Below are 72,089 nucleotides of genomic sequence, written 5' to 3' on the forward strand. Positions count from 1 at the left end.
TGTGACAAAACTCATACATGCCAATAAGGCGCACATTGTTCGCCAAAATTTTTTTTAGCAACCAATGGAAAAAAGGAGCGAGATTGGAAATCTCCCTGTTTTTAGTGAAAATTTTAGTGCTTTTACCAGTTTCTACACTAAAATCTTCCAAATTTACCAGATTTCCATCAAGTTGACCCTCCTACCTAGCTCTATTCTCTTCCCCTATTAATTTTCATGTAATATACCCAATCTCTCTCCCTCCCAAAACTAGGAAAAGTCAAGCAAGACCCCGTCTAATGCACTCGTTGCTCGTCTCGCACTCGAGCCACAAGCTATAGTGTTCATAGCTAGTTGCCAGCACCTTGTTCTTCTTGCACTCAAGCCACAAGCTATGCCATGCACATCTCACCTGCACCTCCACACTTTTGCCTTGTTGTTGCACAGATGTCAACCTCGGTCACCATATGTCGTATCCTTCATGTGTGTGTTCCCAAGTTCTTAATTTTCAAAGTGCAATTTCTATCATGCGCAACCTAGTGTATATGTCTTGTTTCTTGCTCGCAAGGCATCATCCCCACAAATCCCCCTCCTCCATGCTCACTCTCCGTCTCTGCCATAACACACCTCTACACATGCTCTCACCTACCCATCGAGGCTCGCAATCGCGTTCTCCCTTTTCGATTGACACTGATGCACAATACCCGCTGGACGTATGCCCTCAAAACAAGAGACAAATAACTCTAAAAAATAGAACAATATCTTGGCACTTGGATGTTTACGAATTTACCTCTTGGTATTAAATCCAAAACCAACACCTGATTAATTGAAGAGACCTACTCGTCAAGCAAGCATACATAAAAAAACCTCCCTTTCTTTGTTGGCATGACAATGTCGAATAAGATATCGTTCTCTCTCTCTCTCTCTCTCTCTCTCTCTCTCTCCCTCCACGTGCCATTTTCCCCCTTTTTCACCTCTGGGCCAAATGGAGCATTTCATGAGATTCTACCTAAGTAGAACTTCAAAGATTTTTTTGGCTAAGCTTATTATGCCCTAAATTTAAACTTATCCATTATTTTAAGGCCTAGATTCCTCCTCATCCTTTTGGGAAAAGTATTAAGGTTTCCTTTTCACTTCATTCTCCTGCACGCATACACCCTCATCAATTTCATGCCTTGTTGCAAATGAGTCCTCACCAAGCTCTTGCTTCCAATGATGATGGAGGCTCCCTCCCCTTGGTTTTCTGCCCTTGTCCACCTACGTATGCATCTTCCCACTCTCATCATCACCTTTAGTTGTGGCAATTGCAGACACGAGAAGTTGTTGGTTTCATTGAAATTACTGTCCATTCAAAGGGTAGAGATATAGGGACTCTTTTCTCAACTTGAGGAGAGCACCGGCCAATGGGCTACATGTAGGACTTGCATAGGAGCAGCCATGGAAAACTCAAGTTGTTTGTATGCAACGCTTTCTCTACAAAATCACTACTGTCTCCACCACCATATTGGTAAAACTTTTATCGTGTCAATTTTGTTATTAATAATTGGCCCTACAACTCTTGGAGCCAAAGACTCATGAGTCACATGCCTCGAATAAGGACGTGAAGACAAGAATTGACATACATAGATCACTACTCTATTAGGCAATTTTGCATATGCTATTGTGCGCACACACGAGAGAGAGAGAGAGAGAGAGAGAGAGAGAGAGAGAATTAAAAAAACTATAGGCATGGTCTCTAGGTGGCATTCCCCCCTCTTCTTCATCCTTGATGTTGAGGATGGGACCCCAATAATGCTCAGTAAGAGAAGTTTCCAATTGCTACATATTGGACAACATGGACCCATGTTGTATAAATATTCGCTCGGATTTTGGTTCGCTCGAAAAATATCGCTCGGTGTATGGTAAGACTCCCTCAAATGACATACATGTGAGTGATGATTGCTGCCAAAATACCTTTCAATCGACGACCAAATGTCTGCCAGATAACTATAGCAACATTTCGCAAAACCTTGTAAGATCTGTCGCTATGCGCAATGCAAAATACGGCACACAAGGGCATACACAAGTGACTCCAAACTCCAACCAAATGATGACTGAAAATCACATGTCAAAGTGGGAGTAAACTCAACCACTAAACTGTCAAAGAGCAACCTACGGATACGTAGAAGCTATGGCGAGAACCTGGATAAAATCCAACAGAGTTTCTTCTATAAATTGAGCCAAATCTCAAATAATCTCAGCCATAAACAAATACACAAATCCATATATGGCATACATAAACCTCCAAGACCATGGCAACATAGCTCACTCTCACATGAGTGGCTCTCTGGACAAATGCATATCCAAAAACCTGTGTACACCTATGAATTTGCTAGTTGCTGCAGAAAATACTCCATGTGTGTGAGATATACCAAAAACAGTGTTTTTGGGACCCGAAAGTGCACAAATAAACCTGCTGTTGTACCTGCTATAATTCAAAGCAGAATTTCAGCAAATAGACATCACCATTGCGTCCGGAGCGTGCCAAAACCCTGACCTAGACTCCTGGATCATGTAGATCTGACTCTGTATGACGGAGCTACGCAAAAAACTGCGTTTTAGAGCCCGAAAATGGCAAAAACGAGTTGCACACAGTCTTGAACCTGCTCCTGCTCCACTCTGCGTGATGCAATGTCCTCTCAATGCAAGCTCCAACGCAAGACCTCTGCCACAACAGCATCCAAGCACTCGAATGTCAAGCTCTCCTCCGTCGAGCACTTCTCTAACGAGCTCCACTGAGCTCAAAAGCTCCTCTCACCAAGGAAGCCGCAACCGCCTCCTCGACCAAGCTTGACCACACCAAGCTCCTAAGCTCCAAAGACAATGCTCCTCAAGCTAAAATCGCTCTCCGTGAAACTCTGTGATCGAACTCCACCGTCGAGAGCGAGCGAGCTATCGCCTCGAAGCTCTCAAAGCCGTCGTGCTCTCCGCGGTCACCATAGCTCTGATACCAATTGAAGGGGATCGGGGAGCACCACAGATGGAGAGTGAGAGAGATAAGGAGACACAAAACACAAATATGGGTGGGGAGACTCCAAGAGTGAGCAGCCCCCTATACACTTATGCTATGTATAAGGTATACAAGTCAGTGGGCGCCCAGACTCTGGGCGGCCGGGCAAGGCACATACGCCTATACCCCAACATGGTTATCCTTATGATAACGCTCAAGCTCTTCAGGAGAGAGTTTATTCTTACCTTTGTAAACTCCCTTCTCTTTAGCTTTGTTGGAGTTGCTCTTAGGAGACTTTTGGACATTGTCCTTCCCCTTAGGCTCATTGGAACCCTTGTTTTCCGGGGGCTTATTATTTCTTTTAGCCCCCGTTTGGAAATTGATTCAAGAGGCCACCATAGTGTGGTGTATTACCGCCGATATGGTACATGGCCTTTGGGAGTTGATATACTCCGCCATTTCTTCGGTTAAGCCCGCACAAAATTGTTGCTTTTGCTCTCCAAAATCCAACTTTTTGAAGACAGTGGCTTTGAGTTATAGGTCCCAAAACTTGTCTACATATTTGTGGATGGATTCATTGGGAGAGAGCTTTAAGCTTCGCCATTCGGTGAGTACTTTGTCTTTGGCATCGGTGGCCAAAAACTGCTTCATAATGGAAGCTCTTAAAGCTTTCCATGTTCGTGGAGCTTCACCGTTGGCTCGTAGGCTAGACCACCATTGTCTGGCGAACTTTTGAAAGTGCATAGCTACATGGCGTAGCTTAGAGGACTCCGTGAAGCCCTTATCTCCAAACGCCGCATCGAATTGCTAGATAAAGGCCAAGACTTTGTCCGTAGCACCAAAGGTACCATCATAGGTAAGGAAAGAGATGCTCTTCCCTCCCTCTTTGAATTTCTTCAGCTTGGATGACCTCTTCCATGCGGCATAGGATTTCCTATGGCCTCTTCTTTTTTATGGTTCAAAGGTTGCACCATCACTTTCTTTAGAAGGTGAAGAATTTGAAGAAGGTGGAGAAGAGGGTGACCTCTTTCTCGCCTTTTTCTTGTTTTGATCTTTGTCGTCTTCACCATAGCTTTCATAAGAGGAAGAGGATGAAGAAGATGGAGAAGAGGGTGTCCTCTTTCTCGCCTTTTTCTTCTCTTGCTTTTTATCATCCCTCTTTGAATTATGTTGTGGAGAAGAGTGTGATGGTCTTCTCCGCTTTGGTGGTGATGGAGAGCGTTTAGCCCGCCGTCTTCGTGGAGCCATCTCCACCGAGGTGGCGGGAGACTCGCTTATTTCTCGTTCCTTCGGTGGAGGCTCTTGAGTTCTCCTTTGGGAAGGATATGCATCATCAAGAAGTAAATTCTTGAGCCCTTCATATGGATTCTCTTCTTCTTCCCGAATCGGAGAGAGACCTCTTTTGGGAGTCTCACAAGGAGGCTTCCTAGGTGTTCTCTCGTCATGGTGATGAGCTTGGAGAATCCCGTGAGCACGGAGCTGCCGTTGCACTTCACTTTGGAGAGACGGATTGCCCATGGCTTGTTGAAGCCTAATAACAAGATAGTTAACAAGCATTGAAGCATCATTAGTAGCTTGCTCATGAGCAAAATCAAAGTTATCAACATTAATTTCACTCTCTTTACTATTGTCAGCCATTCTAACAACCTTTAGGTGTAAACTTTTTAGGTGTACTTTGGCACTTCAAGCCCTAGTTGCTACTCCTCTTTACCCCTTTAGAAAAAGCACTCAAGCTAGTGTACCCACGGCTCGAATACCATTAATTGCAAGGAATAGAAGAGAGGGTCTTTCGACACCAAGACAGCACCGGCTCGTGTCAAGCTTCTAATAGCTCAATAGTGGTTAAGCCGTACGCAAGCCCCGTAGGACTCCACTATTAAGACCATGGCTCTCGACAGTGATACCCCGTTAACTGCACGAAGGCAGGCGCACTACAAGGCTAAAAAATCCCTATTCTACTTACTCACAGGCAATTAATAATACCAACCATTTGTAGCTAGCTTGAGGACCTCCCTTCTTGAGCAAGAAAAGAGAAACCTTGAGCTCTGATACCAATGTAACATTTAATGGCCTAATGACTTGTGTGTAGCGGAAATGAGCATGAACATAGTGGGCATTTCATTAGAATAGATTCCTAATGAGAATTACAAGAGTGCTTGGGTGGAGAGAGCAACAAAAAGCATAACACCTAGTTAGATAGCACCGACAATACTTTCAAAAGAGAGAGAAATTAAGCTATTAACAATAGTTGAGGACCGGATTTGCATGGATCCGGTCCCCCCTCCAAAAGGCTTTGTATTATGGTTTCTCCCATCAAGAGAGGCATTGTACAATACAATTCTTTGTGTTCCTTCAAGACTAGCTAGTGCAATGAAGATGAAAGCTTCATGCACTAAGCAAAACACTTAACAAACACAACTTTAATTATCCTCGTTCTCAGACCCAAGACCTCACACACCTTCGAAGATGGTGAGAGCTAGCAGGGTATGACAGTAGATTGAGAGGAAGAAGGAGTATGTTACGAGAAAGATGTACATCTCCTCACATAATCACTCATATTAGCATAGCTTTAGCTTAGTAATTAGCTTGGTAGAGGAGATGAGCATGCATTGAAGCTTGGATCTTGGTTGGATTTTCATCCACAAGCCAAGAGTGTGTTGATGTAGGCTTCTATCTCACAAGCTTGGAGTAGGTGATGAGTTCTCCATTAAATCTTGGGAAGAGATATTCTTCTCTTTCTTCACACATGAGATTGTGTGAGTGTGTGTGTGATAATGCCTTGCAAAAATCAGCCCCCTCTCTCTCTTGGGCGAGCCCTCTTGCTATTTGCTCTTGCTGAAGCCTCATTGGCCCTCCCCAAGTCAAAAGCCAATCACAATTAAGCAGCATAAGTGATAGCCTTTTGACATGTGTCCCCCTTTCCCCTTTTGTGAGAGCTTTAGGTAATTAGATAATTAAACTAAACTCTCATTGGACCCCTTTGCCTCCTGGCCAATAGGAATCAGGCAAGCCATTGGGCTCCTGAATGCTCATTGGACCCCTTGGGAGACTGTCCAATAGTCTTCTAGGAGACTTAATTCTCATTGGTTTCTTTTATTAAATGTTTTTAAATTAATTAAACTAGATTTACTCTAGCTTAATTCTCATTGGTCCACTTCAAGGGTCATCCAATAGAAACTGGGCACACCTTGTGGGCATCTGGTCTAGGGAGCTGACATGTGTCCCTCATTCCCTTTGTGTAAAGGGAGCCTGTGTGTGTGTGTGTGTGTGTGTGGCTTTCTCTCTCATCCCCTACTCTCAAGGCTCGCCCCCTCCCATGTAGGGATATGCCAAGAGTTTTTAGTCACACACAAAGCATCCAATTTCCCCTAGGTTTGACCTTTGGACACAACCTTTGAATTTTGTAACCTTAGCATTTTGGAAGTCTTAATGGGCTGAACCTTAGGGTCTTTTTATCCCATTGTTGTACATGGCTCTTTTGCAGATGCGCCCCCCTTTGGATCCCTATTTTCTCTCCTTTGGATCCCTATTGTGGCCGGTCTGCTAGCTTAACCAATATTCTAGCTTTTTCTCCCCTGGCACTTCCCCACATTAAATGATCAGTTTAAGATGAGAAAATCATTTAGGAGAATTACATATTGATTATTATGACACTATGCGCAAAAACAAAACATGAAATCATTCTTTGATCAACATGTTATCAGCAAGGAATTCTACTGGGGATTACGTCTTAATGTATACCCTAAAACAACATTCCCGGAAACTCAAAAATCGAGGCAATGGACCCTATGTGATTCATGACATATCATCTAGCGGTGCCATTAAACTTGCGACATTAGAGGGAGAGGAAATGCCTGACTGGATTAGTGGTTACAGACTAAAGAAATACAACCTACCACTAACCTCAGAGATGCTGGCCAAAATACACGTTGCGAAGGAGCGCAAGAACAAGGTCAAGGAGACAAAAGCTCAAGCGTAGGAGGAGGCCAAAGTCAGGATTTTAAAATGAAAACAAACCTTACAAAAACAAAGACTTCCTCAACCAGCAGATACGACTCAAATTCCTTTGTCTATAATTCAAACTAATGAGCAATGGGAAACAGGAATCGATGTTCGCATCAATGTCAGACTCTCGCATGGCAGATATCAATGAGCATTGATTGACATAGGAGCAAGAGTCAATGCGGTCAACTTCTTCACTTACAGGATGTTTATAGATGAACCCCTTGTGCAATCCACACGTGATCTACAAGCAGCAAACGGTGCAACAATGCCAACATTGGGGATAGTAAACTTACCAATCAATCTTGATAGAAATAGTTGTCCTCATCAATTTTTCGTAATGAAAGATGGAGAAATCAGAGAATCAATATGCTTGGGAGTTCCATGGATGAGAACGTACAATGCAGTCAATGGTCAGAACATGCGTTAAGGTATACACGACTCTAACGTGTACATGACTCCATTCGCCAAAACAAATCACTCGTGGCCGAATATCCCCATCGACAAAAGGAAACCAGCTAATTAGCCAAAAACATCACAAAAGGTTATTCAGAAAGTATGGATAAAGAAAAGATTGCTGACCAACAAACCGAGCAAGATATGGCTACCTAAGGACAAACTCCAGACGGAAGCAACATCATCTCAAAGACCTTCAGAAGTTACTCCGGAGTGGAAATGGCAACCAAAACTGGAGAAAACTAAGGATTCGGCGACAGAGCTCGAAAGGAAATCCAAAATTCAAAACAAGAAGCCTGAACCTCCAATATGGCACTGGAAACCTGTGAAAACTAAAGTAGAATCTGTAAAGATGCTCCAAACCGCATAAAAATGGGTTCCAAAAATAGTTGCCATCACAACACCCACAATCAAGGAAAGAGCAATTTGACTACAAGCTCTTCTGTTCCATAAACAACTACCCTCGCCATCAAAAGCCACTGAAAACTACATTCAGTCCTCGCATCTTGCACAGCACCTTGTTACCCAACGCATTGTCTCAAACATCAGAATAGAGCCACATTACAAGACCATGCATAGACACAGTTTCCAACACCCATGCACATGCACCAAACCTTCGTCCGGGGCGACTCAGACAAGGAAGGGGGGAGTAATTGATGAATCTAGCTACAATCAGGGCCATTAAGGGGTCCAACGTGTATATATGTATATAATGTGTGTGTTTTTTCATTATTTAGAGTTCAATTTCGAACATATTCGATCAAAACCTAGCAATTTTAGCGTTTTTGTATCATCTGACCAGCATAATAATGAGCTGTCATGACAAAATCCGGAGCATTGGGATGCTTCTAGAGAAAATATATGCTTAGGGGTGAGTATAATAATTTTGGCTAATTTTTGTTAGTTAATAAGTATTTTCAATTTAATTTTGTTTGATTTTTGTTAATAAAACATAAAAAATTAAAAAATATCGCTCACAAGTGTCGGAATCAAGTTCTAGAAGCAAACGCCGAAGTATCATGATAAGGTTATCAAGCATGGAAGATATGAAGCTAATCTGAAGATGTCGAATTTCAGCCTTAATGATCATGACTACATTTCGTCAAAATCGCATCAAATGGTCATATGACGCCGGAATGACAAGCGGTTCAACCCACAGGTGGTATGCAGATTATATCGGGATCAAAGGTGAGGAAAATCAGCCCTGTGTCACGAAAATCTCGGAAAGATATAGGCTAGGTAGGCCAAATTCTAGCTCATTGTTCATTTTCACATTTTGAGAGAGAAGGAGAGAGCTTCTTGACCTAGAGTGAGCTGCCACGTTTCTACCCCGTATGGATGGTCGGAGCTAGCATTTCACACTAGATTTCACAGGTATGTTCCTTATCAAGTAAAGATCAAGTCTATTACGCATGCAAGCGCGAATCATTGCACAAACGGGCGAAGGGATCAAATCAAAGTCGGATCGGGTCAAAGAGGTCAAGGGCCCTTAGAGGCATCCAAACAAAACTTTTTTCAGGCACAGAACACAGCAATGTGCTCTCCACAAGGTCAGGAACAAAGCCATATGGTCAAATCACAATTTGGTGGTGGTACACCGATCGCGATCAGTGTACCTCATTGACAAAATTTGGGACAGAACATGCAAAACACCTCCCCTCAGCCTCGCCTACAATCTGCTCGTGTAAAAATCAATTTTGGCCTCTATGGTACAATCGCGATCAGTGCCCCCAGATGCAGGTTTTGCAACTTTTGATTTGGCCCAAGCTTGGAACTCAATTAAAAGTACACTCTCTTGAATTTTCAAGGAAAATGCATAAATTTTGCTCATGGAATGGGCCTAATTTGTCAAACACAACCGAAAAGGGAAAATTTGACCTACAACTACCAAAATCCGGTTAAAAATAATGATGGATGGTTTGAAAGGTACACTTGTTCGACTAAGAGTTAGAACAGTTGTAGAAAACCTCGAATGGATCTCAGAATCTCCTACAAGTATAGATATAGTCATTTCAGTCTCGAATGATCACACAAAGATAGAATTGGATCCGAGCCAATGCCAAAGACCAAAAGGTCACTTAGGGATGCTCAAGCATCACATGGATATCCAAGGAATGCCTGAAAAATGCACAAATCTGGAAAACCTCCTAAGACAAGGTATAAAGTGCCTGATCAAGTCAAAATCAGACAATGGAGTAGGCTGATGGTAGCAGAACCTCATGGAAGCAGTGGGAGCTCTAAAACTAACTTCAATTAACTCCATGATCCAACCAAATTTCATCAGGAAAACCCAATATGGTTAGACTTAGTAAAATATGGTCAAACAGTGGAAAATTGCTCTAAATTGTTCATTTTAAGTCCAAACTTGGAAATAAATCATCAGTGGGCTAGGCAGGCATAGGGGTTCATGACCATCTAGTTTTCACCAAAAAAAGGCCGAGAATACCGATCGCGATCGGTGTACCTCAACATCAGATTTTGACCAAAACCTATCAGATCCCTTGTATACATCTTGTTCAAGTCACCAACCAAGTTTCAAGCCATTTGGACATCAAAAACTCATAAAAAGTCAGAGTCTAGTCTAAAACTCCCTTGTAACCCATAATTGGGACCTGTAAACTCAAAAGTGGTTCAAATGAAACACAGAGTGGACCAAAATGACCCTCCAACTATCAGCAACCCACTCATGTGATCAAATCTAATTCTTGCCTCTGTAATACAATCGCGATCGGTGTACCTCAGCTCCAGAATTGGCTCAAATCAGTCATAGCTCTAGTCTTTCTAGTCCCACTTGTGAAATATGGACAAGAATGGATGAAATTTGTTCAATTTATGATCAGTTTTAGCTTTTTGAACTGTTTTTTACTAAAAGTCTAAATGCGATTGATTGTGAAGGGAAAATCCTGACAACTTATGATTCTCCCGGCACAAAATGCCTCGCCAAAAGAAAGAAAGGCAGTGGACAGCAACACCATATGAAGTGGAGGAGCTCGCTACAAATGAAAAGGCTCACATCTCGGATGAAATACTTGCTCAAATCCCTGCCCACATATTCATCTCGAAGTTTAAGGATGCTGATGGTGACTTGGTAAAGACAACTATCATGCCACGAGAGATATGGAACCTCCACCGAAGGCCGGAGGTAATGGAGGTAGTGCGAGCTGTGCACTTGGAGAAATTTTTCAAATTACAGCCATGGGGAACAGATTACATGAGGGCCCACGAGCTCATGATCTCGATACAATATGATGGGCAGGCAATGCTCACGGATAAGGATGGATCGAAGGTGAAAGTAAAGATCACAAAAGAAATTATCAACGAAGCTCTGCATTTCCTCCCAGGGCAACACGATTTGCTGGCGAAGACAAAGTCACTAGATAATGAGAAGGCATTTGTCAAAGCAAAGGGAAACAAATACAAATACAGTGACATGATATACGGAGAGCTGGAATTGCCGATGAGATTGATCTCTCAGCATTTCAGAGTACAAAAGCCTCCTCGCTACACCGAGCCAATCCTGCACATTGCCGTGGTCATGGCTCTAGCGACAGTCGAAAATAGAACCATTCACTGTGACTACAATTCTTACATTTTTGAAAATTTGATTGAAGAAAATTTAAAAAGCTCGACAAAAAACAAAAGCTACATGAACGCAGGGCCGATGCTAACCAGAATAGCATACCAAGCTTTGGGAATGATTGAAGATTTGCCAGCTGCCAGTTCTCAAACTTCCCTGATTCAGAAAACAAAGCTGGTTGCTCATTCAGTAAGGACGACCCCTGGCGCGACATCATCGCGCTCAGCAAAGGCCACCAACAAAAGCTCAAGTGATGAAGAAAAAACGGAGACAGATGATGAAGGAAAATCTCAAGAGTCGAAAGACAAAGGGCCATCAGAGTTTGAAGAAAGCGAGGAGGAAGACTCCACAAAGCCGCTCGAGAGAAAAAGAGGGGAGAGAAGTGCAGTACTGCAGTCCGACCTGCAAAAAGCATATAAGGAAGCTCAAAAAAGAGTCGAGGAAAGAAGAACCAAGTTACGGGCTGACAAACAGGCTAGAGCGACTGCAACACAACAGACACAAAAAAGAAGATTCAAAAGGGAAAGGCAAGAAAGAATAGATAATGCAACTCGCATACGCGCGGAGAAGCAAAGGTTAGAAGCAGAGAAAAAGGCTGCGGAAGTGGACATTTCTTCGCAGTCCACTGAAGGAACAAAGGAGAAAGACGCGGCTGATGAAACAAACCAGGCAGAGCGGCTAAAGAAGATCCAAAGAGAGAGAAATCTGGAAGCGCGACGGGCAGCATATCTCACCCGCCAAAGAATCATCAAGATTTTAAAGAAAAGAAAAGTGAAAGCATCTGCTCGCAACAAGGGGAAGAGACTTCAAAAAAGAGGCATGTACAAGAAGAATCAAGCCCACCTCCTCCCTCACCCAAATCACCTCCTCCATCGCCTAAAAAATCTCCTCCTCCCTCACCAGAATCTCCTCCTCCTCCCCCTTCTCCATCGAACAAAAAACAGCCAACTCCTCCCCCTTCAACCTCGCAAAAGGAGTTTATACCTCCTACAGAAGCAATCGAATACCACGAAGCCTGCCAGGCAGTGGCTGGTTTTGATTACAAGCAAACTCTAAGGGAATTAGAACGGAAATTCCAGTGTTAGCACGTGGTGCTGAGTGAAAAGGAAAGGTAGGTACAGGAGGCCCAACAAAAGCAAGCATCTGGGCAAAAGGAGTTAGAAAGCCTGAGGGCGCAACTAGAACGCATAACGGAGGAGAGAGACCTTGAGCGATAATAGGCTCAGTCTCTGATCAAGGACTTGGTGGATGTCAGGACACACTTGACCGCCAAAGAAAATGAGTGCCAAGAAGTGACGACAAGAGTACAAAAATCAACGGAGCAGCTTGCCTACGAGAGCGCAATATTTCAGAAGCTTAGCAGTTCATACAATACTGTCAAAGGCACTCTGACAACTTTGATGGCGAATCAGGAACCTGCTGGGACATTGGTCTCCACATTTGATGATTCCACAACAGTGAACACTATAGCGGCACTAAAAGTGGAGCTAGAGCAAGAAAAGCTTCAAAGACAGCTGCTCGTATCAGGAATGGTGGCCCAGACGATAGCAAATAAGCTAAAGCTAAAAGATTTGGAGCAGCAATTAGCTCAAACAAGCGCCGAATTACAGACTCAGAAGCAGATCGGTGACACACTGCTAAAGGAAAAAGAAGATCTGCTTTTTCAACAACAAATCAAAGCAGACAAAGCCCAGAGTCAACCACAACTGCTGCCCGGACAACAAGTGCCAGATTTGCCTGGAACATCACACCAAGGGCAATAGGAGCATGAGTTTGAAGGGCGAGATCTGGATATTAGAGATGAGCTCAATGAGAGCATTCAGGACATGCCAGAGAGGCCAGCAAAGGAGCACATGCTCTATGAAAAGAAGATAATGGAGTCAGTAGCCCTGGCATACTTACAAACCAGAAGAGTAGGTGGAAGGATTTGGCCATGAGTACCTCCGTTTCCTCTGCTATGCCATGAAGCAATTTTGTGGAAAGAAAAGATGCGGCCAGCCTTGCCACGAAACAAAGATGGGGGTTACGAAGGCATTGCACTAACAGCGGAAGAAGCTCATATGCTTGTTGATGGCCACCTCAAGTGGAGGCAGAAGTGGTTGGACAAATGGCCACAGGATCTAACAAATTACCACAACACTCCTCAACATATACAAATAGATCCCACTTTCTGCCGAATCCCTAGAAGACGCACATGGAAAGGGTCAAGGCCGCAAAAACTGAATTACCCGGTCTTGACAGCGCAACAACCCCCTACGGTAGCCTACATGGTCAGCACACTGAATTCGACAGTCACATTGCTGCGGGATGTCCCAGACTTGGCGTGCCAAATGTTAGTTAAGATAGCCCGGATGATCATCACCTACATCCAGGTGTTTAAAGACACTGAAGGCGACGATCATTCGTGGAATCTGTTCTTGGAAGGACACAGAGGCATCTGCTGGAATCTACAGGATTCACCGCCACAACACATATTGATGGCCATGTACTCCAGGCTAATGTACCTGCCCTCACACTACTTGTAGACATTCGAAGAGGCCTTCGTCACAAGATTCATCGAAATTGACTCAAGGTATTTCCATCCTATGGTGAAGGACCTCAAGGCAAGGTACGTAGCATACCAACACACGTTATCTGAAAATCCATTCAGACAGCATCAAGAAGCCCTGGAAGCCGTCCTGCAAACAAGAAGTTTTTCAGCGACACTTGCTTCATTGGAGCCACATCAACGGCCAAAGCACTGAACATGCACGAGGGCGTGCAAGGATAAGGAAGGGGGGAGTGTTTGGCGGACGAAGCAACAAGCGGCCGTTTCCAGAGAAGGATCATATTTTTCTGAGAAACCATTGTAAAATTATTTTGTAAGGAAGCATCTCTAAGCCGAGAATTTGTCAAAGGATGTATGATTATTCTTATGGAAGCAATTGTATATTAGAGAGCCAGTTAGAATTTTAGGAGCTTATGGCCGGACAAGCCATTTGTAAAGACCTAATCTATAAAGGTCATTTTTTGTAAGTTGGAGGATAATCTTTTTGATGGAAAACTGAGAAGACAAAGTACGTTTAAGAGCTCCTTCTTGTTCAAACTTGTAATCTTCGCCATTGTGGCTACGGTAATCCAAAATCAAATTTGTTTATTGCATTGTGTTCCTCTTATCTTGCTCTTTCATTCAAGTGTAATCATTCAAGATTCGGTGTAGGTTTTTAGCTACGAGTTCGAGGCCTTAAATTGTTGTTTTGAGTGTCTATATGCATGTTTTATGTTGTTTTGACCATAGGAGGGGCTTTAAAGACCCTAAAACGACCCATTAGGATCATCTGTTCGCTGTTTTTGCTGACTTTGAGACGAACGATCGCGATCTTTGTACCTCTCCAGAATGCTGTGACAGTGATAGTATATGTTCCTGATAATCCCCTATAGCTTCCCTTCAAGTTTCGTGCGATTCCGATAAGATTTGCATGGTAAACGGGCGTGATGACTGTAGAGCTGTGTAGCAGGACATAGGCAGATTACTTGGCGGTAATGCATTTGATTTTCTTATAGAGTTAGTAGTTGCATCTCTTCGAGTTCACTTCATTAGGAATGACACCCTCGTGAGTTTCGATGCCTCATCCGAGTCGTTTCCCTTGTATTGATAAATATGTTGATGCTTGAGAGCTATGCTATGGACGTCCGTCGCGGCGACCCGCAAACATCCACGATAGGAGTACCTGTAGTAGAAGAAAAACAACATTGAGAAAGCTCAAAGGCAGCATGTGAAGGCGTGCAATAAGTGAAATGCATACATGATATTCTAGGAAATGCAAAAAAAAAATATGAATTGTAACATTTCCAACTAGAACAATTGTAGTACCTGAATAAAATGCAATTGAGTTAAGGTCTATTAGTTTGGCTCTAAGAGAAGTAAACAAGAGCTAGGGCTACAGTAAGTACTAGATTGACCAACATTAATTAAAAAATGTCGACTAAAGAGTAATTAACCCTAGGAATGGTCGTCGGGTTTAAAGACTAGTGATCTTGTTACTTATACTAGTTAAGTGTGATCAACATAAAATACAAGGAAGTTTGTGCTATTTGATTTCTCTTTTCTCTTTGTTTTTTTTTTTTGTTGTTGTTGTTGCCATAGTTGCTACAAGTAGTTGGGGGACTCGAGGCCTCAAATACCAGTAGCTGAGAGACCCGAGGCCTCAAATACTAGCTTGAGCATAAACTAGCCAGGAGACTCGAGGTCTCAAATACCAGCTTAACACATGGACTTCCACAACACAAGTCACACTTAGGTGGATTAAGCCAGAGATAACTATATCCGCATAGCCTAAAACATTACTAAAGTTACTACAATTTATAGACTATTTAGGAATTAAAGTCAGCAATTAAGTGGCCTAGTTTAGCCTAAGGTCGTGATACCTACTTAAAGCCAACTAATAGACCAAACTCAAAGATAAGAACAAGGTACTAGAAGTTTGAAAAACTTATAGCATCTAAATTGACAATGTCACAACTTCATAAATTTTATGCATTGTAAAAAAATCAAATGACAAGATGCAAACATGTAATGGTGGAAGGATAGATAAAAGGAAGTAGTACACTTGATATAATGGAGAACATCCATTGGAACATGTAAACATCCATTGTTGTTGTCCTTCGAAGGCATCCTTACATAGTCACAAACTGCACAATAGTCACCACCAAACATCCACCTTCCAGAGGCACATCAATGGGAAAAACGAACTTTGCTAATCACTAAATTCTAAAACAGAAACACTCCTATCGTTCTAATCCTACCCGCTAAGTCTAAACCTCCATCCTCATCATCAAGGTAGGTGTAATCCTCTTCGATAAGGCCGTATGTTTCGTCTATCCAATCACCATTATCCTCCTCGTCCTTTTCCAATGCAGAATAGTATTAGGAATGTCATGAGGCATGCATACTCAACCTGGGAAAAAGGGTAAACTTGGGTGAACTTCCTGGATAGAATAGGAATCCGTCGTAGTCAAGAGGCGGACCTGCCACTCCTCAACATTTCTCTCACAAGCGAGTGTTTCAACCCAATCCCATTCAGAGGAAATATGAGGATAACATATACCCGGGGGATTCACTATGAATTTCTCTATGGTATCACGTGAGTGTACAAGAGGGGGGTTTTTAGAGGCCATACATAAGCGTATACAATAGGGGTATCCCCCAATTATTTCATGCTCGTACCATATACATAAAGGACAGGGGGACCTACCCCGCGGGGGGGGGGGGGTAATTAAGTGCTTATGCCATAAGACACATGCCCTTACAAGCCAATTAAAGAATCTTTCACATGAGGGTGTTGTTATTTGCATTTCAAAGAGTTAATTTACTCCACTAGAAAACTAAGATAGCTATATCAATGAGAAGATATGGTACCTTCCTGTCCTCTCCCCTAGTTATCATCTTTAAGACTTGCTCAACAAGCTTCTAGATTTTTTGGGGTCGATGCTACCATAAACTTGACTAATATTCTTCTATGTAGCCACTAGGCATCAATATCTTGGACATCCAAACCCTCATTAGCCTCTTCAACATCATCATCATCAATACCACCATCTGCATAGACTTTGTCTCCACATATACACCCTCATTTTATTTATTGTCGTCTTCTGGCACATCATCCAAGTTACTCTTCTCTTCTTCTTCTTCGTATGCAAACTCAATAGAAACACCAATGACATGATCAAGAGATTCTTATGCACCACGACACCAACTTTACAACCATCATTGTAATCTATAATAAGTTTCCCAATCTTTGCATGTGCATGCATTGTTTAGTAGCTTTCAAACTCTTTCTTCTCATCTAGATCCTTGATATTATCAGTCTTAAGGATAGCTAGAACTTTATCAGCTACCCTATGTAAAATATCTTGGGGTTAATCACCATATTCTTGTTGTATGAGGCTCAGAAGGGCTTCCCTCTCGTGTATCCCTTGAGTGGGGGTGCCTTAGTCATGGGATATGCTTGTGTATCACCAAGTTGACTTATGTATTAAATACTTTAAATATTACCTGTTACGTATCCCCTAACTAAGGTCCTCACACTCATCTCTTCTGTGCTATATGTTGAGACTAGGAAATGGTAGCAACATTGTATAGACATTGCCAAACAGAGTTGCAGGCCTTGATGGCAACCAACTTGATGCCATTTCCAGTATGCTTTTGGATGGGGGGTTTGGTTGCTTAAATATGGCGGAGGCATGCCCATCCCATTTCAACCAATGAGAGCTTTGTGTTTGACTTGTTATGAAAGGGTGATGCATGTTTTGGATAGGTGCCCACTTAAAAAAGGGATGCGTGTAAACACCCTAAATTTAGAGTCCCCTATTTGGTTCTAAAATCTGCGATTTCCAAATTCCACTCGCTTCAGGATCTGGTTTTGAACTCAGAGCGGGAAGAGACTAGGCCTACCGTGGGGGCGATCGTGGATGTCACTCTCACGAGCTTTGGTGTGCAATATACCATGGAAGAAGTTTAGAGAGTTGCAGGTAGGGCCGTACTACAGGGGCTACCATCTGCAGGGCAAGAGAAACCAAGAGACTGTGCTACAGTAGCACGTACAGGCCGAGGTGCCATTCAAGAGGGAGTGCCACCCAGAGAACAATCAGGGGGCCAGGGGAGACGCTCTCTGGCCAAAGGTGGAGAGCGAGCTGTGTCCCGGAGCTTGAGGGCTATTCAGGAGCAGAGCAAGAAGGCCGAAGCTGAGAAGAGAACAGAGTGAGGGTCAAATGCTCAGACCAGGAGAGGGGAGAGTGCTGCAAGGCGGCAGGCTTCAAGGGGGTTTGTGAAGACTTGTAATCAGCGAACTCCATAAGGAGAAGGGGGCGTGCTACAAGTGCAATCTACCGTGGGCGACAACTTGCAAATAGCAATGCACTCTGTAGACCACAAGGCTCAAGTAACTACTCTCTCTCTCTCTCTCTCTCTCTCTCTCTCTCTCTCTCTCTCTGTGAGCGACATCGACACGGGTTTCTTGATTCTCTTGATTGTAGGGTTTATTTCTCTCTCCTTCTCTCTCTCTCTCTCTCTCTCTCTCTGTGTGTGTGTGTGTGTGTGTGTGTGTGTGTGTGTGTGAGCGACATCCACACAGGTTTCTTGATTCTCTTGATTGTAGGGTTTATTGACAGATTTTTCTGTCTTACATAGGGTATTACTGCTCAAACTACTTGCAATGTTTGCGGTTTTTGTGGTCACAAGCTTGCAACTGGTATTTCACAAGTCAAACTCTATCACAAGTAAGCTTACCTTCCATGTATTTTCATGTTACATAGATCTTTTGTTGAGTGTTTGTTTCATGATTGCTAAGAGATTTTCTTGAGTGTTCAATAGGATGGGACAACCAGATGTAGAGACTATGATAGCATTGATTTTTGGTTATAGCTGGCATGGGTGCACGACGGAAGTTTTTGAGATCTTCCAAGAAATGCTAGCCAAAGGTCTGGAGCCAGATGACTTTGTTTTGTCTAGCCTCTTGAAAGCTTGTTCAGGTGGCTTATTGTTTTTTCAGGGTATGCTTGTCCATTGTCTTGTAGTAGAGATGGGCTTTAATGAGGATGCCATCGTCGAAAGCTCTCTTGTTGACATGTATGTGAAATGCAGCGATATTTTAGATGCTTACAATGTGTTTAGCACTATGCCAGGAACAAAGCTATTGATATGGAACTCCTTGACAGCAGGGCTTGCATTGCAGGGGGGGCAAGGTTTAGTGTTGAGTTATGTCTAGGATATGCAGAGACAAGGTTTGAAGTCGGGCAAGCTGGGGTTTTCTTGCTTGCATTCTACTTGCAGCAGATTGGGTTTGGTGGGTGATGGCTGCACCCTTTTTCAATGGATGCAGAAGAGGCATGGTGTTACCCCAACAATAGAGAATTTCACCTGTATAGCAGACCTACTGAGCCGAGCAGGGCTAGTAACTCGACCAGAAGATTTGCTTCAAAGCATGCCGACTCCCTCAGACATTGTTGGGTGGTCGACTGTGTTGAGTCATTTTAGGACATTTTGATATGCAAGGGACGCTTCGCACTCTTCTTCCGGCTTACATTCCAGTTTAATGCACCAGACATGTTTAAGTGATTCAACAAAGTCTTGAACCTTCAAGTTTCCATAAGCAATGGAAACTTGGCGGACATGATACACGCACCACATTTCAAGAGAGCGGGCTCCGGTGAGCATCAGCCCGCATTTCATTCGAGTTTCTTTGCTTGGCGAGTGATTATACACATGTTCCTACTCATTAGCCGGTGCTAGCTAAGATGGAATCACTGGACACCGGGCAACGGGGCAGCAGATGATCAATATTCATATATCAACCAACAAGGCAGTGGGGCGAAGAGTCAGTCTACAATGCGGGGATTGTAGTCAAGCGGCTTCAGTTGGCTGATTGCTTGGACTGAGTTTATGAGGTGGATACCTCCTCGTCACAGAAGTTGAGAATGCACAAACAGGTGCAAAAGGCAGCCAAATCTGTGCCAAGTTTTGGGAGGTGGTATGCACTGAGCATGACATTGATCCCACGGGGTCATACAACGGCGACGCTGATGTGCAGCTGGAGAGAGTGAATGTGTACTACAACAAGGCAAGCTGTGGGTGCTACGTGCATTGCATCGTGCTCATGGATCTGGAGCCAGGCACTATGGATAGTGTTCGAACGGGTCCCTATGGGCAGACCTTCCGCCTTGATAACTTTGTCTTTGGCCAGTCTGGAGCTGGCAACAACTGGGCCAAGGGTCACTACACTGAAGGCATGGAGCTCATTGATTCTGTCCTTGACGTTGTCCTCAAAGAGGTTGAAAAATGCAATTGCCTTCAAGGTGAGTGCCTTTAAGATCTCATTATATCGGTACTTATTCTATTTTATTCTGTGAAATGTTGTTTTGTCATTCCTTCTTTGCCATTTCTTCGATGTTATAGTTCCATTTATGTCTGGTATAATGATTTTGTTGTTAGTTTCTTTTATATTTGACAATGTAGCTAGCCTGTGCAATCATCTTGTTTGAAAAAAATGTTCAAATATGTCCTCAGTGAGGGCTTGAAAACAATGTTCAGATATGTCCTCAGTGAAGGTTGTCAGATTTCTTTATGTGAAATTTTCACTGCTGCTGTTCTAGTATTCGTAGTATTCCTAGATATTGGCTTTAGATCTATGCTCACCACTCCTAGCTAGTGCTGGATTCCAAATTTGTTTCAAGTTAGCAAGGCTTTTCCACAAACTCTTTCTTCAATTAATGTTGATCTGTAAACTGTATATTGTTTCTATGCTTGAGATGTTTGTCTATACACTATGATGCAAGCTTTTGTAGTGGCAGAAGCTTCAATGTCTTTAGCATTGTGTCATTAATCCTACCAAACTGGTTGATGGTGTCTTGCATACATGGAACAACGATTTTTTCTTTTTGTTATAGCTACATCTCATAAAAAGCTAGCTTTTCTCTACTAATCAGTTAAATCTATGACTGCTTGCTTTGAGGCCTTTGTTTTGTAGTTTTGAGCTCTCCATCTTGCAGCGAGTTCACGTTCTCTGTGGCTTCCTTGGGCCTCATCTTATTAAGATTCCTCTTTTCAGACTTCTTTGGCAAGGATGATGATGATGTGAGGAGGCGTTTGTACTGACGCTCACGATGGGACTCCAGCACCTTGCAAGCAAAGCGACTGCCAAAAGCAGGGTGAGTTCTCAGTTCACTTTAGTGACTCATTTTTGCATGTTCAGTGCCCTTAGGATTTAGCTATGGAATTCGAGTCCTGACCTTCTAATCAGTGACGCTTAGTCTTGACGCCCCGACCTACGGAGCTGGCGTCCGAGTCCCGACTTCTTTCACTGCAGTTGCCAACACTGTTGACTCCCTAAGCCTCTTGTTGCCTGTCTGATGCACTAAATCGTCCTTTAGATCATAGTTTGAAGAATCTTACACTAAATCTTGTCAAATTTGTTCAAGGCAAGCTCAAAATCTTGCAAGTTAGTGATACTCACAATTTTGGGTGGTAGTGTTGTATTAACTCAATAAAGAATGCACTTAATCTCAAACTCGATGTGTGACATCATAGCAGTAAAGATTTTAAGATCGTTAGTTTCTTTTACATGTAGTTACAAATTCTATAGTCTCAATTTCCCACATGGTCATATGGCTTGACCGGGTGTGTTATCTTGAGCTATACTTTCTTGCAAAGACACGTCTAGTATACCTTGGGTCTATGTGTCACACATACACAATGTTTCTATTTTGTATAAAATTACAAATATAGTCTCAATTTTTCACATGGTCATATGGTTTGACCGGTGTGCCATCTTGAGCTATCGATGTTTACCTTCAGTTCCTCTAGCTATCCATATGGCTTGACATGTCTAGCATACCTTGGGTCTATGTGTCACACATACACAATGTCTTTAATTTCTATATAATTACAAATTTATTCTCAATTTTTCACATGGGCATATGGCTTGATCGGGTATGCCATCTTGAGCTATCGATTTTTACCTTTAGTTCTTATAGCTATCCATATGGCGTGACCTAGTCTCTTGAGCTATCCATTCTTAAATGTGTAGTTGTGACTCATTTTACAATACAAAAAGCTTCAAGCTCTTCAGGAGAGAGTTTGTTTTTGCCTTTCTAAACTCCCTTGTCCTTGGACCGATTGTTGTTGTTATTGGAAGTGCCTTGGGAAGAATTTTGAGTATTGGTTTTCCCCTTTGCATCATGTTTTGTCTTTGTTTTTCATGGGCTCGATATTCTGTATAGCCCCTTGATGGAAATTGATGCGTGAATCAACAATATGTGATGGATTAATTTGGGGATAGAACCAGGCCGTTGAGAGTTGATGTATTCAGCCATCTCTTCAGGTAGTCCCGCAGAGAATTGCTACTTTTTGCTTGTCAAAGTCTATCTTTTGAAATACAGTAACCTTGAGATGTAAATCCCAAAACTTGTCTGTACACTTGTGGATAGACTCATAAGAGAGAACCTTCCAGCTGCACCATTTAGTAAGCATTTTTTCCTTTGTATCGCTTGTAAGGAATTTCTTCATGATGGAAACTCGTAGAGTTTTCCATGTCTTTGGGACTTGGCCATTTCCACGAAGGCTAGCCCACCATTGACGAGCTGATTTTTGGAAGTGCATAGCTACATGGCATAGCTTGGAGGACTCCGCTCGTCTCCAAAGGCCACATCAAGCTAGATGAAGGCCAACACTTTGTCCGTAATACCAAAGGTGCCATCATAGGTGAGAAAAGAGATAATCTTTCCTCCCTCTTTGAACTTTTTTAGCTTTTGTGACCTTCTCCATGTAGGATACGATTTACGATGTCCTCCCCTCTTGTATTCTCTAGTAGCATAGCCATAGCTTTTGTTGAAACAGGATGAAGATGAAGAAGAAGGAGAAGAGGGTGACCTATTTTTAGCCCTTTTCTTCCTTTGTTTCCTCTCGTCCATTTGGGAATGATGAGGAGAAGGACTATGTGTTGATCTTTTCCTCTTGGGAGGAGTGAGCTATCGTCTAGACCGCCGTCTTCATGGAGTCACATCTTTAAAGGAACTTAAAGTTTCAATGCTTTCTTTCTCTTTGGATTCCTCCTCTTGTATGGGAGAGAATCTTCTTTTGAGGGTCTCTTCAAGAGGCCTCCTAAGCTCTCTCTCCTCTTCCAGAGGAAGCGAAATTCCATAAGCACGAAGTTGTTGAGTAACTTTGGCTTGCAAATCTGGGTTGCCTATAGCTTGGTGCAACCTAGTAACGTGATAATGACATGGGGCATCATCATTAGCACCTTCATGTGCAAAATCAAAGCTATCAATGTTCATTCTACTCTCTTGGTTATTGTCATCCATGTTAACAAAATTCATGTAATTACTTAGTGTATGCTTTGGCAATTCAAAACCTTAGTTGCTACTCCTCTTAGCCTTCAAAAATTGGCTCTTCAGTATCTACACCCACAGCTCGAAGTGGTTAATTATAGAGAGTTGTGGAGTAGGTCTAACATAGCAGAGCTGCCAAGAGCTAGCTCCTTTTGGACTTCTTATGGCTCAATAATGGTAAAGCAATAGCCAAGTCTAAAAAGACTCCATTATTAAGTCCAAAGCTCCCATATCCCACATAGTGGGCTCACCAAAACCGATAATAGATCCCCGTTCCACTTACATGATATAATTAACAACATCAACAATTTATAGGCTACTTAAGGACCTCTCTTCTAAAGCAAGAAACGAGAAACCAAATGCTTTGATACCAATGTAATGTAATTGGTCTATTAACTTGAGAGTAGCGGAAATTAATGAGAGTACTTCTGAGAAATTACTTTGTGAGCATAGTGGGTGAACATAATTGAAGATAGCAACATAAACATAGCAATTGGTTAACTTGGCATGAACAATACTTTTGCAAGAGAGAGAATTTAGAGAACATGACAACATTTGAGACCAAATTTATTTGGAGCCGGTCCCCCCTCCAATAGGCATTTGTATTATGATTTCTTCGATTAAGAGAGACTTGTTACAATACAATCTTTCTGTTCCTTGTGACCTAGGTGAAGCAATGAATATGGAAATCTTCATGCATCACAAGCATAACATAAACTTTGTGGAAAGATTTAACTATCCTAAGCCTCAGTCCCAAGACCTCAAACACCTTCGAAGGTGGAGAGAGCTAGCAGGGATTGAGGGTAGGGAAGAGGAAGAAGAACCGTTTTCATAGGAGAAAGAATTAGCTCCTCACTTATCATAACTCTTCTTGCTAGCATACATAATAGCATAGTAATGAAGATGGAGAAGATGGAAAGATTAAGCATTGAAGCATGGCTCTTGGTTGGATTTGCACTCCATAGCCAAGAGTGTTGGTGTAGGCTCTCAACCTCTACTTGCTTGGAGAAGGAGAGGAAGCTCTTGCACTTTGCATAATGAACAATGACAGTGTGTGTGGGAGAGTATACCCCTCAAGAAAACCCCTAGCTTTCTTTGGTCGACCCCCCCTTGTAGCTCATGCTTGAATCTCATTGTCCACCCGTCCAGGCCTAGCCAGTCACAAGTAGGAGGCATTACAATCAAGAAGACTAGCCTTCGGAAAACTGTCCTCCTTTCCCCTTTGAGAGAGAGGACTTGATAAATGGAAAGAGAATTAATTAAATCTTCTAAATTATCATTGGACCCCTTGGGTGGCTAACCAATAGGCTTCAAGCACACCATGAGGGCAACATGAGGAGGAACTTGACAAGTGTCCCTTTTGCTTTCTTTGTACCATGCATGTATTGTGTGAGTGTGTGGGTGTTCTCTCTCATCCCCCATCTTGTAGGGATCGCCCCCTCCTTGGAGGAATTGAAACTTGACTTTTTGACACCTCAAGTCCCTCCAGATTAGGCCCAGTTCCCACCATAAGCTTGGCCCTTAAGCACTTCAAGCTTGGGCTGGGGCCTCACCTCAAGTACAACCCTAGCATCTCAAGCATGTCAAGCACCTCAAGCATCTCAATCATCAAGAACCTCAAGCATCTCAAGCACCTCAGTCATCAAGCATCTCAAGCGCCTTAGACATCAAGCACCTCAAGCACCTTAAGCTTGGGCCGGGTTCCCACCTCAAGCTCAAACCTAGCTTAACTAAGGTCAAAGGACTTTTACACTAACTATTGGAGGTATTCAATGAAGCTAACCCTAAGGTCTTATGCTCCCATGGTTAGACTTGATCTTTGATAGACCATCTCTCATTTGGGCCCCTTTACCATTGGCCACGTGTTGAGATAGATCTATAAGCACATGTCTATATCTTAACCCTTGTTCCCGTTTATTCTCCCACATTAAATGATCAGTTTAATATGAGAAAATCATTTGTCTTTGTTAGATATTAGATTTTATGACAACAATACTATTTGAAACCTCTTTCTTGAGGTGCATCACAGTTATACGTGCAGCTCATAAGACTCAAAGCCTCCTTTGTAGCAAACCAGCGGATCCCTTCAACACTCTTGATCACAAGCGAGGTTTCCTTTTAGCCTGCTAAACCCCAGAAACTGCATCAGCACCATGGTCGATGCTCTCTTCTTGAACCTCTCAATTGTTGTCAGCTTGGTCCACGCCTTCTTGCCCCATTCAGCAAAGCCTCTTTTTCTTGTTGGCTGCTGGGCATTGCAATGGTCATTCTCATGTTCATGCATACTTTTTATTCTATCGTGAAGAGGTATAGACGCATCTATAGTCGAAGCTGTTTTTCTAGCCACACCATGGAGAAGAAGTCATGGTCAACTTATGCGCCAATCTCAGATCCTCTACCTAGTCTCCACTTAGTTCCCACCGTGCCTATTGACCTCGCACAAGCTGACCAGTAGATGGAACGCGAGGTCATGATAGTAGAAGGCTCCCTTGGCCATTTACTTCTGGATGAGGGGAGATCCAACCTCAACACAACGAAAATGATCAAGCCTCGAGGAGTCTTTCCTATGATTCCTCCAGCAAAGGATTTGCTAGTTATCCTTTGCTAGTTGGTTGGAGAGCTAGGATTTCCACCTATGTTTTGCTACCCTTTATACTAGTGAACTGCAGAAGGCCGTCCTATCAAGCTCAAGAGCGACCACCTTCAACAAAGTTCACCTGAATTGAAAGTTGTAGTGCCTGCCCTCTTTGCAATTTTCTCTAAGTTCACAGTTTTCTTTCGGCAAATGGAGTTGTTGCAACGTTGTTGTGGAGGTGCCGTTTGACAACAATCACATTTACAAGCTACAAATCACACAACCTTTGGTCTTTTTGTTTGTACCTGCACTTAGCTTTAAGTTTCTTAGCAAGTTTCTGTGTTGAATGAAGAAACACCACATCAATGCTCTTTTGGAGAAGGATGTATGGCAGCACAAAGATTACATCCTTGTCATTATGACACGGTGTAGCCCCTCCTCGCGTAGCCATTTGTATTGGGATAGTGACCTAGTACATTGCCTATGTCGGGATGTTGTCTTTGTCGAGTCAAGTCCTCTCAGTCCCCTAGCCCCTAATCCGTTGTATGATCACTCCCCCCAAATGAGGCGTCGGAGTTGATCTCTCTTGTCAAGTCCATTCTCATTCCAAATTTGTAGAAACTATGTCCATGTTTTTTCTCCCTAAGGGGGGAGGAGTGGTGTGTGGTCATGTAGCCCGAGTCCGGCCACCTAGTGTGGGGATGAGGAGGTTGTGTTCTTGGCATGTAACCTTTCTAGTACTCAATATAAGGAGTTGCATCATTGGAGGAAGGCACGCTCAGTTTGGTTCATTCTCTTTAATAAAATTATTGTACGTTACAATATCATGGCAACAAATTCCACAGTATTAACATATTTTTTGGCATAAAAATTCATCAAAATCATCATTCCTACTCAATCTTGTAAACACGTCAATCTCTTAACTGTATCAAATGTGCAAAATTGCATAAATGACTTTCAATTTTGTTTTTCTCACCTTGTCCACAAAACTGCACAAGTCCATGGCCTTTGATCTCTAACCACTAATAAAAAGCAATTGAAGCAAGTGTGCATATCCTCCATGAGTAGTCTAAAACCTGACTTGGAACATATTTTGGTGTTTGTTTGTGTTGGAGGGGAATGAATCCCAATGCTATGAATTAATAAATAATTTGTTGGTGTGATTTACGTGAATGTCAAAGACAATTGATAACATGTGGTCAATTAATGGCATTGTGAGAAAGTGGAAAAGTAAATTTTGTATGCATAGAACCTTTCCCATAAGGGGGAGAACCCAGAGTTTCAAGAGACATTGGGCATTGGTGCATTGTACATAAAGGAAAGACCTAACCTGGAGCAAGGGATAGGAAAAACCTAACATAGAGCATAAGGAGCAATTGATTCTAATGATAGATAAAGGCTATAGTTGTTTTCTTTGTGTGCATGCCCGCCTTCTCTACCAATGTAGTTTAACCAAGTTGGGTTTAATCTCCCTCCCATACTTAATTTCATTCCATAAACAGAGAAATGAACACTCTGTGTAACTATTGAACTTGATGGTCTGGCCATTTATGATGCACAATGGAGACTTGAGTGCTTCAAGAATTGATCACTACATTGTTATGTAACATGAAATAGAAAATGATTCGTTGTATGCATGTGTGTTGACGAGAGAGAGAGAGAGAGAGAGAGAGAGAGAGAGAGAGGAAGAAGAAGAATCATCGAAGTTTTACAAATCCTGGGAGAGCTCAAAGCATTTTTTGAAAAGTCTTAAGCTCAATAATTGTTTTTCATCAAGAAGGAATTGGGATAAACAATATACCACACTTGCATGTGAGAGACAATCGATAGAATGCACTGACAAGCATGTCATTCTAATGGGTCGCAAGCTGATGACAATGTTTTGCCCATATGCATGCAAAACCATTGTTGCTCACTTGTCCAATGGGAAGAAAATCTTGTGAAAAACAATCATAGTACCAATTAAAATTACACCTATTGTTGCTCATTGAGGATTGAATTCGAGCCTCCTTTGATGATGAATGCTCTTTTAAGACTTAAGCAGCACATGACAAATCCGCCCAACAAAATAGACAGTTTTTAGCTCCACTAGCATGATTTTAATGCCCGTATTTTTGGAACTCCCATTCGTTATTATCTGATCATACCAAAAAAGAAGCCATAAGAATTGCAAACATGAGAGATTTGCCATGAAGGTAGACAAGGCTTCAATACTCACCGAGTGGGCACACGTGCCGCGTTTTTCACCATCTACCGATACAATGAAAATGGAAAGCATGATTGCATACTCCTGCAGTATATAAGAGGAGAAAGCAGAGCAATTAGTAAGCTCAACAAGCAAGACTTCTAGAAGAGACTTTGTAGGAGGCAAGACAAGTCCCACCCCATGCAGTTGTACACTCTCCATTGGCCAGTCTGGTTTCATTTGCTTGGCACTCGATACCTATCAATCAAAAAGGTTGTGAGACGAGCTATCTACAATGTACAAAGCCCTTTACAAAGAGTATAGTGGTACTTACATAGATCCATGATGTGGTTCCGACATATGGCACACGTATCCATTACAATGTCTGTAAAATAAACACCAAAGGTCGAAGTTAAGGTCATAATAGTGATGCTTTGCATGAGTCTTTCTATTACATAGGACAAATCGAAACAGACAGCAAAAAGAATTTTCTAGGTTTAAAGTTTCAAACAATGTCTCTTGTCGACACCTACAACATGTAATGTCACCCTAAGAGTGTACTTCACTTGGTTGAGCCTCCGTGATGTAACCCAAGGTTGAGAGTTTGAGGTTGATGGACAGTGTTCGGGAAAAATCATTTTCACAAACATACAAAGATCCATCCAAGACAAATTTGAATCGGTAATTTTACAATACTAACTAGTATTTTTGCAAAATTACAGTATCTTTTTAAGCGGAATTTTCTCCTTCTTGCCCTCTCCTCAGCCGACTACTTTGATTTTGCAACCGGCTCAAGGCTAAGTTGAGGCACACTTTTCCTGAACATTGTTGATGGACTGCATGTCATGGATGCTACAACTTCTGTAATGGGACAACTATTCTGAGAATATGGCGCCCTGTGTGGTATACCAATACACAGATATGTATAACATTCTCCATATTACCTTTCCCATGTTGATGGTGAAAAAATAAATTGTAGTATTGCTCTCTCCTCCGTTCAGCACTATCAAGCACGAGGTAGTAAATGAAGCTAAAGTGGTCGGATCAACGGAGGAGAAGTCCGGGCACAAAACTAAAGGCGTGTGCAGACGTAAGATGTTGAAAAGCAAACAAAGACATAAATATGAACCAACTTTATAATAAATTGAGCTCGTCGCGCTTTCAACAAACCGGAAGCTTGATGAGCTGACGACGGAGGCGCATATACGTGCGAGTGAAGGGTTCAAAGGTTGGGCCGTTGACTAATTGCAGCGGTACTGTGTGTGTGAGAGAGAGAGAGAGAGAGAGAGAGAGAGAGAGAGACGACGTACCCCAAGCCCAGAGGGCGACAGCCTCCCACTTCTTGATCTCGAAGGGCTTGATGGAGTTGGGGGGACATTTGGAGCATCTACCGGAAGCCTCGCTTGCCATCTCGCTCTCTCTTTCTTTCGAGCAGCTGCCGGAAGCCTCGCTCGCCCTCTCTCTCTCTCTCTCTCTCTCTGGGCGTCTGTGTTTTGACACGTCTACATTATTAGGGCTTTTGAAGATGTTGCAGGCCATATCCCGACCTCTCACCATTGCCTGTCGTGAATTCCTTCTTTTTGCAATTTCCATGGCCGTAAGAACTGCGCAATAATAACGATTTTCATTTTAAGGTTTACGCCAAAATCTGTACTATTTTACTGGGAATTGAATTAAAATACCACCCAGGTCCAATGAACTGGGAAGCAATGGTCGTATAGCTGTGCAATTTCACATGGTCGAGGCTCTCTCTTAATCCCAACCTACTCCATTTGCACATTCAGCTTGAGAGTCACCCCATGATCCAAGGCAGCCTCTTCAGCCTTTGACACCCCATTCAAGGCAACCTTGACAAAAGCACAAGGTGGGGAAAGAGAAAGGCGAGATCACCTTCACAAGAAGTTTTGGAGAAATTCTCACAATAATTCCCACACTGTGACTTACCTCAACATCATGAGCTTCTCTAATTAGCACTAGTTCCGTAATCGGACACTCAAATGTCCTGAGACACTAAAGTGTCCCGTTTTTCTAGCAACTTGTCATACTTATTTGGTGAATCTAGAAAACAAATCATAGGTCACGTTCATATCTTAGGTCAACTATGAGGTGAAGAACATAACCAAATTTTACTTTTACCAAAATTAGTACCAGATTAAGATTATACTGATAAATTTTGAGATGAAAAAATAATAAAAATTTAGTGTAGTTTTATTAAAATTTTCATAAATTCAATATAACTTCCCATCAAAATAAGATTTTGCATAAATTTCAAGGTGTATGGATAGGAAAAGACTTATTATAGTAAGAAATGGAGCTTGATAACTTAGTTATGGGATTAGCTTTTTGTTATAATCAAAAGACCAAAATCTTGAAAATGCTGACAAAGAGAAAAATTTTGGTCTTCCAACGCCTCTTTCATTAGCATAATGAAGTTATGGAACAAAACCTAAGGTGTATAATGTATCTATTGGTCAATACCCATTAACTAAGCATTTTGCTAGAGTTCAAACTCATAGGCATCTTGTAATTAAGCTCATTTTAAGAAAATTGTAGTGCGTAATTTCTTGCAAAAAAAACATTGCTATGAAAAACTAATGAAAATGTGTATATAAATCTCTTAATTGTGTCCATATGAGGTATTTGTATACAAATAAGTGAGATGAATGAAAAAATTCTAAAAGTGGACTTTATTTTAAGGTTTATCTTTGATAAATTAAAATTAAAAATCATAATAACAACATGCGCAATTTTTTGGATATGCCATAAATCACCAAATGTGGCTTGCATAACCATGAAAAATTATCACCTTATGTAATGGAGTCATAGATCTAGTATATATGCATCATAAAACATTGTAAATTTAGATGAACTAAATGTTTTTTGTGATCGTTAATTGAATTTGTGAGTGTTGCATATTTGACCCACATGAATTTCTTTATTTAATTCTAGTCACAAATGATTTTTTTCTCACATGACAATTGCAAAAATATCAAACACACATGTAAGTAGTTACCACGGATTATTGCATGCACCCTGTTCATTTTTTTCTTAGGCTAGAGTACGAGTTTTAATGAAACAATCAATGCTGTTTTTTGTAGGTTCTTTTCATGAGTGTAGTTACTATTGAGGTTATGATCAAAGGTGAGGGATTATAATTTCTGTGAGTACTTTGAATAACATTTTATAAGTTTGCAAAAGCATTTCTTCATATGTGTTCTAGATTTTATATACCATTTTATTTAAATTCGCAAAAAAAGGACACTAAAGTGTCCTTCAAACTAGTGCTAAGGGAGACATTGTATACCTAGCTAAGTACGATTGGGGGCAAGGGAGCCGGCCTGGTGGGGGGGCAAAGCTTAGGTTATCAAAGGATAAAACACCTACGGCAAACGATTCAACTGAAACTCCTAGATAAGAATGTCATCTAGTGAAACTCCTAGATAAGGATGTCAAGTAGTCTAAGAAAATAGAAACATCATGGGAATTGTTCCACACAAAGGGCGTAACAGAGACTTCCTAATGCTAGAACAATATTCAAAAGGAATCCTTGTGTATATCTACAATTCTTTATGAAAATTTGATGGTACCTTGAGCATAAGTCTTGTCATAAAAACTAGTATCTAATTCTCCCAAATGATTTTCTCATGTTAAACTGGTCATTTAATATGGGGAGGTACCAGGGGAATAAAAGCTAGAATATTGGTAAGGCTGCTAGATCAATCTCAACAGGGATCCAAAAGAGGGAAAATAGGGATCCAAAGGGGGACATTTTGCAAAAGAGCAATGTGCATCAATGGAGCTTAAAAGACCTAAGGTTTAGCTTTATTAAGACTTCATAGGCTAGGATTCCAAAATTTTAATTAAAAAGTCAAAATGGTCAGGAAAATTGGATGGTGGTGGGAAGACTCAAAAGTCTTCCCACCTCCCTATCAAGGAGGGGGCGAGCCCTAAGAGTAGGGGAGGAGAGGCAAACACACACACCCACACACACACACACACACACACACACACACACACACACACACACACACTCCAAATCATTCCCCAAAGGGAATATTGGACACATGGTAGGCTCCTAGGCCAGTTGCCCCCAATCTTCCCTCACTTCCTATTGGATGGACATAGAGGTAGACCAATGAGAATTAGGCTAGAGTAAAATTAGCGTAATTAATTTTATAATTCTTGATAAAAGAACCAATAGAAATTAATCTCCCCAGAAGACTATTGGATAGTCTAACAAGGGTCAAATGAGCATCAAACAGCCCAATGGCTTGCTTGATTCCTATTGGCCAAAAGACTAAAAGGTCCAATGAGAGTTTAATAAATTATTTGAATTACCTATAGCTCTCACAAAAGGGAAAAGAGGGACACATGTCACAAGGCTATCAATTATGCTTCTAATTTGTGACTAGCTAAGCTCTGCAGGGGCCAATGGGAAGCTAGGAAGAATAATTGGCAAGAGGGGTGGACCAAGAAGAGAGAGAGGGATGAATTTTTTTCTAACACAATGATACACACACACACACACACACACACACACACACACACAATTCATGTGTGCAAGAAGAACTCCATCTCATTCTCCAAGAATTGAGAAGTTGAGGCCTACACAAACAACTCTTGGCTATGGAATGAAAATCCAACCAAGAGCCAAACTTCAATGGCATGCTCATCTCCTCTACCATGCTAAATACTAAGCTAAGCTATGCTATTATAGACTGATTATGTGAGGAGAATACTTCCTTCTTGTAAGATACATCTTGTTCCTCTCAATCATCCTCATTCCCTACTACCTCTCACCATTTTTGAAGGTGTGTGAGGCCTTGGGACTGAGGCTAGGGACACTAGGTGAGTTTTTCAAGCATAATTGGGTGCATGAAGCTTCCATCTTCATTGCATCAACAAGTTTTGTCAAGGAGCACAACATTTGTATTGTACAAAAGTCTCCTTTGATGATGGGAGAAGCTATAATACAAAGCCTTTATGGAGGGGGAACCATCGGCTCCATGTAAATCCGGTCCTTAATTGTTGTCAATTGTTCTATTTCTCTGTCTTTTTTTGAATATTGTCTATGCCAAACTAGGTAGATGTAAATTGCTACTTCTCAAATTAAGTACTCTCTCTATGCTCATTAGGAACTTATTCTTAATGCAATGCTCACTATTTTATCATTTTCCGCTACACACAAGTTACTTGTGCATTAAATGTTACATTGGTATCAGAGCTATTGGTTTCTCTTTTCTTGCTCAAGAAGAGAGGTCCTCAAGCTTGCTACAAATGGTTGGTGTTATTAATTGCAAAAGAGTAAGTAGAGTAGGGATTTTTCATCCTTGAAGCACGCCTGCTTTATGCAGTTAATGGGGATACCATCGAGAGCTATGGTCTTAATAATGGAGTCCTATGAGGTTTTCCTATGGCTTAACCATTATTGAGCTAATTAAAAGCTTGACATGAACTGGTGTTGTCTTGGCTCTGTTGAACCCTCTCTTCTATTCCTTGCAATCAATAAGTTTCAATTCACGGGTATAAATACTTGAGTGCTTATCTTTGAAGGTAAAGAGAAGTCAAAACTAGGGCTTGAAGTGCCAAAGTAAAAGTAAAAATTTACACCTAAAAGTTTCTAGTATGGATGACAAGGGAAAAGAGATTGAAATGAATGTTGGTAGCTTTGATTTTTTTGGTAGCCCCTATGCTTCTAAAATATCATGTTTCTATGCTTTAACAAGCCCTGGGCAATCCAAGGTGAAGTGCTATAGCAATTGGGCACCCATGCTATTCTCCAAACTCCCCACCAAGAAGAGAGAGTACCTAGGAAAGCTCCTGGTGAGACTTCCAAAGGAGGACTCTCTCTGATAAGGGAAGAAGAGGAGGATTTGTACCAAGGGCTCAAAAATTTACTACTCGATGAGGCATATCCCTCCCAAATGAGAACACAAGTTTTAACGGTAGAGCCCCCACCAAAAGAATGAGAAAGAAGAGAGTCTCCTGCCACCTCGACGAAGATGGCTCCACGAAGACGGAGGGAAAAACACTCTCCAACACCTCTTGAAATGGACAATACCATCACATATATTGTAAGGACATGGGTCCTATGGGCAAGGCCACTAGCATGGCCGGATAGTGTGTACACTAGGGGGAGGCTATAAGATAGCACGGTTGGATGGAGATTAGCACACGCATTACCACCACCCTTTCATTGGTATCCGAGCTATTTTTGGGAGAGGCGAAAAGCGGGTTGCATGTGCATGCGACGTGCTGATTCTCTCCCACGTTCCACAGATAGCGACGTCTCCGATGTGCAGCAAAAGAAGACAGACACAGTTTCCTGTGCGAAGCGCGCATGGATAGATAGCGACAGCCAACCGCCTACGCCCTCCACAACGTACGACTAAGGCGGGCGATCAAGGAAAACTCAACCGGCAACTCGACTCTAAAGGCTTTCGTTGGCGCCGTTGGTTGCGCACATAGGAAGGCACGCTTAACCCTTGCATGAAGGAGGGTTGAACCCACCCCGTGAGGGTAAGAGGACAACACTTTTTATCAAGCTATTAACCCTTGTTGTGTATAACAAGGAAAGATAGCATACTTGTGTTGAAAGGAAAGCTAGAAGGAAAGGGAAAGCTTCAAACTTCAAGGAAGTTATTTCACCCTTCCTTTTCACTTCTCGGAGGAAGGAAAGTTTTCCTCCAAAAATTCTTTTTTCCTCAAGGAGGTAGCTTCAAAGTGAGTAGAAGCCTTCACAAAAACGATGAGTTTTTGTGAAGAGGCAACAAAGGTGTTCTTACGACGAACGACACGTGAAGTGCTACAATTCCCGCAAGGCGAGGTTCACATGCAACGCAAATCGCGGAGCATACAAAACACAAATACTTCAATTTCACAAGGTACAAGTTGATGTTTTTTCTCTCTTTACATTAGTGTGTGTTTACCATGGCCAGTGAGGATATCCCTCCTACGCACACTTTTGATTTTGAGCACGTAGCTCAAAATCAGGGCACCACGGGTGCTACTGACACTAATATGCATGATGGTGATGATCTAAGAGATCATGGGCTTGTAGATATGGATTATTTCAAGACTTTGAAACATTGCCAAAGCATACTTGAAAGCAACCTCTCTGCACTCAATGCAAATATTACCAATCTTACGGAGTTACTTGTGAAATTTATGAATTCACATACGACTCAAGGAGCCACAAGTGGCACGGTTCAAAAGAACCAAGCTCGCACGACTCAAGGAGTCCAAGAGACAAGTGTTGCAAAAGATGCAGAAGGTAGGAATGTATTAATTAAGAATATCACCATTCCTGAGTTTCACGGGGAAGAGCGTGATTGCAACAAGGATGCGGTCAATACATTCTTATACAAATGGAGTGATATTCATAGATTGAGACACACCCTATATATAAAGATGGCTATGGAAACAAGTATATCTCTTAAAGGAAAGGCCTATAAGTGGTGGATGACATTTCCAATAGATGCTCGTCCTCCTTCTTGGGCTGTGTTTCAAGCTTCTTTCTCCAAAGAGTTTTTGGACTCCAATGAAGAAGATAAGAATTTGTTAGCATGGGATGCATGCCGCATGTCTGGCCTCTCTCTCACACAGTACCTTTTGAAGTATGGGAAAATCATATTAAAACTAGAAGTCCTAGAAGAATTTCAAAAGAGACGGGGTTTTAATAGGAGTCTTGACAAAGACTATCATCTTCATGTCAAGACCCAACATCCAAAAACTTTGGAAGAAGCCATCAGTCATGCCCAAAGATATGATGATCACCAAGAGAGGAAAGGAAATGTTTCCTACTCTAATAATACTTTTGCTAAGAGCAATGTGGCTAAGAGCCAATGGCGAGGTAGATCTCCCACACGTTCCAAGAGGAATAAGAGACAATATACCTCTCCACGCCCACAAGAGGCTAAAAAGCCTAAGAAATCATGAGATACTCCATGTGGGTCTCTCAGCACTGCTGATTTTGAGCGTGCAAAGAAACAAAATTTGGTTATTTAGATGTCTTTCGGACCAACCTAACAAGAAATATTGTCCTCTTTTGCAAGGAAAAGAAAAGACCATGCACACGGTGCAACGCCTTACATTAGATTCATCTTCTAAATGTGGTGTTTTAGATGTCTTTTGGACCAACCTAACAAGAAATATTGTCCTCTTTTTCAAGGCAAAGAAAAGACCATGCACACGGTGCAACGCCTCACATTAAATTCATCTCCTAAATATTTTGGTGTAGAGGTTCTTCATATGGAAGAAAAGCACAAGTGTTGTGTGCCTGCTTCAATGTGGCAACCCACCTTTGGCCCCCATGATTTGATTTGCATGCATGGCACTATTAACGGACAACGTGTTCATATTTTAGTGGATGGTGGTGGAACTCATAACTTCTTGAACTATAAGCTAGTCAAGAAATTGAAGCTTACACAGACTCCCTGCTCTCACAAGTATGTGGTGGAGCAGATGTCTGGGAATGAAAAAGAAGTATGGGACACGGTAGTTCAAGGGGTTGAGCTTATTGTTCAAGATCATATGATGACCCTTGACTTCCAAGTTATGAGCATGGACCATGCTGATGTAGTTTTAGGACGGGAGTGGCTGCATGGTTTAGGAAACACATTGCACACTAGTTATGAACACAACTCCTTATCCTTTATTGACAATGGTAAACATGTGCTTTTGCTTGGTGAGAAAAATATACCATCTGCACCTCATCCGAGCTTTCTATTTTGTAGAAAGCAGATTTAATAGATGAAGTCTTTTTGTGTTACTGCTTGTCTCCAAGTCTTGTGAATTCTCAAGAGCAAAGTGCGATGAATTCTAGTAATGGTATGCAAAGTGCAATGAATTATAATGGTATGCAAAGTGCAATGAATTCTACTGAGAAACAAAGTGGTAAAAAATCTAACAAGCAAAGTGCTCTCAATTTTAATTCTATAGAGCAACGTGCAACTATTGTAAAACAAACATTATAGGAATTACAAGATTCTCCATCCCATCATAACTCTAGTTTACTTTCTCCTTTTGCACAGAAAAAGCTAACTCGCTTACTCATGGAGTATAGTGATGTGTTCTCAAGTGATTTACCACCGGGTTTACCCCCTACACGGGGTTTACCCCCTACACGTGATGTGCAACATGGCATAGATGTCTTGCCAAGCACTAAACCGGTGAGTAAACCACCTTATTGTATGAGTGCTAAAGAATACAAGGAGGTTGAGGGTCAGTTCGCTGACTACCTCGCTCATGGTTTCATTAGAGGTAGCACTTCGCCTTGGGCATCATCAATTCTATTGGTAAAAAAGAAAGATGGTACTATGCCCATGTGGGTAGATTATCCCGGATTAAATGCGATAACCATCAAGAACAAGTATCCTCAGCCTTGAGTGGAAAGTTGTTTGATCAACTCCACGGGGCAAGATACTATACAAAGATAGATCTTCGTTCAGGATACCACTAGGTGCTTATCCTACTACAAAATATCTCCAAACCTGCCTTTAGAACACGGTTCGAGCATTTTGAATTTTTGGTTATTCCTTTTGGTCTAACCAATGCTCTAGATACATTTATGAAACTCATGGATAGTGTCTTACATTCCTACCTTGGAAAATTTGTTGTGGTTTTCCTTGATGACATTCTCATTTAAAGTAAGATTGAAGATGAACACATAGAGCACTGACGATCAGTGTTTGAACAGCTACGAGCTCACGTGTTGTATGCTAAGCAAAGCAAGTGTGATTCCTTTAAAATAGAGATACATTACCTCGGTCATGTGATCTCTTATTTTGGCATCAAAATGGACACTGACAAGGTCGCTCCCATTCTTCGATGGCCACATCCCAACATGGTTGAGGAGCTTCAAATATTTTTAGGCATGGCTGGATCTTATTGATAGTATATCCGTGATTATGCCAAAATTCTTGTTCTGATGACGGATCAATTTAAAGCAGAAGGTAAGACCTTTTCTTGGGAAGAAGCCCAAAAATGTTGTTTCGAACAGCTCAAGGTAGCTATAGCCATGACTCCCATCCTAGCAATCATCGACCCACTTAAGCCGTTTGTGGTAGAGACTGATGTTAGTGATAAAGCAATTGGTGTGGTACTTCTCCAGGAGAGAAGACCTATAGCCTTTGAAAGTAAAAAGCTAGATAGAGCTCATCAGAACTATTCTGTCTATGAGAGAGAGCTCTATGCCATAATTCACGCTTTACGAAAGTGGCAACACTACCAAGTTTGAAGTAGTTTTTGACCATGAGAGTATCAAATAGTTTACTACTCAAACCGACTTGAAGGGCCATAAAGCTAGATGGGCCAAAATCCTTCAAAATTATGATTGTAAGCTACGATATCGCAAGGGGCGTTATAATGTAGTAGGGATGCACTAAGTCGGATGTGTCAGATTAATTCACTTGCTTTCACGGAAATAAAGAGTGGATTTTTAGAGTCATTAAGTGGCAAGTCACGCACAAGATCAATCATATGCTAAAGTGTGGAGTGCAGTTTTAAAAAGAGATCCCTCACACTCACATGTCTCTGAACAGCCAAATCAACATGTGTCTGCACGTGCAAATAAAAGCTCCAACACACAGAGATCCACCCCTACTTAGGAAGATCTTAAGCGATGGAAGAATTTTTGCATTGATGATGGCTAATTACTCCACAAAGGTAGAGTATGTGTGCCAAATGGACTTAGACACTAGGTGCCAAATCTTATTTGAGTGTCACGATAGTCCAAGTGTTGGTCATCCAGGTATTCGTAAAACATATGCCTTTAGTTCTGACGGCCATTTTATTGGTCGGGCTTACATCATGATGTTCAAGAGTACGTACTAAACTGCCAACAGAATCAAGTTAATAAGGCAGAGCACCTCAAGGTAGGTGGCCTTTTACATCCTTTAGAGATTCCACAAGGTAAGTGGGAGAGTATCTTTATGGATTTTGTAGTAGGACTACCTACTACAAATCGTGGCCATGATGCCATTTGGGTAATTGTAGACCGTCTCACAAAGATGGCTCGATTCATTCCCACTAAGACTACGGTTAAGACACCGGAATTAGCACGGCTATTTTTAGAGCATATATATACACTCTACAGTCTTCCAGCTAGTATCATTAATGACAGAGATCGAAAGTTTGATAATCACTTCTGGAGAGCTGTGTTCCAAAAGTTGAAAACTAAACTTAATCTAAGTACGACTAATCATCCAAAAAAAGATAGTCAAACAGAAAGAGTTAATCAAGTGCTAGAGGATATGCTACGAGCATACGTTAGCAAGAAGCAAACCAATTGGGAAGACTACTTACCTATATTGGAATTTGCTTATAATAGTTCAAAGCATGTAATATAGGGTTTAGTCTATGCTTTTGTATGGTATTTCAACTTAGATCACCCATTACGGCGGGGTTGGCTAAGGAAAATATACAACAAGCAAAGGATTTTCTCCAAGACCATTTTGAATGCTTCGAGTTGCTCAACAGAATGTTAAGCAAGCTCAAGATCGATATAAGAAGTACGCAGATGAGCATCATCGTCTTGCTACTTTTGAAAAAGGAGACAAGGTTTTTTCTCAAAGTTTTGGAGCATTCAGAAAGTCTAAAATTGATAAAATTGCACCACGCTATTGTGGACCATTTACCATTCTCAAACGTATAGGTCAAGTGGCCTATAAGTTAGCTCTCCTAGAGCACTCACGAGTTCATCTTGTTTTTCATGTTAGCCATTTATAAAAACAGCTAGGACAAAATGATAATGGCATTGAAACAGGTGTGTTAGTTGACCTTATTGAACCGCCAAGCATTCCTCATGAGCCCAAAAAGATTTTGTATTCTCATGAGCTTCGCACCAGACATCATGTCAGATGACAGGTGTTGGTAAAATGGCTAGATAGACCTGAAGAAGGTTCTACATGGGAGAATGTCTCCGCACTTAAGAACCATTTTCTCACATTTTCTTTTTGAGGACGAAAACAATTCTCCAAGGGGGGGTTAATGTAAGGACATGGGTCCTATGGGCAAGGCCACCCACACGGCCGGCCAATGTGTACACTAGGGGGAGGCTATAAGATAGCATTGTTGGGTGGAGACTAGCACACACATTACCACCACCCTTTCATATACTCCTCTTTACCATAATTCAAAGAGGGAAGAGAGAAAAGAAGAGAAGAAAAAGGTCACCCTCTTCTCCATCTTCTTCGTCCTATTCCTCTTCTAAAGAAAGTGATAGTGCAGCTCTCGAAACATCCAAAAGAAGAGGCCATAGGAAATCCTATGCTGCCTAGAAAAGGTCGTCCAAGCTCAAAATTTTCAAAGAGGGAGGAAAGAAAATTTATTTCCTTACCTGCAATGGCACTTTTGGTGCTACAAACAAAGTCTTGGCCTTTATCCAACAATTCGATGCAGAGTTTGGAGATGAGGGTTCACGGAGTCCTCTAAGCTACGTCACGTAGCTATGCGTTTTCAAAAGTCTGTCAGAAAATGGTGGTCCAGCCTACAAGCAAACGGTGAAGCTCCACAAACATGGAAAGCTTCAAGAGCTTCCATCATTAAGAAGTTTTTGGCTACTGATGCCAAAGACAAAGTACTCACCGAATGGAAAATCTTGAAGCTCTCTCCCTACAAATCTATTCACTAATATGTAGGAAAGTTTCGGGATTTACATCTCAAAGACACTATCTACAAAAAGATGGATTTTGGAGAGCAAAAAAAACATTTTTGTGCGGGTTTATCTGAGGATATGGCGGAGTATGTTAACTCCAAAAGGCCACACACCATATCTACGGTCATACATCATACCATGGTGGCTTCAAGAATCAACTTCCAACAAGGGGCTAAGAGAAATCTTAAGCCCATGGAAAACAAGGACTGTAACGAGCCTAGTGGGAAGAACAACGTCCAAAAGTCTCCAAAGGCAATGTCAACAACAACAAAGCTAAGGAGAAGGGAGTTTATAAAGGCAAAAATAAACTCTCTCCTGAAGAGCTAGAGCGTTATTGAAAAGATAATGGTTGTTTCAAGTGTGGGGAGCAAGTGCATGCCTATCGTGCTTGCCCCCACAAGAATACACGTAATGAGCCTCCTAGAGCTACCTTGGTCAAAATTCAAGAAGAGGATCATCATCACAAAGGATATCCTAATGTTTTATCAAAAGAAGATATAACCAATGAAAATAAATTAGAGTTCTCCAAGTTCCTCAAGGGATTCCAAGATGTTTTTATTGATGACATCCCTTGTGAGCTACCTCCCAAATGAGTGGATGAGGACCATGCCATTTAACTTCTTCCAGAAAGCTCACCACCTATAATAAACCTCCTTATCAAGTTTCCCAAGCTCAACAATAGGAGATTATGCGGCAAGTGCATGAGTTGGTTGAGAAAGGCATGGTTAGGCCTAGATCATCTCCATTTTGTTCACCAGTGTTATTAGTGCAAAAGAAAGATGGTACATATCGTATGTGTGTTGACTATAGAGCACTAAATAGGATCACTATCAAGAATAGGTTTCCCGTTCCAAGGGTAAAATACCTATTTAATAAGCTATAGGGGTTGTCAACCTACTTCAATAGGGTTGACCTAAAAAGTGGCTACCATCAAATAAGGATAGTTGATCAAGACATTGTAAAGACCGCATTTCGCACTACGTTTGGTCTTTATCAGTACATTGTCATGTCTTTTGGCTTGACCAATGCATCAACCACATTTAATTGCCTGATGTAGAAGCTATCCTGGACTCACCGAACGAGTGTTCTTTGATAATAAAATCTTCTACTTTGATTCATTAGACGAACAAGCAGCACCTCTAGGTAATATTTTAAGTTTTACAAGAAGAGAAAAAACTTTATATTAATCGAAAGAAAATTGAATTTTTCTTACAAGAGATTCAACATTTAGGCCACATTATCTCTCAAGATGACATCCAAATGGATCCATCAAAGCTAGAGATAATAAAAGGATGGCTTAATCCAAGGAATCTGCATGAATTAAAAAGCTTTATAGGTATGTGTTCATACTATAGATGCTTCATAGAAAAGTTCTCACAAATCGCGAGACCATTACATGACCTAACAAAGAAAATGTTAGGTATATATGGTCCGCCAAGGAGAACAATGTTTTTGAAAATCTTAAAGATAAGCTTATCTCTCAATCGTACTTACACTGTTGGATATCTCAAAGCCATTTGAGGTCCAATGCGATGCATGTGTTGATTGCCTTGGAGATGTTTTACTTCAACAAGGGCATACCATAGCCTACAAAAGTCAAAGGCTCAACCCTATTGAGCAATATCTAGGGATGTATGACAAGGAACTCTTAGGAGTTCTACATGCTCTAGAATCATGGAAACACTAAGTATTGGGGACTCCTTTCATTATTCAAACGGATCACCAAAGACTCAAGTACTTCATGACATAGACCAAGCTCTTCGACAAACAGATAAGGTGGGAAAATTTCCTTTTGCAATTTCATTTTCATATTGCTCACATTGCTGGCAAGCATAATCAAGTGGCTGATGCACTCTCAAGATGATTGAGAGTTAATGTAGTACCCATAGCAACTCACAATGATCTATCTTCTATGATAGATGAGTACAATATCAATCCCGATTTTAGAGATTTGATTTTAACTCTTGCACTAGGGAAGAAGGAAGAACCACTTACCCTACAAGATGGTTATCTTCTCTATGGAAATAGACTATGCATCACTAACTCACTACGTGAGAAAGTAATGCATGAATCTCATGCTCCTCCTTATGTGGGGCATAGAGGGATTCAGTCTACCCTAAAAGGAATAGAAACATACTTCTATTGGCTTTCCATGGAAGCAAGCATACAAGAGTATGTTTCAAAATGTATGGTATGCCAAAAGACAAAGTTTGATAGAGGGAAGCAACCTGGATTGCTTCAACCTTTGCCAATCCCTAATTCACTGTGGGAGAGCATATCCATGGATTTTATCTTTGGATTGCCCAAGTCTCTCCATGGGAATACAAGAATATGGATGATAGTAGATAGGTTTAGCAAACAAGCACATTTCATACCTGTCAAAAAGACTATTAAGGCCCATCAAATGGAAACCCTCTTTATATCACAAATCTTCAAGTACCACGGCTTGCCAATGTCCATAGTGTCGGATAGAGATCATAGAATGACCACTAGTTCCACAAATTGTCTCTTTGAGAATTAGGTACAAGGCTAAACTTATCTTCGGTCTATCATCCCCAGCCGTATGGCCAAAGTGACATAAATAACCTAACAATTCTTGATCTACTAAAATCATATGTCATAGAAGTAGATCAAAAGTCCCAATGGGAGAAGTACTTACCTCTAGTGGAGTATTCTTACAATAACAGTGTACATACTTCCACGGTAAAATCACCTTTTGAGGTGATGGAGGGAAGATAAAAAAGTCCCCTGCTACTCAAGGTACATGGGAAGATCTTTAATGCATATGAATATAACCGAGACCTGCAAGAATATTTCCAAAAGATTAAGGATGCTATATCCATCTCTTAGCAAAGGAAAAAGGTGTGCTACTGAGATAAGCACAAAAGAGCCCAAGCCTTTTTTTTAAATGACTAGATTTTGCTTAAGTTTCCCAAGGCTCGATTAAGGCACATCCCGGGCAAGAATCCTCCGGGACATCAAAATTACTATGCTAAGTTAGAAAAAAGGTACTATGGTCCCTTTTAGATTCTTAGGCCAATCAATGAGATGACCTATCAACTCAAGCTTTCCAACCATTGGCTCATACACAATGCTTTCCACATGAGCCTACTAAAGCCTTACAAAGGAGAGCCACCTCAAGAAGCAACCATTGAAGACCCATCGGAGATCGAGGACCAGGAAGGAGTGTTGCAGCTCGAGTCCATTCTCCAACACGAAGACAAGGTATTACGAGGTGGTAAGACTATTCAAAAATATATTATCAAGTTAAAGAATTATCTTTCTAAAGATGCTAGATGGATGCAAGGCATACAATAAAAGAATAACTCTAACCTTGCCAATGCTTACAATGATTCCCTAGAGCAAGAAAATGTAAATATGTATAAATGAACAAAGTTTTGTCTTATAAGACTCTCTCTTTTTCTTTATTGTGCACAAATGTTAATAAGTATGCATGCTTAGGATCATGTTTGTGGAGATGATGTCTCCCAAACACCAAGTAGAGTCTGTCACTCTACTATGGAAGATTGTTATGGACTGATGTGCAAACACGCTTGTGGCAGCTAAGGCTCTCAACGACCAAATGGACTAGTCATCCATTCTGAAATGATGTCGCAGGGTAGAATAGGGATCCTCTACCCACTAGCAAACGGACTAATGACTAGACTTTATCTTCTTTGTCTCATAGTCAGGGATGACTATGATTTTAAGAGAGAGGTAATTTGATAAAAACTAATATCTAATTCTCCCAAATGGTTTTCTCATGTTAAAACTGATTATTTTATATGGGAAGGTAGGAGGGGAGTAAAAGCTAGAATATTGGTAAGGCTGCCAGACCAATCTCAACAGGGGTCCAAAAGGGGACAATTTGCAAAAGAGCAATGTGCATCAATGGAGCTTAAAAGAACTTAGGTTTAGATTCATTAATACCTCCATAGACTAAGGTTCCAAAATTTTAATTAAAAAATCAAAATGGTCAAAGCTAGAAAAGCTGGATGGTGGTGGAAAGACTCAAAAGTCTTCCCACCTCCCTATCAAGCAAGGGGGCGAGCCCTAAGAGTAGGGGAGGAGAGAAAAACACACACACACACACACACACACACACACACACACACACACACACACACACACACACACACACACACACACACACACACTCCAAAACTTTCCCCAAAGGGAATAGTGGACACATGGCAGACTCCTAGGGCAGTTGTCCCCAATATTCCCTCAATTCCTATTGGATGGCCATGGAGGTGGACCAATGAGAATTAGGCTAGAGTAAAATTAGCCTAATTAATTTCACAATTCTTGATAAAAGAACCAATAGAAATTAAGCTCCCCAGAAGACTATTGGACAGTCTACCAAGGGGTCCAATGAGCATCAAACAACCCAATGGATTGCTTGATTCCTATTGGCCAAAAGACTAAAAGGTCCAATGAGATTTTAAGAAATAATTTGAATTACCTAAAGCTGTCACAAAAGGGGAAAGGGGGAAACATGTCACAAGGCCATCAATGATGCTTCTAATTTTTGATTGGCTAAGCTCATCACGGGCCAATAGGAAGCTAGGAAGAGTAACTGGCAAGAGGGGTCGACCAAGAATAGAGAGAGGCCTGCATTTTTGTCTAACACAATGCTACACACACACACACACACAAACTTACACAACTCATGTGTGCAAGAAGAACCTCATCTCCTTCTCCAAGCATTGAGAAGTTGAGGCCTGCACCAACAACTCTTGGATATGGAATGCATATCCAACCAAGATCCAAGCTTCAATGGCATGCTCATCTCCCCTACCATGCTAATTACTAAGCTAATCTATGCTATTAGAGTTATTACGTGAGGAGAATACTTCTTTCTAGTAAGATACATCTTGTTCCTCTCAATCATCCTCACTCCCTGCTAGCTCTCACCATTTTTGAAGGTGTGTGAGGTCTTGGGACTGAGGCCAAGGACACTAGGTATGTTTTTCAAGCATAATTTGGTGCATGAAGCTTCCATATTCATTGGACCAACAAGTTTTCTCAAGGAACAAAGAATAGTATTGTACAAAAGTCTCCTTTGATGAGAGAAGCTATAGTATAAAGAGTTTATGGGGGGGACTAGCTCCATGTAGATCCGGTTCTCAATCGTTGTCAATTGTTCTATTTCTCTCTCTTTTCCCAGGTATTGTTTATGCCAAACTAGCTAGATGTAAATTGCTATGTTGCTTTCTCAAATTAAGTACTCTCTCTATGCTCATTAGGAACTTGTTCTTAATGAAATGCTCACTATGTTATCAATTTTCGCTGCACACAAGTTACTTGTGCATTAAATGTTACAAGTCTATTTTTCTAAAATAGAATTCTTTATGTAATTGATCAAAACATTTGTCTTTCCATTGTCTGGGATTAAGCATTTTGAAGAGGAGCTAGGAAGGCATTGGGTAGTTGGATATAGAGAATCACTTTGGAAGATTCAAAACACAAGACATGCAACACAAAGTTCAAATTAATACCAAGAATAGAATTGCTAATGAAGATTAGAAACTAGTTACAAGAAATTGACACAATTGGTGTTTACCTTGTTGAACCATGATTGCAAAAGCTCCGAACTTGTGAGCTTCTTATATTTCTCCCGAAATTGGTTTCTTTTTACATGAATGCTAAAATCACCTACAGAATTTTCATGTTTACATGGACCCCGAAATGTAGAGTTTTCTACTACTTTCTCTAAAAATAACAGCAAAACTATGTACATATGTATCCAAAAACTACAAGAATAGCATAAAATTGTCCAAAAATATCCTAAAACTCTAAGAATACCTATTCTAGCTAGGTTGTGAAGTAGCTGAATGAAACACTCACTTACACATGCATAAGAAGCCAAAAAGACCTTTCGTTACTGTGGCCACATAACGGAAAAGCATGACATACAACTACTTGTAACTTGCACATCCTCCAGCATGTGCCAACTATTCCAAAAACTACACACATAAAATTTTTAAGCCTTGATCACGTCCATCATGTCTACATGGTAGCAATAAACACACTATATTTGTCATATTGGAAGAAAAATTACCTCAGGATCATATGAAAATCTTAAAATATTCATTTGAGTACAAGCATCTGATAACCAATAAATACTTTGCATCATAGCACATGTACTATTGGAGGATATGGCACAAGCAGATGCTAGTACAACGAGAACAATTCCAACAAACTAAATGTCATTCAAGGATGGAGCTCGACCCGTAGATGCATGGAAACAAGTGGATGGTTGTCAATCACCTACTCGACCATTTATGACAATCACTGCTCGAAGAAATCAAACCTAGACATCCTATGTGCTCATGAATGCATCACAATCTACAACACTCACACTCTTCGAATCAAGACCAAATGTGTTCGAAACGCCACAAAACTCAAAGGGCACACTCTACTTACCAAGAGGTCACTACCCTAAGGAATTTGACCCGATGCCTTGCATGTAACCACTTCGTGTAGCAAACGTGTATGAAGACAAACAATGTATTACAAGTCTTTTTCTTTGTCATGTATGGTCCTAGAACGTATCTCTACTCATTGTGAATCCATCGGTATAAAGAACATGTGAAACAAACACATAGTTTGCAAGATAACTCACTCAGAAGCTCATGGGATCTCGCCTCGGGACATAGCCAAACATTGCAAGCTTGGCATTGCAGTGTTTCCCTTGACATTGTTACTCTGTTGGTGGTGTCGGGTTTGCAATGGTTTCTTTGTAGTGCACGCAGCAAAGAGATACGACCTCTCTCTCTCTCTCTCTCTCTCTCTCTCTCAATTACACAGACACAACACAAAGGGCACAATTGTTTGTTTAATTCAGAAAAAAGGGTTACAAAAATTGTCTTATATACAATCCTCCTTAGAGGCTCAATCCCACCAAAAATGAACTCTTACCCCCTACAAAATATCCTTTAAAACATCACTCTTTAGTAGAAATGATATAGCACTTGTGGTGATGGTTGAGTGGAGAGGTTGTAGGCCAGCTTCTAGAGCTCACCCGTTGATAGTAGACTTGAGTCCATGGCTTTATGTGGTGCAAACACCTGATGTAGGCTAGCAACGTTTTGCATAAATTTTTGAGAATTACACGTGTCAAGTCAGGAGAGCCAATGAAAATCTTCATGGTGCCCATGATGATTTTCACCATATAAGTTCCACTTATTCTCTCTCCTTTCTTCGGTGATGGAAGTTTATGATAATTAAGCCAATTGGGATGTTTCTCCAATAATATGGAGTAATCCTTCCAGGTTCTCATTCTTGGCATAGGGAAACAAGAAACATCATTACTTACTTAATTTGGCACATCCACCAGACATACAAGTTATGTTGGGTATTTGGAGAGCCAACCTTTTCACCATATATAGGCTGTGAATCTACTATTCTCTTGGAGGCCTCTTGATCTTTGATATCACCGTGGAAGAGAGGTGTTTTTTCCTTTGTCCGGATGCGCTTCTTCATTGTAGGCACTTCATATTTAAAGAAATGGTAGGGTAGGGAAGGCTGCATCCATTCCTGTTTGATCACATTTGTATCAATATTTAGGACGCCTACAGAATGTAGCAACCACTTCTCCCATTCTATTGTGGCATTAGCGCTGTCTTCAGTTGCTTTTTCTATTAAATCGTGGAGGCAAGCTTCCTCTTCTATGGTGAGAGATTATACTTCTCCACCAATAAAGGTTCTTCTGAACTTTTTGCAAGCTCCATAAGCTCTTGATGGGTGTTGACTGTAGAGTTGCTTCAAACTGGATCTGGAGGCTTACCCTTTACCCACTCTACTTCTTGCCTTAGGTCTACTGGCTATTGTTGCACCTTCTCGTCCCTTCTTTGTTGCTGATAGCGAACTTTCAAAAATCAAAGAAAAAGAAGAAAAAAAAAACTTATTTTTCCCCCCCCACTCTCATTACCCCCCCCCCCCCCCCAGCTTATTACCCCCCCCACCTGACAGGCATTGGATGAAATAACACCCCCCCTCTCTCTCTCTCTCTCTCTCATTTTCCCTACATACCTCTCTCTAATATCCTCTCTCCCAAAATTTACCACCCCCCCCCCCCCCCCCCCCAGGCGCAAGCTTTGAGCACTCACCCCTGACCCCTCTCTCGTGCTCCCTCTATGTGAGCCGCATGGAACCCCCCCCCCCCTCCCTTGGCCCGCTAATATTCTTTCCCCTAACCCCTCTTCCCCGCCCGCTCGCCTCACCCTCCCCTCGGCTTTACTCACCCTTCCCTTGGCCCTCTATCCCCCACTATTCCCCCACACCATTGACCTCCTCCCCCCCCCCCCCCCCCGCGGTGGGCACCCGCCCTTGGAGATTCCCCCTCCCTCTAGCGCCACCTCATCTCTCTCTCTCTCTCTCTCTCTCTCTCTCTCTCTCTCTCTCTCTCTCTCTCTCTCTCTCTCTCTCTCTCTCTCTCTCTCTCTCTCTCTCTCTCTCTCTCTTTTGTTTCAAGCCTGAAGACACAACGCACATGATATGGAGCCCACGCCCCATACACCACACACTCACCCCCATCCTCACCCTCTCCGTCATCCACACACACACAACACCCCCCCAACCCCCTCTCCCTCTCTAGCGCTCTGTTTCGACAGCAGCCACCCACCCTCCCACTTTCTCTCCCTCTCGGCCTGTATAGGCGCAATCGCGTTCTCTCTCTCTCTCAACCATACACACACACACCACCCCACACATACATACACACAAACACACACACCCCACACACACACACCACCATCCCCCCACCCCAAGCTTGCGTAGCTGCTGCTGGTCGTCGAACAGAAGAAGGAAATAATAAAGAAAACAAATATAAAAAACATATATACATTATTTACATAAGCCCCTGTTCCCACCGCATGCTCGCGCACACATACAAACACACACATGCACTCACACACACACACACACACACACACACACACACACACACACACACACACACACACACAACACACACCCCCATATACATAGCCCTCATGCACACACGTACACACACACACACACACACACACACACACGTATATGCACCGCAAATTCAGAGAAAAAACGAAGGACTTCACAACTACGACAACCGCAAAAAGAAGAAGGATCCAAAGCACGCGCCGCCAACAACAAAAAGAGGAAGTGCGCCGAAGGCATGCCTTGTCCGACCCCGAAAAGAAGTACACTCGACACCGACACACCAGCAACACACCATTCGCTGGCAACACACAATCACGACGCCATCCCAGTAATTTATAGGTTATTTTCATCATTTCTTCAGTTTTCACCCGAGCCATTGTAAATTCTCATTTTTTTGTAAATATCCTCTCTCTAGGTGATGGTCACAAAGGCCCACCTAGAGATTCCCATCTTTTAATAACCTCCCAGAACAAAGTAAGGGTCAACCACACCAGGCCCACCACTTGCTTTGTCTCCCTAATTAAGCTTACCCTAACCACACTGGGATTACCATAATCCAAGCAGCCAACACCTATAAATTGGCAATGAGAGGTCACTATCGGGGGGGGGGGGGGGGGGCAATTCATGAGGAGCCAAGCATTTGGTAGAGTGTAGTGGGAAGGATTGACACTATCACCATCACGGGGAGGGGGCTTGTGTGTTGGGTTTTCCTTGGGAATTGCACCATGCGAAGGGAACCACATCCATCCCTCAACTCCAATGGTGGATGCACACACGTATACACGCTCTTGGTAGCAAGTATTCACAATCGTTGAGTCGTCTTCGAGAACGCACCAAGTAGGTTGCACCCCCTCCTCTCCTTGCCTCTCTACCACCACGGCGTGCCACTTTATAAATATTGCAAAAATAATTCACCCTCACACCCCTGAGGGTTTTCATCATTTGCGAATTTCTCTCTCTCTCTCTCTCTCTCTCTCTCTCTCTCTTGGTGTGTAAGTTTGCGGTGTTCATGTCATTGTGGTTTGCGTCCTAGCCGCTCAAAGCTAGGTGGTGCCCCCTGTTCGCTTTACCGTGGCAAGTCGAGGCGCGCCATTCGGCCCCCGGCGTTTTAGAGGCCGTCGGGGATCGGGGTCCGTTTTGCGTTCGTCATTGCCTCTTCTTCATTGTAGACTAGTAGGTCTAGCAACATATCTAATTGTTTATTCATCTTGTCACTTTCATACTTAACAGCACTCCTACTAGAGGGAACACCATGGTCTCTCTAGAGGTCTCCATTGAGGAATTGGTGGGATTGATACCATCCATGGCACTCTGGTTGGTGATACATTAATTTCAGGTGCTCTTTCTTTCCTTCCTTGGTCCTTGGGATTTCTTCAGCTTTCTCTTTGTGCTTTGTTGCCCATGGGGGGTAGTATGTGCCATAGAGTGCCTCACAAGCATCCTCGGATGTGTACCTTATGTTGAGGGGATCCTTATAAGTACATCTTCTGATCTTTTCCTTTTCTTATAGAGTTGGATTCACTTCTAATTTTATCTTTGGCAGATCCTTTTTCTGGGATGTTGGGAGTTTTGATCTTGGTGGTCGATTGAATTACGGGGGAGACACTGGTGGTGTAGCACTTCCTCCCTCATCCTTGGTATCTCCTTCTTCTTTTTCTATCTTTGATTCTCGTGCTTCTGGCTTTTCTTGGAGCTTCTTCTTGATGTCTTGGAATTCCTCAATGATGAATGGCTCTATATTTTTATGCTCAATCACCCACTTAGTCTCTTCATAGGACCTGATATAATGGTCAAATAAGTTTTCTAGAGGTCAAGAGGAACTGTCGCCCATATTTTGTGGGTGTGGCACTTGCTATTCTTTGAAATCCCCTTTAAGTGATCTTTCGGCCCTAAACTTCTCTATTAATATTTCAATACATGCCGCCTTTTGATTATTGGTTTCCTTCGGCCTTTCATCCTTGGTCATTGCAGCTTCTCCCTTCTTCTTTAGCGGTTTCTCCACCGTATCTTCTTGCATCGTCTCCAGCTTTCTTCTCATCTATGTAGAGATAGGTGGTGCCACTTCTATAGAATGTGCATATTCTATATCCTCTTTCTGTCTTAGCCACTCGCTTTGGGTGGGTGGGTCTTCCCATTTTCCTTGTGGTCAATTAGCTTCATATGAAATTTGTGTTAGAATCTCAGGACGACCAATGTATTTAGACTTGTCAGTCCCCAAGCTCACTATGTACTCATGTATATAATGGGACGAGTTCACACATCCTTTGGCACAATGATTCCCAATGCCCAAGTAATTGTGGTGGCAATGGCATGTGGTGGGGTCATGTAGTTCTGTGGCCTCTTATTACAAACATGGACGAATTGGTTGTACAGCCTGCATATTCTATTTTATCTTGGGTCCACAAAGTCCTATAAAGTCTCGTTGGTCTTCTTATGAGAGTATACCTTTACTTTGTCTCTTCCTATCTGGAAAGAGCTACCATTGTTGTGTAGTATCAAAGCATCCTCAATAATCTGCGGTGTAATGGAATTTTTTTTTCTTTCACCTTTAAGTGTGGTGAGGATTGTCTTGCCGTCTTTCTTGATTGTGATTGTCAACTTATAAAATCTTTGGAAGTCGATACCAGTTGGCACTGATGTGAAAAAGCTGTGTAGGTCCACTCTTTCTAGGTGATTGAGGATGCCCTCTTTGCTGGCATACTCAGTGAGATCTCTTGGAATTATTGGCACATCCACCGTTTGCCCTGTGGATCTCTGAATGTCCCTTGATATATCTTTACACCTTCTGCTTCTAGTGCGGCTTCGTCCATTCATGCATTAGTTGGATTCAATGTCTCATTTGGGATGGTGAAAGGTTGTGCTGCTACCATGATATCTTTCAGGGTATGCCTTGTTGACATAGGCATGTCCTTCTTCAACTACTATGGGAAACACCTCTACATGTGCATACTCTTTGCTATTGGTGTTTGTCCAGTGAGTTGTAAGCTTCTAAGAAGGGCTACATTGAGAGTTATCAGCTGGATAAACACTCCAGCCTTATACATAAATAAAGCCCAACCCTATGATGTACATTACACTATGCTAAAAGTATTACTAGCCTTTTTTGTGTATTGAGTCCACTTTTGAAAAGTGTGTATTTCTCTCTCTAACTGTCTGAGCTATGGCTGCCTTCACCTTCAAGCCACCTTAAGCCCATTGCAATCAAACCCTACAACTGTATCAGAGCATTAGCTAGATTAGTATCATCTAATCTAATTATATCTTAAGCATTTTTTTATTCTCCTAGGCTAGATTGCATTGGCGCTCTCTCTCTAAGCCATTGCAATTGCTAATCGAACTTCCATGCATTGTACAATAGAATTACTGCCGATCTATTTGCTAATTTCTCTTATTTTTGTGCATGTTCTTGGTGTATACCTTGGGCCACTACCCTTGCTAGCGTAGTTACAATAGTCGTGTGCTTAATCAATTAGCTTATTCTCGCTTTATGCATTCCTATTTTTTTGGCTTGATTATTTGCATAGTCATTTTCAATATTGTGGGTGTGCCTTAATTCTTCTCTTCAAAAGATTTCAACTGCATGTTTAAGCTTTGAAAAATCAAGAAAATTAGCCCTTAATTGGCCACTAGCCTCGTGTGTGTGTGTGTGGCTATAAAGACAAATCCTTTTGTGGGCGTCACCTCTTAAAGCCCAGCCCCATCACTCGTGCTCTTGTTCGATCAGCCCCACCTTGGGTGCACACGTGTCGAGACAGCAGCCCGGGAAGGTCACCTAATAAAAACGTAACCTATCACGTGAGTTCAACAGAAGGGTATTTAAAGTTCTTGAAACTTACAAAAATATATATACAGAAGGACATTATTTTTTCAAATTTGAAAAAAATTTACAGATTTTAAAAGAAAAGGGTAAATTATATTCTGAACAAAACTCACAAATAAGGGGTTTTATAAACATGTTTTGAACGCACGTGATATGGTAGTTTTACACATAGTGAACCCCCCCGAGGACAGCAGGCCCGCTCTCTACTACTATCCCTCACATGCTTCAAGCTCGACAAGAGTTACTTCATCTTTGATTTCCCATCGACTGCCCCGCCTCATGACTAAGTAACACGGGGTCTTAAATGACCCCAACCGGTGGGATCGACGAATGGGGTTGAGTGGGGGGAATCTTGAGGACATCGGACGACATACAAAAGGTCAACGCAGGGTCACGAGCAGGATTTGAACCCGGGCGGCCGTGGGGAGAGGCGCACGCTCTAACCACGTGTAGGTGAGCATTTGGTTGTCAAAGATGGGAAAACATTGATAGTCGTTTTTCAGCTCTCCATAATTGCCATAGTAAGTTACTCCACCCTACCAAATTCACCCAAACGCTATGGTTATCCCTACCATTTCACTGTACATAGGCGTGTGTGAGTTAGGGGGCTTTTCCCATATCTTCTTAAAAACCCTCAGCTAGCTAGTCAATGGGCTAGTTGAGCCAAAAAAATAAAAATAATAAAAAAATAAAAGTATATTATGGCCTCTTTGTGTGTAAATATTTCATTGTATATATGGCCTAAATATAGGGATTTTTTATAATTATTTTGGTATTTTATTTAAATATTTCTACTTAGGTGTGTGTTTTATTAAACCTATGTACACCTTCTTTCATCCTCTTACACCATAATTATATTTTTTGCCAATATGTACATACTCTAACCTCATATTTTTTCTTTATACAAATCGCTCCCACATTTTCACCCTCACCCTCGTGAAAACAAAAAATTGATTTCTACTCATTGGTTACGTTTATTATATTATTTACTTGCATACCTTTTCCTCTTTCACCCAAAATAATTCAAGGAGGGACCATATCATATGATTCCAATATCTTTCCATATCCATAACTCCTCCATATTTTTATTATTATTTTTACTCATTATTCTAACACCATGTGCTTATTGAGCTAAAGTCCATGAATAGTCCATACACTAGTCCTACCATGTATATATTTCTTTATTCACCAATAATCCTCCTCCATGCATGGGTCAAGGGCAACTTGGATGCTTTGTATTATAATATGACAAAGGAGGAGCTCACTCTTGGATGCATTGTACAAATTCAACAAAGGAGGGGGCCACTAAAAGACTTTTGTAGGCATAAAAACAGGCTTTTTGTGAGAATTTTGGGACCTATCTCCACTCCGAATTTGGAGCGGTGGACACAAGAGAAAATGTAGTCCACGCTCTGAATAATCACCTCAAATTTTATCATGATTTTTGGAGCTACCAGCGGTGAGCTATGATTTTTTGAGTGGACCCCAGTCTGCCCACTTTTCTCACAAGTAGCCCTTAGTCTTCTCTCACCCTTCCACACACCTACTCACTCTTACACATCCCTCCCTCTCCTTCCCTCACTCAAACCTGAAATTTCCATGGCTTCTCCCACCCTCTTCACCATTACCCTTCTCTCTCATCTCTATAGTTCTTTTATGAACCTCTACATACATAGACCGTCTCCATGTCTCTCTCTGTTGCTTCTATGTTACAATTTCATTTACCTCTCCTAAAAATATCTAAAATTCAGCATCTTAACCATGATAACTTCTACAAATTGAGGATTTTTCATCAACAAATCCTCTTTTCATCGTTGTGGTCAACCGTGGCGGCGGCGTAAAGAAGCGAAGAAGAAGAAGAAGACCAGCGGTCATTTTTTCCAGTACAATCTACACAAGGGTGAGTTCAAGGTTCTTCAAAGCTTCACCATCTCAATGATTCTCTTTTAATTCACCCCTCTTCTTTCATCAAATCAACTCATCCTACCCATTGTAAATGTATCACTAACAATTCTAGTGATTATTACCACTAACAACTAACTTCTCTTGTAAAAATGCACCCACACTATCAACATATGGAGTAGGCAACCGCACAAGTAAACCAAATTCACTCACTCCCATGGAAGTTTCTCTCCTTTCACCACATCAATAATTCTCTTACTTGAGCCCACATCCATGTGACTCAAGAGAAAAGAGAGACCCCATTCTCATTTGAAATTCATAAAAATTCATAATCCTTGATCTTTCATAATAAAATTGATTAGGCTTAATCCTAATCAAGGCTTCTAAAACCTATAAATAGAACCCATTCCTCCTTGTAAAAGACATCACTATACCATTGCATACTAGATTGAGCGTACCACACGCCAGTTCTATCTTGGTTGTAAAGAGAGAGTAAGCTCTCTATACACCATCACCTTGGTGCATAGAAAAGCTTGAGCTAGTTTGAGTGAGTGCGAGTAGAAGATATTCTTTCTACCATTGTTGTATCTACCCCAACATCAATGAATTGGTAGTTTTGGGTGCAATTCATGTCCAAAGGCTCACGCTTCTCCTCCAATTTGGCTTGGCAAACTCATTCAGCTTCATAAGGTGACTTGTTTCATTGAAGGTTGTTGTTTTGTTGCTTGTGATTCATTGGCTATTGTTTGGCTACCATTATAAGAGGGTGGATGGTGAGAGGGCTCCCATAACCCTAAGACAATGTGCTAGTGATGCTATAACCAAATCTTGTCACTTGATTCCGCAAGCTCTAAGTTCCTTTTTGTGCAAAATATAAAGTTGAAGCTAAGTTGTACACCATCTCTCTCTCTTTCTCTCTCTCTCTCTCTCGTGTTTTAGTGTGTGAGAGTGTTCCATTGGTGTTAGGGTTAGTGTAAATTCCTTGCTTGTTTGTGGGTTGCTCTAACGATTCTCCTCTTTTGCGTCCTAGTTCGCTCTTAAACTAGGTGGTGCCCCTTGTGTAGTTGGGATTTGGCTGTGGGTTTGTTGTTTTGGTTTGTGTTGTGTTGTGCCCCAGCCCCATTAAGCAGCACGGGAGCCTTGAAGGGTGTCTAGAGGTTTCTCTTCTTGTTGCCCGCCCCGGACCGCCTCAATTTTGGTGCCCCCACTGAGGACAGGCTTGTGTATGTTTTGTGAAGGCTCAACCTTTAGCATACTGAATTAGCTTGCATGAATCACGAGAATTTGTATGATCCCTTCATTCCCATTGCAAGGCGAAAGGTACACATAAATGTTAGTACTAAGTTGCAATTTCAGTGAGTAATTCGTAGAATTTTAGGTTCTCTTAGGTTGGTAGAGATAAACGCATCAGTAAATCCTTTTATTTTGCCTCTCCTTAGGTACGAGCTTAGTTTGGACGTCTATATTTTTGTTTTGTTTTAAGAATTAAGTCATGCATAGACCGTGGATAATGGCCCAGGAATACAGGTTTTTCCCTTTCATTTCACTCCACACATTAGAGTAAACATTGCAATTAGTAGAAAAATCCATTTTCAACAACGTATGGTATTCATGTTTGGTGCCCAAAGAGTAGGAGAAATTCTCGCGTCACCAAACCCTGTCATTCTACCTCTTATTGATTATCATAGGTCATTTGATGTGAATATTTTTATTTTGTTATAGAATAGATTGCAATTTAGAAAATATTATTGTGTAAATCTTTTAAAGAAAGAAAAAACAAAAACGCGTCACTTTGAAATCAATTCAATGGAGAGCCAACGCCAAATGTCTGGATATCCTCTTTTCTTTGGAGAGCCTGGAGAAGATGCAGAATTATTTCTAGCGAATTTCAAGATGTCTTGCCGTATCAAGAGGATAGTAACTGATCAAGAACGTGTAGAAATGTTTGAGGTGGTCCTTAGGAAAGATGCTAGAACTTGGTTTGACTCTTTGCCTGAGGAAGTTAAAGGGAATTACACGGAAGTTTTGAATCGTTTCAAGAAATGCTTCTTTGATCCCCAAAACACTCAGAAATTATGGCAAGACATTGTTTCTCATAAGCAAAAAGACTTAGATGACTACTACTTGTACAAGCAAGAGTTCCTACGTCTTTGGGCTCTATGGATACGAAATGTTGCTAACCCTGGTGATGGTGCAGAATTTCTAAAGAAGGAGAGGTTCATAGCCGAACTCTTTCCTGACCTTAAGGTAAAAGTTGAGGCGGGTGCACCTGCTAACTTTGATGCAGCTGAAACTAGGGCTGCTGAGAAATATAGGAAACTCAGGTGCTTAAGGGGGGAGGTTCCAATAGAAGGTCTTAGACCCAAAGGTAAGTCACAACCATCAACATCTAAGGAGCTTCTTGAGGTAACGGCGGAAGTGATTGAGAAGTTAAATGAATCTTTAAGCAGCTTGTCAATTCACCTTGCACAAGCCGTAGGTCCAAAGGGACAAGCAAAGAAGTCTGAAGAGCGAGACCCACGACCTAGGAGAGTCTTGCAATGTTGGAATTGCGGTGAGTCTGGACATGGGATGTATAATTGTCCTTGGCCCCATGGGGAGCCAGGGAGACCTAACTTGAATTACCCAGTTATGAATGCAGGTGAAGGAACTAGTCAGCAACCACGGCTTATACAAAGGCCAAATGGAGCAAGACCACCTCCACAAGGAGTGGAAGGAGTTCCACCTTTGCCAGACCCAATTGTGCATGTGGTAGAGGTGACAAATTCAAGAGAGGTTGACATGGAAGCAAATGGCATTAAGCGTGGCCGAGCGAAAGGTAAGGAGAAAGAAGGAGTTACATCACAAAGTGACCATGGACGAGAAAAGAAGGCAAAGGAGACCAAGGAAGCTAAGAGGACTCGACGTCGTATCAACCTCCAAGACTTTCCTCTTGGACATGGAATGGCTCCATACAACCTGTTGGAAGACATGAGAGGTAAGGGTCCTGATATCTCATGGCCTCAATTTCTTGCATTATGTCCACAAGTGAAGAGGGATTTAACAAGGGTAGTTAGCACTAGGAGAAAGGTAAAAGAGAGTGTGCCTGTTGTAAAAATTGCACAAGCTGAAATGAATGAGGACATTACACCTGTGCTAGATTGTTACATAAAAGGGAGATTGGTTAGGAAAGGTCTAGTGGATGGGGGTGCACAAATTTGCATCATGACAGAGGAACTCATACAAAAACTAGGCATGCACATCCATGAGACACCTGAAATTAAGGTCAATATGGCAAACAATAGCAAGGCTAGGTGCGTAACCATTTGTAAAAATGTTTTTGTGGAGGCCTTTGGCATTAAGAAGGCAGTGGATTTCTATGTCATGTCTACCAAAGGAAATGGTTACCCATTTATCCTAGGGAGACCATGGCTAATGAAAATGCGAGCTTTGCAGGATTGGGAGAGTGGAAAGCTAATTTGCAGGAACGACAATCATAAGAAGGTTGTCTTTGACATGAAGGAGCAACTCCAAGAGGAGCTCCATGAAGAATCATCTCAAAGTGAGACGGAAGAAGGTTGGATCGATAACACTTCAGAAGAAGAAAGTAGCGGCAGCATTACTAAAGAGGAGTCTTCCATCGAAGTCATGGGGGTAAGGTTTAAGCCAACCAACCAAGAGACCTCTTGTCAAGGTTTGGAGGAGGTAGGTTCCCAAGAGAACCAAAAAGTGGAAGATGAAAGAATTCTAGAAGGTATGCTATCTACAACACTTACAAAGGATGAAAGAGAGGAGTTCAAATGTGTGCTAAGGAAATTTCCTAGGCTTTTTGCTAAAGACTACACCGATGTGCGTGGAGTAGATGTTGTTCAACACAAAATTGAGTTGAAGCCAGAGGCCACACCTAAGGCTCAGAAGCTACGAAGGCTAGGAGTCATCAAGGAGCAGGCTTTACTCAAGGAGGTAAGAAAGCTTCTAGCAGCAGGTTTCATTTATCCAGTGGAGAATTCAGAGTGGGTCTCTCCCGTTGTTGTCACTCCTAAGAAAAACGGAAAGTGGAGGGTGTGTGTGGATTACCGTCCACTCAATGAGGCAACAAAAAGAGACCACTTTCCCCTCCCATTTCAGGATGAGATACTAAATGAGGTAGCTGGTCATGAGAAGTACACTGTGTGTGATGGATTCTCAGGCTACTTTCAAATAGGTATCGCATTGGAAGATCAATTGAAAACAACCTTTATCACTCCTTGGGGTTGTTATGCTTTTAGAGTCATGCCATTTGGTCTGAAAAATGCTCCTGCAACATTCCAACGTTTCATGAACATGGTGTTTCAAGCATTTTTTGGAAAGTCAATTAGGGTGTTCATTGATGATTTCTGCATTTATAGCTCAAAATCATTGCATCTACAAAGGGTAGAAGAAGGTTTAAAGAAGCTCTATGACATGGGAGGTCAACTCAACGCCGACAAGTGCCACATAGGTGAGGATGAAGTGATCTTGCTCGGTCACAAGGTTTCCTATAAAGGCATTGAGGTGGATCCTTCAAAGGCAAAGGCTCTTATTGAGCTCCCATCACCGAAGAGTCTTAAGGAGGTCATCTCTTTCATTCAGAAGGTGAAGTATATGTCACGCTTCATTCACTTAGCCTCGGAGTTGCTTCATCCTTTGCAAAAGTTGACACAACAAGTAGAATTTGCATGGTCTAATGAGCTTGAAGAGTATTTTTGTAACATTAAAGTCATTTTGTCAGAGCTACCAACACTCATGCCTCCTTGTTGGGAGTACACATTCTTTGTTAGCTCTAGTGTTGGAAGGGAAACAATTGGTTCCGTGTTGCTACAACAAGATCCCCACAGTACAAGGATGCGGCCCATCTACTTTGCTAGTAGGGTCATGATTGCTTTGGAGAGAGACTACACAGAAGCAGAACTCATGATGCTTTCTCTCATGTTTGCGGTGAGAAAGTTTAGATCCTACCTGCTACCAAAACCTTTTGTAATTCTCACTGCAGAAAATTTGTTCCCTTGGGTGTCATCTCAAATGAATCTTAGTACTAGGATCTCAAAGTGGATTATGGAGTTGCAAGAGTTCCAATACTCTTTCAAGGTAGAAGATAGTGTGCGTGCACAATTGGCAGGGATTCTCACTTATAGGGTACATGAGAAGGAAATTAAGGTGCCTCAAGTAAAGACCCTACCATTGCCACCACCAAAAAGTATTCCCAATGCTTTTACCTTGTTCTTTGATGGAGCTTTTCGACGAGCCACAGGGAAAGCAGGGGGAGGGCTAGTGTTGCTCAACCCAAGTGGAGAGGTGGTCATGAAAGAGAAGGTCAATCTACCAGGTTCAACTAGCAACAATGAAGCAGAATACGACACACTACTTCATGGTTTGAAGATGTGCATTGGCCAAGGGATAAAACGTCTCATGGTAAAGGAAGATGCACTTCTCATTGTTAAACAGATTTTAGGCATTTGGGCATGCAAGAATGAAAGCTTAAGGACAAAAGTTCATGCCATTCGTAAGATGTTTAATCAGTTTGAAGAAGTGCAACTATATCATATTCTGAGGAAACAAAATGAAGATGCCGATTTACTTGCACAACAAGCAGTTACATGTGTTGAGAGAGAAGTGCAGGTCATCCTGGTGGCAGCAGTTGTCAAGCAACCGAGATACCAGGGATTGGAGTCATTGGCTCTCATTATTGGCTACATTTTGGAGGGTGAGTTTCCACAAGACTTCACGAAGGCTCTGAAGAGGAGACTCATGAAGAAGGCAAAGTTTCTATCTCTTCCTAGAAGGCTCCCTCTATCAAAGAGGGAAGGATCAAGTGTGCAAAAGAGTACCAACTATCGAGGAAATTCCAGCCATTCTAAAAGGTTTGCATGAAGAGGCATGTGGTGGTCATTTTGCCCAAGAATCAACTGTGAAGAAGATTTTGCTTGCGGGGTATGTTTGGCCAAGCTTGCATGTGGATGTTCAACATTGGTGTAAAAGCTGTCACAATTGTCAGATAAATGGAAATAGAAGGTTGGTGCATGGCCCGAGGCGCCCGAGGCAAATAGTGCTTGCAAATGGACCCTTTGAAAAGTGGGGCATTGATGCTATGGGTCCTCTGCCTAGGACAAAAAATGGTAAACTCTACATTCTAGTGGCTGTAGACTATATGACTAGGTGGGTGGAAGCTCAAAGTGTGGCAAGAGTGAATAAGAGGACAGTTAGCAAGTTTGTGTACAATCACATTTGTTGCAGATTTGGCACACCTTTGGAGATTGTTTTTGATAATGGTCCAGATTTTAGGAAGGGCTTTCTCATAGAAGTTTGTGAAGAGCTTCACATTCTACATCGTCATAGCACACCATACTACCCACAGTCAAATGGTTTGGTGGAGAAGGCTAATGGTGTCATTGCAGGAATCATTAGAAAGATGGTGCAAAACAAGACAAAATTATGGGATGACTTCTTGGATGGTGCCTTGTGGGCATATCGAACCACATATAGGGAAGCCACAGAGTTCACACCATTTCACTTGGTCTATGGTCAAGAGGCTTTGCAGCCTATCGAGCTCAACATTCCAACAATGCGACTTCATGGCAAAGGAGCACAAGATGATCAAGAGGTATGGATGGATCGACTTCTTACGTTAGTGGAGCTTGAGTGGAAAAGAGAAGCAGCATATGAGTGCTATAAGAGGAAAGCCACACAAGCTAAAGAAACGCACGACAAGAAACTGAAGGACAAAGGCATCAAGGAAGGAGAGCTTGTGCTAAGGTATGACAATCGACTTGACAATCGTTTTGATGCCAAGTTTGAAACTAGATGGCAAGGGCCATACATAGTCAAGAAGGCTTTCAATTCTAGTTACTATCAGCTTATGGACTTGAATGGTAAAGAGCACTCCAGGAAGGTAAACGGGTATCGCTTGAAGCCCTATTTGAGTCGCCTTCTACCAAAGGATCTACCAAAGATCTGTCCAAAGGCCGCTGTCTCATGTAAGTATTGTTACATGAAGCATGAGTGTAACTCCAGCCAAAATTCTGAGGGGCCAAACAATGAAAATCTCGTCAAGGACTCTGAAGCACTCTCTTTGGAAAAGATGCTCTATGATGGTACATGAATATACCATCATCCTGGGGGACGGCTAATGATAGCCGTTTTTAGGTTCTCCATAATTGCCATAGTAAGTTACTCCACCCTACCAAATTCACCCAAACTCTATGGTTATCCCTACCATTTCACTGTACATAGGCGTGTGTGAGTTAGGGGGCTTTTCCCATATCTTCTTAAAAACCCTCAGCTAGCTAGTCATTGGGCTAGTTAAGCCCCAAAAAAAAAAAAAAAAAGTATATTATGGCCTCTTTCTGTGTAAATATTTCATTGTGTATATGGCCTAAATATAGGGATTTTTTATAATTATTTTGGTATTTTATTTAAATATTTCTACTTAGGTGTGTGTTTTATTAAACCTATGTACACCTTCTTTCATCCTCTTACACCATAATTATATTTTTTGCCAATATGTACATACTCTAACCTCATATTTTTTCTTTATACAAATCGCTCCCACATTTTCACCCTCACCCTCGTGAAAACAAAAAATTGATTTCTACTCATTGGTTACGTTTATTATATTATTTACTTGCATACCTTTTCCTCTTTCACCCAAAATAATTCAAGGAGGGACCATATCATATGATTCCAATATCTTTCTATATCCATAACTCCTCCATATTTTTATTATTATTTTTACTCATTATTCTAACACCATGTGCTCATTGAGCTAAAGTCCATGAATAGTCCATACACTAGTCCCACCATGTATATATTTCTTTATTCACCAATAATCCTCCTCCATGCATGGGTCAAGGGCAACTTGGATGCTTTGTATTATAATATGACAAAGGAGGGGCTCACTCTTGGATGCATTGTACAAATTCAACAAAGGAGGGGGCCACTAAAAGACTTTTGCAGGCATAAAAATAGGCTTTTTGGTGAGAATTTTTGCACCTATCTCCACTCCGAATTTGGAGCGGTGGTCAAAAGAGAAAATGTAGCCCACGCTCTGAATAATCACCTCAAATTCTATCATGATTTTTGGAGCTACCAGCGGTGAGCTATGATTTTTTGAGTGGACCCCAGTCTGCCCACTTTTCTCACAAGTAGCCCTTAGTCTTCTCTCACCCTTCCACACACCTACTCACTCTTACACATCCCTCCCTCTCCTTCCCTCACTCAAACCTGCAATTTCCATGGCTTCTCCCACCCTCTTCACCATTACCCTTCTCTCTCATCCCTATAGTTCTTTTATGAACCTCTACATACATACACCCTCTCCATGTCTCTCTCTATTGCTTCTATGTTACAATTTCATTTACCTCTCCTAAAAATATCTAAAATTCAGCATCTTAACCATGATAACTTCTGCAAATTGAGGATTTTTCATCAACAAATCCTCTTTTCATCGTGGTGGTCAACCGTGGCGGCGGCGTAAAGAAGCGAAGAAGAAGAAGAAGACCAGCGGTCATTTTTTCCACAATCTACACAAGGGTGAGTTCAAGCTTCTTCAAAGCTTCACCATCTCAATGATTCTCTTTTAATTCACCCCTCTTCTTTCATCAAATCAACTCATCCTACCCATTGTAAATGTATCACTAACAATTCTAGTGATTATTACCACTAACAACTAACTTCTCTTGTAAAAATGCACCCACACTATCAACATATGGAGTAGGCAACTGTACAAGTAAACCAAATTCACTCACTCCCATGGAAGTTTCTCTCCTTTCACCACATCAATAATTCTCTTACTTGAGCCCACATCCATGTGACTCAAGAGAAAAGAGAGACCCCATTCTCATTTGAAATTCATAAAAATTCATAATCCTTGATCTTTCATAATAAAATTGATTAGACTTAATTCTAATCAAGGCTTCTAAAACCTATAAATAGAACCCATTCCTCCTTGTAAAAGACATCACTATACCATTGCACACTAGATTGAGCGTACCACACGCCAGTTCTATCTTGGTTGTAAAGAGAGAGTAAGCTCTCTATACACCATCACCTTGGTGCATAGAAAAGCTTGAGCTAGTTTGAGTGAGTGCGAGTAGAAGATATTATTCCTACCATTGTTGTGTCTACCCCAACATCAATGAATTGGTAGTTTTGGGTGCAATTCATGTCCAAAAGCTCACGCTTCTCCTCCAATTTGGCTTGGCAAACTCATTCAGCTTCATAAGGTGACTTGTTTCATTGAAGGTTGTTGTTTTGTTGCTTGTGATTCATTGGCTATTGTTTGGCTACCATTGTAAGAGGGTGGATGGTGAGAGGGCTCCCATAACCCTAAGACAATGTGCTAGTGATGCTATAACCAAATCTTGTCACTTGATTCCGCAAGCTCTAAGTTCCTTTTTGTGCAAAATATAAAGTTGAAGCTAAGTTGTACACCATCTCTCTCTCTCTCTCTCTCTCTCTCTCTCTCTCTCTCTCTCTCTCTCTCTCTCGTGGTCTAGTGTGTGAGAGTGTTCCATTGGTGTTAGGGTTAGTGTAAATTCCTTGCTTGTTTGTGGGTTGCTCTAATGATTCTCCTCTTTTGCGTCCTAGTTCGCTCTTAAACTAGGCGGTGCCCCTTGTGTAGTTGGGAATTGGCTATGGGTTTGTTGTTTTGGTTTGTGTTGTGTTGTGCCCCAGCCCCATTGAGCAGCACGGGAACCTTGAAGGGTGTCTAGAGGTTGCTCTTCTTGTTGCCCGCCCCGGATCGCCTCAACATAAATATATAAATTAAACAAAAATGCTCAAAAGTAAACTAGGACATAAAAAAGAAACTCGGACACATTGAATAGCTGAGCACCTTTTTGATATTCCTGTCTCACTTCTCGCCCATCCATCCCACGGATCCCACATCATTCAATACCCCGTGTTACTTAGTCTTGAGGGCTGCCCCAGCCTCATTGTGCTCTAACATCTACATCCATCCTGCTGGCTCATCATCAATCATGGCCGCAGCTGTAGCCAATCATGGCCCCACTAAACCTACCTTCCCTCCTTGGTGAGTCATAACCCCATATAGCCTACCCAAATAGCGGCACACGACGCTATCATTTACTGTGGCAGCAATAAAAATAAAAAATAAAAAATATATATATACATATAAAAGGATTGGATGTATTAAGTTTCCATTCCCACCATATCTTCCTCTTATTAGATATAAGGCCTATTCACATAGCTGTATAATGACAGGAACGTAAGTCCCCAAAGATCAGTCTTTGCTATTTTCTTTATTTTGGTAGCCTTTTGAAATTTCACTGTCAATACGCTGAGGTTGTATTGGACATTCAAGAATTTCAAAGTTTTATGAGGATTTTTATTCTCGAATTTAAAGTACTCATGGCTAAAAGCTTCGTTGTTGACTCAAGGCACACATTCGAGCTTCAATCATTTTGAAAGCTATCAAAGTATTGCACAAGCTTATTTTGCATTTGTACAAAAGCATTGCATACTTCTCGTTTCATTATGTATTTTATTTTTCTTGCACTCAAGGCATGATAACAAAGCCTTGCTTTACATTATGTCTTCCAAATCTATCTTCAAAGGATGTGAGAGGATAAGACACTACCCTAATTATATTTGGAGGTAAGACCTTCCCCAAAAGAAACCTTTGTGCTGACATCATTCACATGTTGTTATGTATGCCAAATATCTTTGTCAAGAAGAAAACCAAAGTGTTGACAAAATATGCATAGGCTGTAGCGGTGGAGGCTGCAAACCATATTAGATGATGGAGATGACTAGGAGCAAGGGGAGGTGCTACTAAGAGTAGACACTAGCAGTTATAGATATGGTTTAAGGGGTGGAATCCTTAAGTTTGTCGGATACCATGTCTGTTTGAGACCATGATTTGGTCTATGTGATTGATAGTCTGTGACTCTACCCTAGTCTTTGTGGTTTCTTTCTTGTGTGGCATTGAGTCTTGACCCAACTTGATTCAGTATAGTCCATGCCTAAGGGGACGATTGTTGAGATAGACATGTCCTTATTTAGCTACTATGAAAAACACCTCTACATGTGCATACTCTTTTCTATTGGCATTTATCCTATGAGTTGTATGCTTCTAAGAAGGGCTACATGGAGAGTTATTGTCTGGATAGACACTCTAGCTTTATACATCAATAAAGCCCAAGCCTACACCTTGCATGCTCATTTGTATTTTTTTTTTCACATTGCCTTATTTTTCTCATTTTTTTGTATAGAAATTGCTATTTTTACATATAGACTGATGCAGATGTACATGATGTACTTGATGAGGAAAGGGCTGAAAATGAGCAGGCTAGAGGTATGCCATGGCTGGTGCACACTTTGCGTGACGGTAAATTGGATGCACCTTTGTCTAGTCGTACTCGTTCAGAATCTCGCCATGCATCTTATGCATCATATTGTTATGATTTGGCTGTGTCTAGCTTACATGATGTTGAGGAGCCTCTATCTTTTGATGAAGCACAGAATTCAGAAAATTGGATGGCTGCCATGCAATCAGAATATGATGCACTCATAGAAAATAACACATGGACTTTATGTGATTTGCCTCATGGCAAGAAGGCCATTGGTACGAAGTGGGTTTACAAGTTGAAACGCAAGCCGGATGGTGAGATTGATCGCCATAAGGCTCGACTTGTTGCAAAGGGTTATGCACAGCAAAAAGGTATAGATTATGAAGAGACTTTTGCTCCCCCTTGTCGTATGACTACTGTATGTTTTCTATGTGCATTGGCAGCTCATTTTGGTTGGGATGTACATCAATCAGACATTGTTACTGCTTTCTTGAATGGTGACATATTTGAGGAAGTTCATGTAACGCAGCCTCGCGGTTTTGTCATAAAAGGACAAGAGGACAATGTGTGCAGATGTAAGAAGGCTTTGTATGGGTTGAAGCAATCTCCTCGTTCTTGGTATGAGAAAGCTGACACTCATTTGGTTAAACAAGGCTTTCATAACAGTCCAATAGAAAGCACATTGTATGTAAAGCGTGAGGGTGATGTACTTCTCATTGTGGTTCTTTATGTTGATGATTTGCTGATCACTGGACCAAATGAGAGACATATTGCTGAATTTAAGCCTGATTTGAATGCTACTTTCAAGATGAAAGATTTGGGGCTGTTGCATCACTACTTGGGTATACAGTTTAAGCAGTGTGATGGTGGTATTGCCTTGTGTCAGAAAAGTTACATAGAGACATTGCTATGTAAGTTTGGACTTGAGGATTGCAAACCTATTTCCACTCCCATGGAAACAGGTTTGAAGTTGAGTCTACATGATGCTGGAGATCCTGCTGATGTCACTCTTTACTAAACTGCTGTTGGATGCCTCATTTATGTATGCAACACGAGGCCGGATATTCAATTTGCAGTCTCACAGGTCAGTAGATTTATGCATAGCCCAGGGTCTAACCATTGGCAGGCTGTCAAGAGGATTTTCTGCTACCTTAGTGTCACTTTACATCTTGGCTTGTTTTATCCCAAGGGGGGATCATTGCCGCCAGACTTACATGCTTTTTCGGACTCAGCTTGGACTGGTTGTTTTGACACGCGAGTGTCCACAAGTGGTTTTTGTTTCATGCTTGGCAGTTCATGTATATCATGGTTGAGCAAGAAGCAACCTACTGTGTCCACTTCAAGTTGTGAGGCTGAGTACAGGGCAGTCTTCATAGCTACGGTTGAGTGTGTATGGCTCAGATGCCTTATGGATGATTTGGGTGTTGGACAGGACACTGCCAACACTATCTACACTGACAGTCAGAGCGCATTGGCAGTTGCGAGGAACCCAGTTTTTCATGCTTGCACAAAGCACATTGAGGTGCATTACCACTATGTCAGGGAGAGGCTCTCAGCAAGAGAGATCAACTTGGATTATGTGCGAACACAAGACAACCTTGCAGATCTTTTCACAAAGGCATTGTCTCGTGAGAAGCTTGAAGCTTTCCGCAAAGCTTTGGGCTTACTCCCCTTTTTGGATTGATCCTGTCCTCAGGGCATGGCACTTTCCTTTACTCATGTGCCAGCTCTCGTTCACCGCATCACTCCAGGGGGGATTTGTTACCATATACATGTGGTAGTGATGTGTGTGAACACACTAGGACCGCCGGGGCATTTTTTCCCTCTTTAGGAGGTTTTTTCCCCCGTGCATTGTATATATGCCCATCACTCTAGGGCTATCTATCTTTCCATTGCACACTAAGTAACACACTCTCTATTGTGTGCCTTGAGCTTCCTTCGTCTTCTCCAAGCTGTGTGCGTTTCTCTGCAACCTTAATTCCAACATACTCTTCACCTGTAGTGATCGTTTACGTAGTGACTGCCGGGTAGAATCCGCATCCAATGGAATTTTCTTTTTTTATAGGGTTTGTTCCTACCTCTCCATATTTTTGAGATCCAAATTTGTCAAAACCATAGCTATGTTCAAAATAAATACATAGATTTTCATTTTTTTTCATTCATTAGGTCCTTCCTCCTCTTAGTGTCCTTGAAGACTTGCCACCAAATGTATACGAAGATAGAGGTAGAGAAAAAAATGAAAAGCAGCCCTCAATTGGTAGTATAGTAAGATGATTTACTATCCTACTCAAATTTGACTTCACGGTTGTGGTGAAAAAAGGCAGGACTCAACAGCGGGTAAATCACCCATCAAGACTCGGCACAGGGGACTCACCTAAAGGGGTAGATGATGACTTACCTAATGTATTTGTTCTCTGTGGAAATGATTCCAAGATGGCCAAAAGAGCTTGTGTGACTATAGCACAAGTGGATTCTCAAATACTAATTCCTATTACACCAAAATTGATTGAGAAATCGGCTCTATATCAATTATTGGCGGTAAGGTTGTATCGTATAAAAAGGATGGAATCCTTCTCTTGTGCATGAATCTTGAGCCACCAAGCCTCACAATATCAATGCTAGCAAAGCAAGAATCATAGAAATAAAAATTGTCAATCTGTGGGATGTAGCTGACCCGACTAGTGAATGGAGGCTACCAGAGATAGCTAATCTCTCAAAAAACCAGAGTCTAAGCCGTTCCTACCTATCTCTGTCTCAAATGTGTGTCAGACATCAAAAACTATCTTCCTTACCGCAAGTTTGGTTTGATGATTTGGTATAGCTACGAGTATTCGAATGCAATGAAACATTATCTCTAGCATGATCAGAGTCTCCTTAATATTTGTGTGTACTCAAATGTCATTTTTGACACTCAGACAAAATTGTGCCTAAGATAAACTGTTAGGAAATAAGACGTAGCTAAATAGATAATTGAGTAGATTACTTAATGGAGAGAGACATATTTATATACACGAGATTATAGAGTAGATGGAGAGAGACAGATTTATATACACGAGATTATAGAGTAGAGAGAGAGAGAGAGAGAGAGAGAGAGAGAGAGAGAGAGAGAGAGAGAGAGAGAGTACACACGATATACGTGGTTCACCCAATGTGGGCTACGTCCACGGGAAAGCAGCCACTCAATGGCTTTAGTACTTCAAAACAAGAAGTAGTTTACAAAGGGATTATACCCTTAATGGAGCTCCCGCCTTGCTTTACTCTCACCACCTCACACTCACTTGTTGCATCAACTTCACACTATGAAATGTGTGTAGAAATGTCCTCCTTTTATAGGCCAAAAGCGCTGCCCTCTCTTATGAGAGATAGCCATGTGTAGCCGCCCTTGTGCGAATAAGTCCAAATCGGACCCTCCAATCCGCCCATGTGTGGCCACCCTTGAGAAGACAAGTCGGCTTTTGAATTCGGCCACCGGCCATCGGCCATCGACTTTCGGCTACCGGCCATCGGCCATTGACTATCGGCCACCGGGGAACCGACCGGTTGTTTTCCGACCACTTTCCGGCCGCCGTCCGGCCATAATATTCCGGTGAAAAAGAATATTCTGGCGAAAAAAAAAGCTCAACTTCTCCTTGTTGACCACCTTTGTAAACATGTCTGCAGGATTTTCACTTGTATGCACCTTTCCTAGCTTTAGCTGTCCCTCTTCCAAAAGAGTGCGTATGAAGTGATATCTCACCTCAATGTGATTTGTCCTTGAATGAAAGGCTGAGTTCTTCGCAAGATGGATAGAGTTTTGGCTATCACTGTACAAGACACAATTGTCTTGTTTGAATCCAAGCTCTTCTAAGAATCTGTGGAGCCACATAATTTCTTTGCTTGCCTCCGTCATTGCTACATACTCTGCTTCCGTGGTAGAAAGTGAAACCATTTTCTACAGCTTTGAAGCCCAGCTTACTGTTGTGCCTCCAATCGTGAACACATAGCCAATAGTGCTCCTTCGAGTATCTTTGTCACCTGCCATATCTGCATCAGCATACCCTTCTAGAAAAATACCAGTTCCTCCAAAATACAAAGCATTTGTTGTTGTCCCTTTTAGATACCTAAGTATCCACTTCACATCTTGCCAATGCTCTTTACGTGGGTTGTCCATGAACCTACTCACAACTCTCACTGCATGTGCAATGTCTGGCCTTGTCCAGACCATAGCATACATTAGAGAACCTACCGCTGCAGCATATGGAACTTTAGAAATATAGGCTATTTCCTCTTGTGTCTTTGGACACATATCCTTCGTTAGTTTAAAATGACCAGCCAAAGGTGTAGAAACTGGTTTTGCATTTTGCATTGCAAACCTTTCTAGTACCTTCTTGATGTAATCTTCTTGAGATAGTTTTATTGTCTTCTTCTTCCTGTCCCTTGATATTTTCATACCAAGTATCCTCTTTGCAGCACCTAAATCTTTCATTGAAAAAGATTTAGACAGCTCCTCTTTTAGGTCTTTGATGTCTTGCATGTTAGCACTTGCAATCAACATGTCATCAACATACAACATTAGGATGATGAATTTCCCATCTCCCAAATTCTTCGTGTAGACGCAGTGATCGGAGTTGCATCTTGTGAATCCATGATCCAACATCCATCGATCAAACTTCAAGTACCATTGTCTTGATGCTTGCTTTAAACCATACAAGCTCTTCTTTAATCTGCAAACCATTTTCTCCTTACCTTTTACTTCATACCCCTTTGGTTGAAGCATGTAGATTTCCTCCTCTAAGTCATCGTGAGGGAATGCCGTATTTACATCCATTTGCTCGAGATTTAGATCATGAGTAGCCACAAGTCTTAAGACAAGCCTAATTGAGTTCATTTTTACAACAGGAGAAAATATTTCATTGAAGTGAATACCTCTCTTTTGAGAAAAACCTTTTACCACAAGCCTAGACTTGTACCTTTTCTTCCCACCTTCTTCTTCCTTTAGCTTGTACACCCATTTGTTTTGAAGTGCTCGCTTACCTTTAGGCAACTCAACCAACTCCCATGTTTGGTTGCGATGTAGTGAGTCCATCTCCACTTGCATGCTCTTCGTCCATTCTTCTTTGGATTTATGTTGCATAGCTTCTTTGTATGATTCCGGCTCTCTAGAATCTGAGATCAAGAGATGGTTGAAGGAAAGAACAAACCTTTCTGGAGGTCTACTTGCTCTTGTAGATCTTTGGGGAATAGGTTGAGGATCCTCATTTGGTTGACGTTGTTGCACATTGCCACCGTTTGCAGTCCTTGAGTCTTCACCGTCCTCAAGCTCCATGTACTGATCACCTATTTCTTTTGTTTGTTTTCTTTCCAAGTAATCTTTGTACATATTTTGTTCGTTAAAAATTACATCCCTACTCCTTAAGATTTTACCATCTTCAGGATTCCATAGGCGATACCCAAAGTCTCCTTCTCCATAGCCAATGAAGAAACACTTTTTGGACTTTGCATCTAACTTTGATCTTAGGCTTCTATCTATGTGCATGAAAGCCTCACACCCAAACACTTTGAGAAATGCATAATTCACCAGTTTACTTGTCCATACCTCTTCTGGAACTCCTCCATCCAAAGCCGTTGAGGGTGACCGATTGATTAAGTACACAGATGTACTTACAGCTTCCGCCCAAAGCTCAAGCGATAGGCCTGCATGTAGCCGCATGCTTTGTGCTCGTTCCATGATTGTCCTGTTCATCCTTTCCGAAATCCTATTTTGTTGAGGTGTCCTTGGGGTTGTCCTTTTCCTCCGAATGCCATTGCTAGCACAAAAGCTTTCAAAAGCTTGGCTGCAATATTCGCCTCCATTGTCGGATCTGAGGCATTTAA

General features: G+C 41.6%; 2 protein-coding genes across 2 annotated transcripts; one reads left to right on the plus strand and one right to left on the minus strand.

Annotated features, from left to right (window-relative positions):
- Nucleotides 1–17,396: 17,396 nt before the first annotated feature.
- Nucleotides 17,397–26,218, plus strand: LOC147442865 (uncharacterized). The gene is made up of 6 exons (XM_086528875.1): nt 17,397–17,923; nt 18,172–18,260; nt 18,355–18,609; nt 18,702–18,826; nt 19,428–19,835; nt 20,588–26,218. Exons 1-6 carry the CDS (start codon nt 17,897–17,899, stop codon nt 20,632–20,634), a joined length of 951 nt encoding a protein of 316 aa, XP_086385001.1. The 5' UTR covers nt 17,397–17,896; the 3' UTR covers nt 20,635–26,218.
- A 1,052-nt stretch (nt 26,219–27,270) lies between these two features.
- LOC147442866 (uncharacterized) lies at nt 27,271–29,392 on the minus strand. The gene is made up of 5 exons (XM_086529727.1): nt 28,939–29,392; nt 27,963–28,013; nt 27,801–27,886; nt 27,662–27,733; nt 27,271–27,580 (listed from the first exon to the last, which is right to left on the minus strand). The coding sequence occupies exons 1-5, from the start codon at nt 29,219–29,221 to the stop codon at nt 27,473–27,475; spliced, it is 600 nt and encodes a 199-aa protein (XP_086385853.1). The 5' UTR covers nt 29,222–29,392; the 3' UTR covers nt 27,271–27,472.
- Nucleotides 29,393–72,089: the final 42,697 nt, after the last annotated feature.

Source organism: Adiantum capillus-veneris, chromosome 14, assembly GCF_014529385.1.
Source record: "Adiantum capillus-veneris isolate H3 chromosome 14, ASM1452938v2, whole genome shotgun sequence".
NCBI lineage: Eukaryota > Viridiplantae > Streptophyta > Polypodiopsida > Polypodiales > Pteridaceae > Adiantum > Adiantum capillus-veneris.

Bases quoted from the DNA above. Each gene is read 5' to 3' on its own strand.
- LOC147442865 (XM_086528875.1), top strand. From the start codon at position 17,897: ATGCACTCTGTAGACCACAAGGCTCAA. The intron at 17,924-18,171 runs GTAACTACTCTC...TGTCTTACATAG, and splicing joins CTGTAGACCACAAGGCTCAA to GGTATTACTGCTCAAACTAC. The intron at 18,261-18,354 runs GTAAGCTTACCT...AGTGTTCAATAG, and splicing joins CAAGTCAAACTCTATCACAA to GATGGGACAACCAGATGTAG.
- LOC147442866 (XM_086529727.1), bottom strand. From the start codon at position 29,221: ATGGAAATTGCAAAAAGAAGGAATTCACGACAGGCAATGGTGAGAGGT. The intron at 27,734-27,800 runs GTCTCTTCTAGA...TATATACTGCAG, and splicing joins CTTGTCTTGCCTCCTACAAA to GAGTATGCAATCATGCTTTC. The intron at 27,581-27,661 runs GTGAGTATTGAA...TGGTATGATCAG, and splicing joins GCGGCACGTGTGCCCACTCG to ATAATAACGAATGGGAGTTC.